Source organism: Rhinopithecus roxellana, chromosome 15 (genome assembly GCF_007565055.1).
Source record: "Rhinopithecus roxellana isolate Shanxi Qingling chromosome 15, ASM756505v1, whole genome shotgun sequence".
NCBI classification, from domain to species: Eukaryota; Metazoa; Chordata; class Mammalia; order Primates; family Cercopithecidae; genus Rhinopithecus; species Rhinopithecus roxellana.
Genome location: NC_044563.1, coordinates 87,604,409 through 87,676,497, shown reverse-complemented (window position 1 = coordinate 87,676,497; position 72,089 = coordinate 87,604,409). Strand labels below are relative to the sequence as shown.

The window sequence follows — 72,089 nt, the reverse complement described above, 5'->3', positions numbered from 1 at the left end:
TTTTTTTGCTCCTGTAGTGAAAATTCGTTCCATAAATAAGTAGGAAAGAGCAGTTATTATTTAGAGGGACACAATGTCTTTACTCAGGGACTCAGAGAGGGTGTAATTCAAAACTAGTTTTCTTCTGGTTATTTTAGAATATCTATTCATCCAGTGTTTTGAGTAGAGAACATCATGTGATCATTTTTGAAGGTCATTTAAAGTATGGCTGTCCTTTCCACTTATAAACTATATTTTTTGAAACTTGATCAAATTTCTTTCATAAGGCAAAAATGCATCTCATACAGGTCAAACAATGTATAATTGTGTTTTTTTCTTGTGGGACATAAATATGAATACTTCATTGTGCCTATTTTTCTATTATCCTTGAGTCACATCAATATTCACGTGCATCTTTCCAACATAAAATAATCGTATAATAGTCTTTCTAGTTATACATAAAGATGAATAATTAGACATATTGCAACACTGAAATGTAACCTTTCATTCTTGCTTCCTATTTTAATATTGCTATAATAAAAAGAAAGGGTATCTGTATCAAAGGAGTTGACCACACCCTTCATTTCTGCTCTGGGGGTGGAGGTGGGGTAATAAAGGGGTTAGAACACTTCTACGAAACAATCATTCATTTGATGGAAAATCCTCTTTTTCTTCACATCTACTTCTGCCAAAAATAAAGGTGAAGGTGCAAATATATTGGAATTTCAAAAAAAAAAAAAGAGAAATTTCATGAGAAGAAGGCTGAAATCTTGTAGGTAGTGATGCAGAACTTTTCTTCTCAGTCACTTTGGAAGCTGGAGACCCCTGGCTGGTAACACCCAACCTGGGCCTTGCTCAGCCATGCTGGCATGCCCCAGCTCGCCTGTGTTATAGCTTGTACCTGCATTCAGCAGTTCCCAAGCTTTTGTATCACACCCAAGAAGAATGAGGATATGCTGGACATTGAAGGGTAAGGATGGTGGAGAAGAATTTTACTGAAGGACAGAACAACTGTCAGCAGAGAGGGGATGTGCCGGGTGGTTCCCCTACTCGAAGACAGGAAAGTCCCACCATGGTGGCTGGGTCCAGGGCCTTTTAGGGACTCAAAATGGGAAGTGCATGCTGGTTTGTGAGTATGCAAAAAAGTTAAAGTGAAGACACCACTCAAAAGTGGGCAGGACAGTGTAGGAAAACTAATTAGGAAGGGTAGGTATATGTAAAATAGGTGAAGACTGGGGACCAATCAGAGGAAAGTATGCAAAATGGGAAGATAAGTCCTCAATCAGGTCCTAGGGTTTAACCTGTAGCTTGGCTTTCAGGCTTTAAACCGTCTTCCATTTAGAGGTGGGTTTCACTGGGACCCACCTCATCTGCCTAGGCATTTGGCTGCCTCCTGTCACTATCAGTAATATCTGAATGTTGTATAATATTGCTTTCATTTGGGCATCAAACAGCCTCAGCAAAAGCCTTTGATTGGATCCCATCTCTTGATATCCTGAAATTTCCTTCTGATAGCTTTTAAAAGGACCAATTAAGTAAGGCTTATGTAAAACGAACAAATCAGCAAAGAAGCAAAGGAAGCCAAATACAGAAAGTCTTTTTAGCCATTCTTTAGTTCATTTTGTTCATTGATTCTGTAAACCAATTTTTCTTAAAAAAATTCTTTATAGGCCAGGCGTGGTGGCTCATGCCTGTAATCCCAGCACTTTGGGAGGCTGAGGTGGATGGATCATGAGGTCAGGAGATTGAGACCATCCTGGCTAACATGTGAAACCCCGTCTCTACTAAAAATACAAAAAATTAGCCAGGCGTGGTGGCGGGCGCCTGTAGTCCCAGCTACTTGGGAGGCTGAGGCAGGAGAATGGCGTGAACCTGGGAGGCGGAGCTTGCAGTGAGCCGAGATTGGGCCACTGCACTCCAGCCTGGGTGAAAGCGCGAGATGCCGTCTCAAAAAAAAAAAAAAAAAAAAAAAAAAATTCTTTATAAAAATGTCTTAAGAGCACTAAATCTCATGAAATAGTCTCTGCTTTTGAAGGATTTACAATGTATTGGTCATTAGATGCTGGAAGCTCTCTCTATTCAACCCTTTCCTCTTTCATTGCCTTTGTAATAAATAAAAGCCTTCATTGGCAAGATGTTTATGAAATTACAATAAGAAATTAGGTCACTCTAATTCTAAATTTGTACGTGTGTGTGTGTGTGTGTATGAATCCAAGTATATGCTGAGAATTCATACATTTGTCATGTTATGTGAGGAGATAGAAATAATCACTAGTAAATTTAGTCATAGTTTAAAATTTTTATGTTATTCTGATGAATAGAAATTGTTAGTATGCTTCACACATAATAGCCTAATCATATCATTTCTGCATACTATTCTTCATGGTGATTTTTAGTTATAGTCACTGTGGCTACTACTGCTGCTAGTTTCCTAGTTTATGCCCATTCTCCTTTTTCTTTAATAGAAAAAAACCCATTTTTGTTCTTTAAGTAGAAATAAAACCAAGTTTCTTAAGGGCAGTAATGTATCCAGTTAATAACCAATTTCCCAGTTTCTCTTTTGAACAAGGGTGGTTTGTGACACAGTTCTGACTAGTGATATGTAGGTGGACATCCTTGAGTAGGGTGTCTATGAACACTCTTTAAAAATGTGACTTAGTTAATAAGGACTTTTTGCTCTTCAATCTCCTCCTTCCTTCTACCTGAAACAAGCCATGAGGCTGGAGATAGAGCAGCTATCCTGCAGTGAAAGTTAAAGCATTACTAGAAAAGCCAGGCCCTACAGAGGCCAAGCGGAAAGCTAGAGGGCCCCTCGGTCTATGATGGCATTGCGTAGCGACCTGAACATTCCTCTCCTGCCTATTTCTTTACTGATTGTTACTTCAAAGAAATAAACCTTGTCTTTGTTTAATCTAGTATTTGCTAGGTTTTCTGTTACAGCATAACCCAATCCAGACTATTATTGTTACAAAAAAAAAAAAAAAAGAAATTTAAGAAAACTTAACATGTAGTGGATAATTTGGCATTTTTCTCCACAACATATTTAAGCTTAAGGTTAGAAAATTTTAAATTATATTTTTTTCTGTTTAGTTCTGAAAAAGAAATTATGGAACTGTAATACTGGTAGGCATGAATAAAGTTTGACAAGAAAAATAATATCCTAGAAGTGAAATAGAGTTACGGTTTTCTTCCAGAAAATCCAGGCAAACAGCAACCAATAATATGGACAGATTTAAAGGTTTTACAACCCCCTTTGCCAAAGAGGCTTAGAGGTGGCTGATGTCCCAAGTAAACTTGAAACAGAAAGCAAATCACGCAAGCTTGATTCAAATATAAAAGTTAATACTTTTCTCCAATATATGCTTCTCAAAGAAAATAAGCAGAAAAGAAAAAAAAGTTTCTACCATGAAAAGCTGAACATAATTTTGTTGTGTTCCAAGTGTTTTCTTTCTTGAAGATATATCTTGCTTTTTATATAACTTGGATCATAGGATTGTTCAAGTGTGTGTTTTATTTGTTTTATTTAAGTCAGTGACTTATACATTGTTTATGTTATCACAAAGTTTTCATAAACATAATTTTTCATCGGAACATGGAAAATAATTTATTTGCTCTTTCCCTATTTTTGGATGTTTAAGGTGTTTTGAATTTTATCAAGTCATAAAAAGCACTGCTATTTATATGCACAGCATTTTTTGCTGCAAAAAGAATTATTTAAAAATTTTTCTGCAGTAAAATTATTTAACTGTTTAAAATTAATTCCTTTAGACTAGATTTTGGAAAAAGGATTGTTGGGTTGAAGGTTTTGAACATTGTTTAGATGCTTCATGCATGTTGTCAAATTGCCAATAAGGAAGGTTGTATTGTTTGACCACTCTACCATAGCATTCCAGAGTGTCTGTTTTGTGACCTGTGATCTAGTATTATTTGCTTTTTTTTTAAAATTTGCATTTTTTTTGTTTTTTGCTAATCAAAAGAAAGTTAGAAATATTATTTATTTTTAAAGAAAATATTGCTAATTATGTATTTTTAAATGCTATTATGCTATATTACTTTATTATTTACTTTAATTTACTTTGAATATTTATGATAAGTTTTAATCACAAAAGTAATACATGCTTATTTTAAAATTTTACATAAATACAGAAGTAAGTAAAATAACTTTTTTCCCGAACACCAGCCTTCAGTGCAATCAAAAGCCTAAACAATATTCAAAACTGTTTAATGTATGGCACACAGAGATAAGTAAACAAGAAGGCATTTGGGGACATCTTTATGATAAAAAAAAGTATTTTATTTTATATGCTATAATTATAAGAAAGATTAGCAAAGTACTAGATAAGACATTAAATATTAAATTTGTATACTTCTAATAAAGTGTTTTCAGAAATTAGGAGAAGGAATTTGAGGTTGTTTCCACAAATAAAGTTTTCTAATGTCAGTTTCTATGCTTGAAAACTGCAACTTGCAATTTCTGATCAAGACATCTTAGGGATGTTCCCTTTGCATTTTGATAGTTGTCATTAATACAAACCTGGCCAGGCATGGTGGCTCATGCCTGTAATCCCAGCACTTTGAGAGGCTGGGCTGGGAGGGTCACTTAAGCCAAGGAGTATGAGACCAGCCTAGGCAACATAGGGAGACCCTGTTTGTACAAAAATAAAAATAAAAACTAGCCAGACATGGTGGCATGTCCCTGTGGCCCCAGCTACTTGGGAGGCTGAGGCAGGAGGATCACTTGAGCCTGGGAGGCCAAGGCAGTGGGTAAGCTGTGATCATGCCACTGTACTCCAGCTTGGGTGACAGAGGGAGACCCTGTCTCTGAAACAAAACAAACCATTCTGAGAAGGTAGTTGATAAAAATTGTTGATGAAAAAAGTCAAACTCTGTAAAATATTTGCAGAGATTTACTGTGAGCCAAATGTGATGACCATGACCCATAACATAGCCCCAGGAGATCCTGAGAACATGTGTCCAAGGTTATGGCTGGATTTTATACATTAAAGTTACAGGCAAACATCAATCAGTATGTGTAAAGTGTACAGTGTTTCTCTCCAGAAACATGGGATAACTTGAAGTGGGAGCTTCCAGGTCACAGGTGGATTCAAAGATTTTCTGATTAGCAATTGATTGAAAGAGTTATTATCTAAAGACCTGGAATCAATAGAAAGGAGTGTTCAGGTTAAGATAAGAAGTTGTGGAGACCAAGATTTTTATTATGTAGATGAAGCCTCCAGGTAGCAGGCTTCAGAGCTCTTATCAGACCTAAAAAGGTTCCATACTTTTAGCTAATTCTCTCCTGGATCAGGGAAAAGATATGGAAAGGGAAGAGAATTCTCTACAGAATGTGGATTTTCCACACAAAAGATAACTTTGCAGAGCCATGCCATTTAAGAACATGTCAAAGAAATATATTTTGGGGAAAAAAAATTTCAATTTCTTTCAGGACCTACTATCTGTCATGAATTACCATACTAGAGTCAGGTTTGAATTTGGTATCTTACTGTTACAAAGAGTCTGTTTCTGTCTTAAGATCTCTGTTTTAATGGTAGTGCCGGTCAATTGTGTCCGAATTCCAAAGGGAGGAAGTTATAATGACACATGTCTAACCTACCCCTTCCTGTCATGGTCTGAACTAGTTTTTCAGGTTTACTTTGGAATGCCAGTGGCTGAGAGGGGAGTCCATCCATAGGTTGGGGGCCTTAGAATTTTATTTTTGGTTTATGAATCTTAAAAATCTAACACTTTCTTTTTTTTTCATTGGCAAGTGTAATGTTACAATTTATTGTGATAATGAGAATGGATTTCATAACTATTTCAATTTTTTTCATGTTGAATATTTCAAAATGATAATTGTTAAAAGAATCTAATTGGGAGGCCATTACAACAAGGTGGCTTTGGCACTCTAAATTCATATGTGAGCCAACCAGAGTCCAGTGTAATCAGTAAATTGAAACTAGAAACAGCACCAATCAGAAACCACCAGCTAATTTCTAACCAATCAAAATTATTTTCTTTGTCTTGCTTTTGCAAAATCTTTATAAAGTTTCCCTTCTTGCCTTTCCTGATGGAGTGAGAGCCCCTTGTGGTCTGGTGCTGCCCCAATTCTTGGATCTCTGAATGCTCAGAAAAACTCTTTAAAATTGAAATGTACTTAAGTTTCTCTTTCATCATAAGGAAGTACTATTCTGTAGCACGCACAGGCAAAGCAAGAGCAGTTACTGCCAGGTAGTTAAGATGGAAATGAGCATAAGACTATGTAAGGGCAGAGATTTGGGGCACTTTGTAGAGCTGTGCCCACCAGAGGCCCCTACTGGATAACTGCCCACTCTGATTCTCTGAATGAGCTACATTATTGCGTGTATGCTGCACTCCTTTGGGAACCTGGAACCTCTTAGCCACCAAGGCAGCAGCACATTGTTTAAAGCATCTCCTAGGCTTCACTCAGTGGCTTCCAGCAGAGTGGTGATGTCAGACATCACTTACAGTGCTCACTGTCTGTGGGGAACAGAGGGTCCCATCAGACACACATCCATTTCAGCCAGTTTCTGAGAAGCCCACAAAGAGGCCAGTGACAATGTTCTGGTACTCCAGTTGCTTCAGGTATTGCCTGGGCTCTCAGAAGTCTAAGATCAATATGTCCTGATAAACTTTTAATGCATTTGAAATATACCAGTTCATCTTAGCACATTAACTGAGAAGAGGTGTGCTTCTCAAATTTTAAGGTGCAAAAGCATCACCTGGAGAGCTGATTAAAACACAGATTCATGGACACCTCCCCAGAGATTTGGATTCAGTTGGTCTGGGGTGGGGCCCAGAAACTTGCATTTCTAATAAGCTCTTAGGTCTTGCTGATCCAGAATTACATTTGCAGTAGCTGTGCCCTACAGGATAGTTTAAATATTTGAGACTTATTAAAGGAGTTATTTAATAATAAATGTAAAGTGCTTAGAGCTATGCCTGGCATGTGATAATCACTTAAATGTTGAGTTTTAACATTTGCTATTTTGTGGTTCATCTGGGTTGGAGAGCAGAACCTTAATGTAATTCCTTTCATTGGTAAGGCTTTAAGCAAGCATTTTCTTGTTTTCCCAGCTATCATTCCCAGGTTTGTGAAAATAATCAGATATTTTAGTATAATACTGATGTGATTTTTTCTATTATACTTCTTTTCATAGTCTTTCATTTATTATTACATTATATGTTGTTATACTTGACCAAAATTATTTTAAAATTGAACTATAAGATTTTCTGATTTAAAAATGGCTTATCATTTTTGTATCCTACATGTTCCCTTTTCTTAAGCTGTTTTTTTCGGATGAACTTTTATTTGGTTTCAGTTTCTCCAACAGTTATTTTTTTCAAATGTTGTATAATTGTTATACATTCTGCATCCTTGCATGTCTAAAACAGTTTTCCATTTGCCTTTGTTAAATAAAATTTACAGGAGGCTATTGATTTAGACTGAGCTCCTGCATTGTGCCCCAGTAGATTAAACCAAAATGGAGTTGCCAGAGGCATTTAAACCAGAGAGACTCCATCTTGTATGGAGGCTGGGTAAAATAAGGATGGAACTTACTGAGCTGCATTCCCAGGAGGTTAAGGCATTCTTAGTCACAGCATGAGATAAGAGATTGGCAGGAGATACAGGTCATAAAGACCTGGCAGATAAAATAGGTTACAGTAAAGAAGTTGGCCAAAACTCACCAAAACCAAGATGGCAATGAGAGTGACTTCTGGGCATCCTCACAGCTCTTTATATGCTAATTATAATTCGTTAGCATGTGGAAAGATACTCCCACCTGTGCCATAAAAGTTTACAAATGCCATGGCAATGTCAGGAAATTACCCTATTTGGTCTACAAAGGGGAGGAACCCTTAGTTCCAGGAATTGTCCACTCCTTTCCTGGAAAACTCATGAGTAATCCACCCCTTGTTTAGCATATAATCAAGAAATAACCATAAAAATGGGCAACCAGTAGTCCTCTCTGAAGGTTTGCTGAAAATCAACTCAAAAGGCAAATCAATAGGAGAAAAGGCATGCAAAATTTTATTTTAAGTGTATAGTCTGGGGGAATTGCAAGAGAATGATTACCCAATAACCCAATGGGACACAGAAACTTATATACCCTTTTCATAGGGGAGGAGGGAGATGGGAAATGTAGACAACTCTTTTGAGGGGTAGCAAATGATTATTAGGGGAAGCAAACGGACAGAAATTAACTTGTAAATGATTCTCTTTGGAATTTGAATGAACCTGAGAGACGGTCATTTTCTTGTGAAAAAGTCCTTCCAGGTGAGGTTGCATTCCTGTCTTCTTTTTTTGTGATACATAATGAGATTTCAGGAAGGAGAAGAAAGGCAATTGCATTATTTTTGGAAAGCAGCTTTCTGGGACAGATAAGAAAATCCCAGAGACAGCCCCTTCCTGCACTGTAGGTGTGTGTCTAGGGGGCAACACAAGGTTAGAGGGACCTTGATTCTGAGGCAGCTTCTAGGCCTCTCAGCGTATCAAAGTGCCAGTCTTTGGGGCAACACTTCCTGAGCCCCAATACCTGATTCATGATGTTGTTCTTTGCTCAGATAAATTCTGTTAAATTTATTTTGTCTAAAGCTTTTATTTTAAAATAATTTTTCTGTATGCCACAGGTTTGGTTGGCTATATAATTCCTCGGTTTCAATAGTTATGCTTTAAGAAATTCTAAACAGGCTGGGATCGGTGGCTCACACCTGTAATCCCAGCACTTTGGGAGGCTGAGGTGGGTGGATCACCTGAGGTCAGGAGTTCTAGGCCAGCCCGGCCAACATTGTGAAACCCCATCTCTACTAAAAATACCAAAATTAGCTGGGTGTGGTGGCAGACACCTGTAATCCCAGCTACTCAGGGGGTCGAGGCAGGAGAATCACTTGAACCCAGGAGGCAGAGGTTGCAGTGAGCCAAGATCGTGCCATCGCACTCCAGCCTGGGGGACAAGAGGGGGACAAGAGGGAGACTTTGTCTCAAAAAAAAAAAAAAATCCCTCTAAACATTATTTCACTGTTTTCTAGTTCCAGTGTAGCAAAAAAGAGATTTGCTTTTATTTCTGCTTTTTAAAATTTTTGAGTATAGATTCCATCCTACTTCTGCTTTCTTAATCTAAACTCCTGAGTATTGGAGCCATCAAATCAATTCTCCACGTCTCCTATCTTTTTCATGACAATTTTTACTTCTCATTAATTTTATGTGAATTTCAATCAAATTCATTCTGTGAATTCTAACTCATCATTCAGTGTTATCTACTTTGTTACTCCATTTCTCCATACAGTTATTTTTAAAACCATTTTACGATTTCCCCTGTATTGTTTTAAAATTGATCTTTTTTTTTTTTTTTTTTTTTTTTTTTTTGAGACGGAGTGTCACTCTGTCGCCCAGGCTGGAGTGCAGTGGCGCGATCTCCGCTCACTGCAAGCTCCGCCTCCCGGGTTCCCGCCATTCTCCTGCCTCAGCCTCCCGAGTAGCTGGGACTACAGGCGCCCGCCACCTCGCCCGGCTAGTTTTTTGTATTTTTTAGTAGAGACGGGGTTTCACTGTGTTAACCAGGATGGTCTTGATCTCCTGACCTCGTGATCCGCCCGTCTCGGCCTCCCAAAGTGCTGGGATTACAGGCTTGAGCCACCGCGCCCGGCCTAAAATTGATCTTTTTTTTGAGAATATGCTTTTTAAAAAATCATTGGGTCTCTCTACAATGATAATGCATATTTTCAAGTTTTCTTCTCTTTCTTGCATTTAATCTGTTTCAGTCTACGAACATTTGCTCTGGTCCCTTGCATTGATATGTCAACTGAAAGAAGAAAAAAATTGAGGCAAACAATGTAAGTAGAGAGTTCATTTGGACCACGCTTGAACACTGCAACTCAGGAGCATAGGTGCAAGTTACCCTGAATATACACCCCTATTAGTTACAAGTGGGTTTTTAAATGAAACAAAGAGGCAGTTCCCAAGTTGTTTACCAAGAATTTACATTAAAATAACAGAATCTATTGATTGGTTATACATTGTTCTTTGTATCACAAACTCTAGGAACATGAAGATAATGGGCAAAGTAGCTAGTCGGGAACAAAATGTCTTTAAACAGTTGCCCCTGAGTATGGGTGTGAGAGGCCTGATTGAGGTCCCATAGCCATACTATGTCTCTCTGGGACTGACAAATTTTGCATGCTTCACATAACTTAGATGGTTCTGAGCAATTTTTTTTTTCTCATTTCCCACCTGTTGATCAAAAATCTTTCCAGGGAAGCAGTAATGATCAATTTCTGCTTAAGTTAGAGTGATAAATATCCTTCCTCCTTCAGTTTGAGAAGGCTCATGACGGTGCTGTCTCACATGGGAAGGAGAGGTGAGTAAATGTTTCAATGAGGAATTTTAAGAGTGTCAAAAGCCAAATTGAGATGGATCACAGGTGGCAAAAATGGCACCTCAAAGCCAAATTGAGATGGTATCACAGGTGGCAAAAATGGCACCTCAGTCAAGTATGTAGTTGCTGTTGCTTGTTGAATCATTGTTAGTCTTCAGAATATCATGAGTTTAGTCTTTGTGGAAGAAGTAAAACAAGAGATATATGTAATGCACATAGGAAGTATAATTAAAAAAATAATTTGTGTACCAGAAGAACAACAACAAAACCTATTCTATTGGGGAGTCAACTAAAAATATCATGAAAGAAATTAAATCCAATTTCTTCTTTAGAGGATTGTTAGAGCTGGGAAATTATTCAGAATTCAGTCTAAATTATAGAAAAATAGTAAAAACTAAAAAACAATGGTCAGGGCTAGAATCTTATATGATGGATGGTATAGTTTCCTTCTAAAACAATTTTTTCTCTCCTCAGTTCCCCATTCCTACCAAATATAAGTGTTAGTAGGACCAATTTGTTGGCTAAATAAGTTTTGGTATTATACTTGGTCTGATTATTTGCAATATGTGCAACAAGAAGAATGATTGGCCATATAGGCTCTTTTACATTGACTTTGCAGAACTTTTTCATAAGAAATCTCAGATTACACTTTTGAAACCTCTCAAGACTAGTAAGCCAAGCCAGGGATTCACCATGGGACTGCTTGTAACATATGTATAAATTGAGTGAATGCCTATCTTCTCAATGACCCAAAATATCTTGTGGTTCCTGGGTGCATCAGAAAATGATAGTCTTTACTTACTGCAAGCTGAGGAACCTTGTAAGGGAACCATGTGGGCAAGGCATGAGGCCAGTCTTTCCCATGTCTATTGGCTTTATAAAGTCAGCCTCAATTCCTCAAAGCAGTATAGTCACATTCAAAATTGTAACATTCCAGCCAAAGCCTTGGTAAAATAGCCAGTGTATCCAATGTGTTCTGCTACAAAAGAAAACAGACTCTTATTGATTACGCACAAATAACTATATTGCCATAAAATACAAATACTCATGAATAATTTCCAAATTTTAGAGAAATCAGATAGAGAGAAAGGCAGATGTTTTAATTTTGCTCACAAAAGGCTACCCAGTTGCTGTAAGCTATAATTAGCTAAAAAGAGACATTTTCTTAACTCTGGAAAACAAAACATAAAAGAATCAGCAATGTTTCGAACAGAAAAGTTAAAGAAAGCATTTCCATCCTCTGTCAGGCTAGCCCCATGTATTTAATTATTATTCAGTTGGATGTTGGGTTAGTAATCTTCATGAATGCATTCATTTTTAAAATTAGACTTCTGAATGTTTTCACTCAGTTCAATGATATGATGGGTGGAATCTAGCCACTAGGAGCATTTCCTTTCTGTGTGTGCTGCCAGTAGATGGAAGTACAACTAAAGCCTGGCTGCCTCCCTGCACCCCCGGCAGAGATGCCTGGGCTTCTGAGTGTAAAAAGTAAAGTAGAGGTTCCTCTTCAAAGAGACTTTCCTCCCCATCTAATTAGGAATAAATAGTAACTTCTTTGAGAAACAAAATGTATTCAAAGACCTGTGCTAACATTCGTAGATATCTGCTATCTGTAATACAGAAATCAATGTACTTTGTGTTCTTAGCTCCCACAATTTAGCCTAAATATTTGCCCTGGCACGCTTACACTGGTCCAAGCAAGTGTTAAGTCATGGTCTGTTCATCTTCCTTATTTGGAGGTGTTTTTACCTTTCTCAGCATCCTACAAGTTACTCTCTCCTTTGTTTGTTCTTCTCTGCCTTTGCCTCTTTAAAAAAGTTCTAAGTTGCTAGCCGATCAGGACAAATACAGAATGTTAGGTGCAGGGAGCTGAAGGCCTGTGGGATGTGACCAACTCAGCATTTCGCTGGAGGCTATATGATCAAAGAGCAAACTGTATATCATGAATGCAGGATGTGGGCAAACTCACACTGCCCTGCCACAAAAAGGTATGCTGAGGGCCTCGTTCCCTGGCACTGGGCTCCTTGAAGTTATCTATTGAGCAATCTAGAGCCTAAGAATGCAGTCTTGCAAGTGTGCTGTGAATCAAGCTACCGACCAACAACCATTCCCCCCTTCTCGCTCTCTCTATTGCCTAATAAATATGGAGGGCAGTGTAAAGCTCAGGGCCCTTATCCACTAGAGACAAGGTGCCCTCTGACCCTTTCTTCCAAATATACTCTTTGGTCTCTTGTCTTTTATTCCCATGTTTGCCCCCTTTGTTCAGTCCCCCTAGGTCCGTGTGGGTTACATAGTGGTGCCCTGAACAGTGACAGAATCGGGCCCTCAACAAGTGGGACCCAGAACAGGGACTCCAAGGATGCCAACAAGTGGTGTCCAAACATGGCACTTCCAGGACATGAACAAAAAGGTCTGCTGGAGCAGAGAAACTGAAATTGACAAGGCAAACGGGGTCCCCAGAATGAGTCTGCTGGCAGCATATGTAAGGTCAGTGCCCTAAAGAGGCACTGGGAGCAGTGCTTTAAAGAAGTACTGGGAATGAGAAGTTTTCCGAATCAGGGTAACAAGGGTAATAATTTGTCTGTTGAAGAAAAACATTATGTGCAGTTGCTTAAAGTTCTGTTGAGGCAGTCTGGAGCTCAGGTTAATTTGCAGACACTCACTAACCTCCTGCAGAAGCCACAAAAAGTTATTATGCATAACTCATGGTTTCCACAGGCAGGCACTCTTGTGGAAAATTGGGATAGAGCAGGAGAAGGATTAAAACAGGCTCATCAAAAAAGTTTTAAAGTTGATTCTTCTGTTTTCTCCACTTGGAGTTTAGTTCATACTGTACTTCTGCCATTATCTCCTTATTATTCTGTGGGACAACAGGCTGAATATAAAAATCTGAAAGAATCTGTTGTTCCACCCATAGCTCCAATTGAAAATAAAAAACAGGAGAGGGAGGATAAAAATTGGCCTATACTGCCTTCTCCAGTTGCAGAAACATCTGTACTGCCTCCTTTGGTGGCAGCAATAGAGACCCCCATACGAAGAATTTTACACTCTGCTGCCATAGCTGTAGAGCCCTTAGGACCTCGCACTTTTCCTATTTCCGTAAGGCCCAATCCTAAAAATGCACAGCAGGTTATTCATGAACACACTTCACTAGATTTTAACTTGTTAAAGGAATTAAAAGTGAGTGTGGTAAATAATGCCATACAAAGCCCATTCACCTTAGGATTGCTAGAATCTGTGTTTGGTGCTATGTGTCTTTTACCCTTTGATGTGAAACACTTGGCGTGAACTTGCTTATTGGCTAGTGCATACCTGACATGGAATTTAAATTGGCAAGAAATGTATGCAGACCAGGCTAGGCAGAACAGTGTTACTGGAAACAGACATTACAGAGGATATGCTATTAGGTAATGGCCCTTATTCAGACCTGGAACCTCAAATGGTACTCCCAGATGCTGCTTATTGGCAATGTGCACAGGCCACTAAATGCACCTGGGCCACAATTCCTGAAGAAGGAGTCCCAGTACAATCATTTTTATATATCATGCAAGGGTCACAGGAACCCTATGCACAATTTCTTGAACCATTACAAGAGGCAGTGAAGCATCAGATTCCTCATACCGTGGCTGCAGAAATGCTAACTTTAACTCTAGCTTTTGAGAATGCAAACGTGGATTGTAAATGTGCACTGGCACTGGTGATGTGTACAAAAAACTTGGGAAATTTTCTCAGAGCTTGTCAAGATGTAGGAACTGAGCTTCATCACTCTGCAATGTTAGCACAAGCAATAGCTAATTTATCAATGGACAAATCTAAAAGGAGCCAAGGGTCAAACCCCAAAATGGGAAAGTATTATTGTGGAAAAACTGGACATTTTAAAAAGGAATGCTGCCAGATCTCAGGACAGAAAGGACCTTACAGTGCAGTGCCCCACCCAGTGGAAAAAACACCAGGACTTTGTCCTCACTGTGACAAAGAAAATCACTGGGCTAATCAGTGCCACTCAAAATTTCATCAGAATGGCAGCACCCTGCTGGGAAATGAGACGTGGCCCCGGCTCGGGGCCCCACTAACAATAAGGGCATTCCCAGTCCAGACCTCAACCCCATTTCAGGGGTAGGTTCCCGGAGGCACATTGATTCCCTCACCCCAGGAACACCAGGAAGTACAGGATTAGATCTACCTGCCAAAGAATCACGTTAGTTGGTGGAGACAAACCTATCAAAGTTCCCACTGGCATTTGGGGACCTTTACCAGCAGTATATATGAGACTAATTTTAGGCAAAAGTCACCTTAACTTGCAAGGCATTACCGTAGTGATTGGCGATGATTATGAAGGAGAAATTCAAGTAGTTTTAGTGTCACAAGATCTTTGGGTTTTTGAACTGGGTGAATATATTGCTCAATTATTGCTTATCCCCTGCAAATTAAATCCTTCTCCATGAAAGGAGAAATGAGGAAATAAAGGGTTTGGGAGCACAACTACATGGGAAATCTATCTGTCCCAACCCACAGCCTCTAATAGACCCACCTGTGTAGTACAAATTAAAGGACAGACATTTTATGGGCTTATGGATATGGGAGCTGATGTATCAGCAATATGTAAAGACAATTGGGCCCCATCCTGGCCTTTGCAATTAATTTCTATGTCCCTAGTGGGAGCAGGAAGAGCTGAAAGTGTTCAACAGTGTGCTGAGATTTTATCTTGTCTTGGTCCAAATGGACAGTCATGTACTTTTCAGCCTTATGTTGCAACTTATGGGGTCGAGACTTACAGCATGAAATATGAGAAATACAAAGGAAACCTTTGATAACCCAGAATTTAAAATGTTAAAAATCATGGGATATCAGAAGGGAAAAGGTTTAGGAAAATTTCTTCAGGGAACTCCTAACCCAATATCAGTAACTATAAAAACAGGTAGCAAAGGGCTAGAGCATCAGGATTTCTGATGGGGGTCATTGATATTTCTCCTCTGCCCACTGCCTTACCATTAGAATGGTTCAGTGACAAACCCATATGGGTGGATCAATGGCCCCTATCTCAGGAGAAGCTGACACAACTTCAACAGCTAGTAAAAGAACAGTGGGACTCCGGACACACAGAGGAGTCAGTTAGTCTCTGGAATTCTCCAGTGTTTGCTATTCCAAAAAAGTACAGAAGATGGTGACTGCTACATGATTTAAGAGGTATTAATACACTCATAAAATGGATGGGTGCCTTACAGAAAGGTTTACCATCTCCACCGGCTATTCCAAGAGACTGACCTTTTGTAGTAATAGATCTTAAGGATTGTTTCTTTACTATACCCTTACACCAGAAGGATAGCCTTGATTTGCCTTCTCTGTGCCTTCTATTAATCAAAGAGAACTTGTTTCTCATTATCAACAGAGAGTTTTACCCCAAGACACGCTTAACAGTCCTACGCTGTCAACATTTTGTAGGACAGGCATTAAAGGATCCTCGGAATATGTTTCCTACTGCTTACATCATTCTTTTTTGGATGATATTCTTTTGGCTGCTCCTACAGATCAAATCCTACATCAGTTATTCAGAGAAACGAAGCAACCTTTGACTAAATGGAATCTCAAAATAGCTCCAGAAAAGGTACAAAGAACTTCCCTATACCAACACTTAGGAATTATTGTTACAGAGAGAAGTGTACGTCCTCAGAAAGTAGTTCTCTGTAAAGACAGGTTACAGACTTTACATGATTTTCAACAATTATTAGGAGATATTAATTGACTATGGCCGATGTTAGGTATTGCTACCTATCAGCTTACACATCTTTACCAAACCCTGCAAGGAGATTCTACTTTAAATTCCCCGTGGCAACTAACTAAAGAGGCAGAAGCCGGATTGTAGAGCAAATGTTATAGCAGAGACATGCCTCACAGCTACAACTGCAAAAACCTTTGCTTTTGTTTATTCTTGCTACTCCCTACTCTCCAACAGGACTTTTGGGCCAGTTCATAGACAAGTCTGCAACAGTAATAGAATGGCTCTTTCTACCTAATCAAACAGTCAACACCTTGCAAGTTTATCTTTCTTTAATTACACAAATTGTGACTTTGGGCAGGAATAGGTCAAAAATGCTTATGGGATATGACCCTGACAAAATTATTGTTCCTTTAGACTCCCAGAAACAAGCAGCTTGGGAAATGTTGACTGCTTGGCAAACGGCTTTTGCAGATTTCATGGGTGCTATAGATAACCACTACCCCTCAGACAAAATTTTACAGTTTCATAAAATCCATTCTTTCACTCTTTCTGTGATTACTCATCACAAGCCTATTCCAGGTGGACAGACTTATTTTACGATGGCTCTTCCAGAGGTTGTGCTGCTATCTATGGACCTAAACATACTCAAACAATAATGACCTCTGGGGCTTCAGCTCAATGCTCAGAGCTAATTGCAGTCACTCAGGTTTTACAGCTCACAACTTCAGATCCTATCAACATTGTCTGTGGTTCAGCTTACATTGTAAATGTAGCCAGTAGCATAGAAACTGCTACAATTAAAAGTACACTAGACCCAGAACTGTTTATTTTTAAGATTTCAACAAGTTATTCAGTCTCGTGCAACTCCTTTTCATATTTCTCATCTTCGTTCTCACACACAACTTCCTGGACCATTTTCCTTAGGGAATGATAAAACAGAGAAATTGATTGGTTCTGTGTTTCAGCAAGCTCAAACATCTCATGTGCTTCTGCACCAAAATACTTCCACCCTTACTTGCATATTCCATTTATCTTGCAGCCAAGCTAGGGCTACAATACAAGCCTGTCCTACTTGCCAGCATGTCCCTGGAGCCACACCTGTAGAAGTCTGTAACTCACGAGGTTTGGCTCCAAATGAAATTTGGCAAATGGATGTTACACACATAGCTACCTTTGGTAAGCTTAGCTATGTTCATGTGACTATAGATGCTGCATGCTACATACCAAATAGGTGAGACAGCTGGTCATGTACGATGACATTGTCATCATTTGCTCATATGGGGATAACTAAACAATTAAAAACTGATAATGGGCCTGCTTATACTAGTCATGCTTTTTTAAAATTTCTTACAGCTCTGGGCTATAACCCATAAAACAGGAATTCCTTATAATGCTAGAGGACAAGGCATTATAGAGTGGGCACATCAAACATTACAATGCATGTTGAAAAAGAAAAAAGGGGGTATAAGAGGCCAACTACCATCTTGATCAAAACTACATTTGACCTTATTTACTTTAAATTTTTTGACTCCTCGCATGGATGGTAAGACTCTAGTGGAAAGACATTGGCAAGTGTTAGAGGAAAAGAAGAAAGTTTATCTGAAGGTGTTATGGAAATCCCTGGAAGAAGGACAATGGAAAGGTCTGGTGGATTTACTAACATGGGGAAGAGGATACACTAGTGTTTTTACAGGAGATGAACAAACCCTGTGGGGGCCCTGAAGATGCGTACGATCATGGAACGAGAGACTGGAGGAACCCAGGATGGCCAATCATGGGTCTCGTCCTTCTGGTGTGAACCATGAGCCAGCTAAGCCTGAGTCCAAAGACAGAGAGAAGGCGGGCCAGAGTCATGACACTGTTCTAATGCTACGTTTTCTGTAAAATTGGATGGACCGCCAATCGGAGAATGAGAGCTACCCAGTCTGGTCTTACATTCTTTCAATTAATACATGAACAAAAAAGTGGATATGCAGGGAGCTAAAGACCCGTGGGACATGACCAATTTAGTATTACACTGGAGGCTATATAATCAAACAGCAAACTGTTTATCATGAATGCAGGATGTGGGCAAACTCACACTGCCCTGCCACCAAAAGGTTTGCTGAGGGCCTCACTCCCTGGTGCCAGGTTCCCTGAAGTTATCTTTTGAGAGATCTAGCACCTATTGTTCTAAGAATGAAGTCTTGTCAGTCTGCTGTGAATCAAGATGCCAGCCAACAAACATTCCCTGCTTCTCCCTATCTCTGTTGCCTAATAAATATGGAGGGCTGTGTAAAGCTCAGGGCCCTTGTCACAGGCAAGGTGCCCTCTGACCCCTTCTTCCAAATATACTCTTTCATCTCTTGTCTTTTATTGCAGTGCTTGCCCCCTTTGTTCAGTCCCCCTATGTCCATGTGGGTTACAGTGAGGTTCCGTTCCAGCCAATGGAAACCGGACACAGCAGTAGGGTGGATGTGTCAGGTTATAAATTACCCTGTCTCCTTTGCTCGGTGTACTCTCATGGCAAAACTGCTGGCGAGTGTACCCTTTCTGCAGAGAACAAAAATGGGCCTTGCTGAGAAAATTAAATTTATGTTCAAGTGCTATTTTTTTGTGGCACTGGGGAACAAGCATTTCAAACATGAGTGACAGGCAAGTCTCACTTTTAGTCATGTTCTGCACTATGGGCTGAATTGTGTCTCCTGACATTCATATGTTGAAGTCCTAACTTTCAGAATGTGACTATATTTAGAGCTAGCATCTTTAAAGCGGTAATTAAAATAAAATAAGGTCACTAGGGCTGGCCTTAATCCAAAAAATCTGGTGTCCTTATAAGAAGAGGAGATTAGAACACAGACAATACACAGACTGAAGGACGGCCATGTAAGGACACAGTGAGAAGATGACCATCTGCTAGCTGAGAAAAGTAGCTCATAGCAGTCTGAAGAATGGGATATATGCAGAGTTTATCAGGCCCAGACAGACATGAGTGAGTCTTCAGTCATGTCCCTCACACCCAAGTCCAGAGTTAATAATTTAAAGGCAGCGTTATCATCAATAGCAATAAATGTCTTTGCCACACTGCTATTAATTATAGACGAGGAAACAGGGTCAGTCAAATTAAGTAAATTCTTCAGGACCACAATGTTTTTTTTTTTTTTTGGAGATGGAGTCTCGCTCTGTCGACCAGGCTGGAGTGCAGTGGTGCAATCTTGGCTCACTGCAAGCTCTGCCTCCTAGGTTCATGCCATTCTCCTACCTCAGCCTCCCCAGTAGCTGGGACTACAGGTGCCCGCCACCACGCCTGACTAATTTTTTAGTAGAGATGGGTTTCACTGTGTTAGCCAGAATGATCTCGATCTCCTGACTTCATGATCTGCCCTCCTTGGCCTCCCAAAGTGCTGGGATTACAGGCGTGAGCCACAACGCCTGGCCCAGAGCCACATAATTTATTAATGGTATGTGAAATTTATCGTCTGTCATAATTATTTCCAAAGAATATAATAAAAAGCCTATACTTTGAATGTCTCATGTGGTAAAAAGCCAGCAAAGATGTCTCAAATGCTTATCCTAATGAAATGTAACCAGAATGGGGGATTAACAAGCTGGCTCTCAAGAACTTGTTAAGAAGGGAAAGACTGTCATTTGAGAGTTTAACTAATTAAATCCATACTTTGTGGATTAATAACTTGACCATAGAGTATACATTGGTGTGATTTTCATTGCCACTGACCCAACATCTCTATCAAAGCCCCCCACCCTTCCCTGTGCCTACAATTATACTCTGTAGGTCATGTCTTTATTTTTATTTTGAAAATATAGCATACATACAAAAATGTATGTGGAAATATGTATGTATAACTTAAGGAGCAATAATTAATATTCATGTACCTACTAATGAGCCAAGTGTTTGAACTTACATACCTCAGAATCCCTGGATACATTCTTGCTGGATTGCATGCCAATCATTCATTTCCAGAAGAAATTACTATCTGGAACTTGTGTTAATAACTCCCTTAGTTTTCTTTATTGTTTTTACCACCTAGTAACATGTCCCTAAATAATAGAGTGCTTAGTTTTGCCTGTTTTTAATCTTTATATAAAGGGATTTATTCTGCATATGCTCTTCCTTGGCTTGAAATTCATCCATATGGATGTAGGCAGCTGTAGTTTAATTTTCATTGCTTTGCAGTATTCCATTTTATGAATGTACCATAACTTATTAATAAATTCTACCCTGAGGGGGGAAAAAAAGGCAGGGTTATATGCTCATCAATGATATAACCCCAGAGGAGTGACTGAGAATGTCACCACAAGTTGTACAATGTGACCCTCACCCATTATCTTCATGTTTCTGGAATTTGTGATGTAAAGAACAATGTATAGTCAATTAGTAGCTTATATTATTTTAACACAAATTTTTAGTAAACAACTTAGTAATTGCCCCTTCTTTTTTCCTTTAAAACCCCTTGTATAGGGCCAGGCATGGTGACTCATGCCTGTAATCCCAGCACTTTGGGAGACCAAAGTGGGAGGATCCCTTCAGGCCAAGAGTTTGAGATGAGACTGGGTAACACAGGGAGACCTCATTTCTAGAAAAACAGACAAGATGCAAACCAATAAAAAACTCCACATATGACTGCTGTTAACCAGAGCACATATACAGGGCAACTTGAATCTGTGTTTTCTGGGTTGCAGTCCTCAAACTTGGCCCCAAATAAACTCTCTGCTTATATTTACTTTGCCTCAGTTTCTTCTTTTTGGTCAACAAAGCCAATGAGAAAGGCCTCAGGAGAAACAAAATCTATTGATACTTTAATCTTGGGCTTCTAGCATCCAGAACTGTGAGAAATACATTTCTGTCTAAGCCACCAGTCTGTGATATCTTGCTATGGTAGCCATAGCAAACTAATATAGCCTGTGACATGTGAAGGCTGGGGTCAAATTCTGCAGCCAACTTCACACAAGGAGCTTTTTGGGTTTCTGAAGTCCCTTGATTTGCTTACTGCTAACAGCTCACAGGCCTGTCCTTTCCCTTGCATAGTTACAACTGGCCATGCTCCCAGTATCTATTTTCTTTTTCTTTTTTTTTTTGAGACAGAGTCTGACCCTGTTGCCCAGGCTGGAGTGCAGTGGCACCATCCCAGCTCACTGCAGCCTTGACCTCCCAGGCTCAAGCAATCCTCCTGCATAACTGGAATTACAGGTGTGCATCACCACACCCAGCTGATTTTTTTATTTTTTGTACAGACAGAGTCTCTCTCTGTTGCCCAAGTTGGTCTTGAACTCCTGGGCTTAAGCAATCCTCCCACCTTGGCTTCCTAAAGTGCTAGGATTATAGGTGGGTGTGAGCCACCATGCCCGGCCCTAGTATCTATTACTATACTTTTATATCTTCTTGGGAAAAGGAGCATCTGAAAGAGGTCAGAATTAATTACCTGACATTTCTTCACTGTTTCCACCTATTTCCCAATTCAAATTACTGTTTCCACCTATTTCCCAATTCAAATTACATATAGACACATTATTCAAACTAACTCACCAAAAGCTTGTGCAATAAGAACAACAGCACAATGTAGCCCAAATAATGCAGTGCAGAAATAGGGAAATTCCTTCAATTTAAATATCAGGAAAGCTTTGATCAAGATGGCCTTCAACATTTCCCTCAGCTTGAGTAACTTAAGACAGATTTTTTTTTTTCTTCCTGACTATAGGTCCCTGACCTTCCTTTTCTTAAATCACTTGAGAAAACTTGTAATTGCAATTTTTTTCTCTGCCTCCTTTGAAATGTATGTAAATCTGCTTAGAAGCCTCTTACTAGTTTTAAATGTAAACATCAAAAGAAATAGCTCCTTATCTTCCAGTCTCCATGGGAGGATAGGAGCCTAACTTGAGTAGACATTTTGCTCCAAGTTACCTCCTGTTATAAGCAGAGAAAGTTTGCTTTGGGTAAGGCCAATTAGTGAACATCATTGACTTATGATTCCCTCTACTCCAGCTGTTAAAGGCCTTTGTTTTAGTTGAGTTGAGTTTAATCTCTCTCCCCTGTTGCAATAGTCTTGAATAAAGTATCTCTTGCCTGTTCAACTTTGCCCAGTGCAACTTTTATTTTGACAGTTCTTTTAATATTAATTCATATAGAATGAAAACTGTAGGGACCCAAACTACCAAACCCATATAACTTACCATCTACATTAAGATTACTTTATCATTTCATTGTTTTCATTAACATAACTTTGCTATTCCAGGAGACCCCTGACCAGGCTTGAGGCAAATAACTTGGTTGTTCATTACAGTAATGAACTGTTGAGAAGACCTAGCAAGTCTTTAGTAGGGATCATCAACAGAAAATTTACACACAAACTCTCCCAACTCCTCCTTTTAAAAATGACACATACCGTGGTGAGTGTTTGAATATTCTGGAAGCTGCCAGGCACTCAAGGTCTGATCCAAGAAACTGGAGCAATGTCATTTCCACAGTATTCTGTTGATCAGGCAAAAAATTTTTTGATTTAACAAAAAAGGTAAAAGTTTTTTGATTTAACAAAAAAAATGGAGTTCTTTTTTGTTAAAGGTTTTTCTACGGTTTTAACAAAGGGTCTTACAACCACTCCCTGAATTTGATCTTTGCCCCCAAACCATTTCTTTCTTTTAAAATCATTCACTGGAAGAGACTGGGAATGAAGGACATATTTATTTTGAATATAGCAAGTTCTGGATCCTTTATATTTCTCTATATTATTTTAAAAAACTTAACAGTTTGTTCTTTAGCTTATTTTTCTCTCCTAGTATTTTATTATATGTAGCTAAAAAAAATCAGCACTTATGATATTCTGCCTGGGAATATCCTTAGGCAGATTTGCCATTTTATTGGTATATTTTTTATTTTCTACATTGATGCAGTGATGATTTTGTTAACTGTTTGGCCAAGGCATCTTTTGGGTATCCTTTAATCCAGCATCTGATAACATTTTCCTCACTGTCTGCAAGTTCTACATCAACAATCTCCTCGAAGCTCTTCAAACTTTCATCAGTAATATCCTCAAGATGCTTCCTGATTCTGCCCTTTCTCCCATCCCAAAGACAATGTCTATTTTTAGTTTTTTTCTTATGGTTGCATTGTTGATGTGATATTTGAATTAAGTAGTGAAGGATGAGTGTTATTTGTATAGAGACTATATTTGTGTGTATGTCTCTCTTTCTCTCTCTTTCTCTCTCTGTATGTGTGTGTGTGTGTGTGTGTGTGTGTGTGTGTGTATTGGGCTGTTACTTTCTAGCAGTTTCTTCCAAGACACTGTGAAAGTGAGAATGGCCAGTTTGAGGAAAAAAAAGCCATTTAATCTTTAACCAATAATGTTTGTTGAACAATTTTTATGTACTAGGCACGGTGCCAGGTGCTGGGAATACAAAGATAAGCAAGCTAGTCTAATGAAAGAGATGATTATTAGATAAATATATAACAAAACATAATTATAATTATGATAACTGTTATAAAGAAAAAACACAAAATACCTTGAGATTATAATAGGAAGACCTTATCTAACCTGGAGGGGTGGCAGGGAGAGGAGTGGTGCTGATGAAAGGGAAGGCCTCCCTGAGAAAGTAACACTCAAATGGAGTCTTAAAGGATGATGGGAGTTAGCCAGGCCCAGCTGTGGAGGAGGGAGCAGTTCATCTGGAAGAAATAAAGTGTTTGAAGGCATGAATATCAAGGAGCTTGATGTCACTTCAGGAACGGGAGAAGGATGGAGAGGGAGAGGGAGGAGTAGGATGTAGCGATAAGCTGAAGGCAGACTGTGCAAAGTCTTGTAGGTACAATAAGAACTTTGAACTTCACCTACTAGCAATAGGTGGCCAGGGAATGGTTTAACATTGAGTAGTCACATGGCCATATTTGCATTTTAAAACATCATTCTGGCTGCTGAGAAGATAATAGGCAAGATAGTGGCAATTGCTGTGGCCCAGCTGAGAGTGGGACTTTCACCTTAGCTTAGCTTGGACTAAGTCTTCCCTTCCAGTGTTCCTTACCTTGACAAATGGAACCACCATCCACTCTGTGCTCCAACCAGAAAGGTGCGCTTGTCCCTAACACCTCTGCAGTGGAAAGGCAGCAATGTGAATGTTTCTACCCATATTTAAGAAACCAAATTCACAGGACTTGGTAAGGATTTTATGTGGGGAGAGGGTAGGAGAGAGAGGTGTCAGAGATAAGCCTACCTTTCTGGTTGGGGGAGAGAGTGGATGGGGGTTCCATTTGTTGAGATATGGATCACTGGAAGGGAAGGCTTTTGGGGGTAAAATCCAGTTTTGAATAAGTAAGGTGTCAGATGCCTGCATGAAATCAGTCAATAGGTGGGGTATATAGGTCAGGCTCAAAATGGAGTCTGAATTGTGGGGACAGAGTTACAAAGCAATACCTAGAGAGGGCTGCCTGGTCCAGGGAGGATCTTCTTAAGCTAGAGAGACTGCAGAATGTTTGAAGTCTCATGAAAAAAATCCAATAGAGAGAGATTGAATCAGTGTGGCACAGGCCTGTGCTGATGTGGTTTGTATCTGAGGAAGAGACAGACACAAATGGATGAAGTAGGATGTGTAAAACAGAGGGAAGGGTAGAGACCCATGATATTACAGGGCTTCCAGGGACTAAGCAGTTCAAATTAAGAGACCAGAGGACAGGGTGGCAAGGACAAAGGAAGTGGATCGAAGAAGAAGCTTGAGGGTGAAGCCTCCAAGCCCTAGACGAATAAAAGCTCCGGAAGTAGTTGGTTCTTTATGCCAAAAGACAGACTAAATTCTTACTGCCATCTAATGGCTAAAGTGTGTAATTTCTGTACTCTCACTGCTGAAAGTCCAGGGAATTAAACTTGCTTATGGTTTACCAACGTTTATCTCATATCAGCTCACAAAAAGCAATAGTATCAATCACATCAATTCTGGGAACAACAAATTTGGGTAGGTGATAAATGTAGTGGAAAATTTCATGTCCCTAATTGGTGTAGGTGTATCTTTTGCTAGGCTTAGGAGCAGAAGGGCTGATGTGCATCCTCAGTTCCCTTCCCCCTGTCCCAGTATTGCTCTTTTTTTTTTTTTTTAACCACCACCATCACCACCACCACTACCACCACTATCACCACCACCTCCACCACCAGGATTGCCACTGCTACCACTATTACCACCACTATCACCATCACTACCACCATAATCATAACAGCCACTATCACCACCACCACTATCACCATTATTACCATCGCCACCACCATAATTATAACTGCCACCATCACTACCACCATCACTGCCATCATTAACATCACCATTACTTCCATTGCCATCGCCACCGTCATCACCACCACCATAATCATAACTGCCACCATCACCACTATCACCACATCACCACTACCATCACTATCACCATCAACACCACCACCACCATCACTACCAGCAGCAGTACCACCATCACCACTACCGTCACCACCACCACCAGTACCACCATCACCACCACTACTACCACCACCAACACCACCCATATCATGACCATGATCATAATTATAAATCCTAAACCCTACATAGTTCACATTCACAGTAATGGATTATGTCTGTTATCTAATTTGAGTATGTGTTCGTAAGTTGAAAACAACTTATTGGGTGCCTACTACGTGCTGGTTGCTGTGCTAGATGTTAGGCACAAAGATCAGGCACAATCACTCATTTCTAGGAGCTTATAATTGAATGCCTGAAGTAGATACAGAAAGTATTACAACGTGTTGTGTTGAGTGTTAAAACTGTCATTAACACTTGTGTTATGAGACTTCCCAAATCGATTACTTAAGGGTAGGAGTCAAAAGAATTTGCGGATAGAAGGCAGGATCAGTTTGCAGCTCCCAGTCAGACAGACAGAGCAGCATGTGGAGACTCACCTTGTGAACTTTTGCTCCAAGAACTACCACAGGAACATACCAGGAAAGCTGAGAAAATCCACAGACGCTTTGAAGGAACTGGATGGGTGCTGCAGGCTCCCTGAGATATCAAAAAACTCTGAGTCAGCTTGCTTCCTCAGTAGGGAGGCTGGTGGTCTGGGGCACTAGCTGCCTGGAAATAGGCTTGGTGCTGTTGGGGGGCATGAGGGAGTGAGACTAGCCTTTAGGACTGTGGGTTGCATGGGAGCAGGGCTAGGCGTGTGACTGCTGGTTCTCCCCAACTTCCCTGGCAACCTGTATGACTTAGCAGAGGCAGTCATAATCCCCCTGGGAACATAGCTTCATTGGCCTGGGAAACATACCCCCATGTCCCACAGCAGCCAAAGCAAGCCCCACCAAAGGAGAAGCTGAGCTCAGACACACCTATCTCTGCTCCCACCAGGTGGTCTTTCTCTACCTACCCTGGTTGCCAAAGACAAAGGGCATATCTCTTGGGAGCTTTATGGCCCTGCCCATGGCTTGAGAAATCTGAGTACTTAACCACGTGACCCAAGGGCAAGTTTGCATCCTTCCTGTAGTACTGCAGCTGATGCGTTCTTGAAAGTGCCACCTCCTGGCTGGAGGTCAAGCAACACAAAACCAGCACACTAAACAAAAATACAAGCAAGGACCCTCACAAAGTCCACTTCACTCCCTTGCTACCTCCACTGCAGCAGGTGCTGGTATCCATGGCTGCAAGACCTGAAGATGGATCACATCAGAGGACTCTGCAGACACTCCCCAGTACCAGCCTGCAGCCCAGTAACTCTGCTGGTGGTTAGACCCAGAAGAGCAAAAACAATCACTGCAGTTTGGCTTTTAGGAAGCCCCATCCCTAGGGGAAGTGGGGGAGCACCCCATGGACAAAAGAATCTGAAAGCAGCCCTTGAGTCCCAGATCTTCCCTTTGACATAGTCTACCAGAATGAGAAGGAACCAGAAAAAACATTCTGGTAATATGACAAAACAAGGTTCTTTAACACCCCCAAAAGATCACACCAGCTTACCAGCAATGAATCCAAACCAAGGTGAAATATTCTGAATTGCCAGAAAAAGAATTTGGAAGGTTGATTATTAAGCTAATCAAGGAGGTACCAGAGAAAGGTGAAATCCAACTTAAAGAAATAAAAAAACATGATAAACAATATGAAAAGAAAAATCCTCAGTGAAATAGCATAAATAAAAAACAATCACAACTTCTGGAAATGAAGGACACACTCAGAGAAATGCACAATGCACTGGAAAGTCTCAGCAATAGAATCAAACAAGTAGATGAAAGAACTTCAGAGCTCAAAGACAAGATTTTCAAATCAATCCCATTCATCAAAGACAAAGAAAAAAGAATTAAAAAAAAAAATGAACAAAGCATCCAAGAAGTTCGGTACTATGTTAAGCGTCCAAACCTAAGAATAATTGGTGTTCCCAAGGAAGAAAAGAAATCTAAAAGTTTGGCAAACATATTTAAGAGAATAATTGAGGCAAACTTCACTGGCCTTGCTAGAGATCTAGATATTGAAAAATGAGAAGCTCAGAGAACAGCTGGAAAATTCATTGCAAAAATATCGTCGCCTAGGCACATATTCACCAGGTTATCTAAAGTCAAGATGAAGGAAAGAATCTTAAGCGCTGTTAGGCAAAAGCATCAGGTAACCTATAAATAAAGCCTATCAGAGTAAAAGCAAATTTCTCAGCAGAAACCCTACAGGCTAGAAGGCATTGGGGTCCTAGTTTTAGCCTCCTTAAGCTAAATAATTATCAGCTAAGACTTTTGTACCCAGTGAAACTAAGTTTCATAAATGAAGGAAAGAAACAGTCTTTTTCAGACAAACAAATGCTGAGAGAATTCACCACTACCAAGCAAGAATTACAAGAACTTGTAAAAGGAGCCCTAAATCTTGAAACAAATCCTTGAAATACACCCAAATAGAACCTCCTTAAAGCATAAATCTCACAGGACAATATATAACAAGAACACAATGAAAAAAAACCAAGGTATTCAGGCAACAAACAGCATGATAAATAGAATAACACCTCACATCTCAATACTAACATTCTATGTAAATGAACTAAATGCTCCACTTAAAAGATACAGAATGGCGGCTGGGCACGGTGGCTCACGCCTGTAATCCCAGCACTTTGGGAGGCTGAAGCGGGTGGATCACGAGGTCAGAAGATCAAGATCATCCTGAGTAACACGGTGAAACCCTGTCTCTACTGAAAATACAAAAAATTAGCCAGGCGTGGTGGCGAGTGCCTGTAGTCCCAGCTACTCGGGAGGCTGAGGCAGGAGAATGGCATGAACCCAGGAGGCAGAGCTTGCAGTGAGCTGACATCACGCCACTGCACACCAACCTGGGCAACAGAATGAGACTCCAACTCAAAAAAAAAAAAAAAAAAAAAAGATACAGTATGGCAGAATGAACAAGAATTCGCCAATCAAGTTTCTACTGTCTTTGGGAGACTCATCTAACACATAAGGACTCACATAAACTTAAGGTAAACGGGTGGAAAAAGATATTCCATGCAAATGGACACCGAAAGTGAGCAGGAGTAGCTACTCTTATATCAGATAAAATAAACTTTAAAGCAACAGCTGTTAAAAAAGGCAAAGAGGGAGTCCAACAGGAAAATATCACAATTCTAAATATATTTTCACCTAAAATTGGAGCTCCCGAATTTATAAAACAATTACCACTAGATCTAAGAAATGAGATAGATGGCAACACAATAATAGTGGGGGATTTTAATACTCCACTGACAGCACTAGACAGGTCATCAAGACAGAAAAATCAACAAAGAAATGATGTACTTAAAATATACCCTGCAACTCAAACTATACCCTGCAATAAATGGACTTAACAGATATTGTACTTACAGAACATTACAGTACTTACAGATAATGTATTTACAGAACATTCTACCCAGCAACTACAGAATATACATTCTATTAATCAGCACATGGAACATTCTCCAAGATAGATCATATGATAGGCCACAAAACAAGTTTCAGTAAATTTAAGAAAACTGAAATTATATCAAGTACTCTCTCAGGCCACAGCGGAATAAAACTGGAAAACAACTCCAAAAGAAACCCTCAAAACCATGCAAATATATGGAAATTAAATAACCTGCTCCTGAATGATCATGGGGTCAACAATGAAATCAAGATGGAAATTAAAAAATTATTTGAACTGAATGGTAATAGTGACACAACCTACCAAAACTTCTGCAATACAGCAAAAGCACTGCTAAGAGGAAAGTTCATAGCATTAAATGCTTCCATCAAAAAGTGTGAAAGAGCACAAATAGACAATCTAAGGTTATCTCTCATGGAACTGGAAAAGCAAGAACATGCCAAATCCAAACCCAGCAGAAGAAAAGAAATAACAAAGATCAGAGCAGAACTAAATGAAATTAAAATAAAAAAATACAAAAGATAAATGAAACAAAAAGCTAGTTCTTTGCAAAGATAAATAAAATTAATAGACCATTAGTGAGATTAACCAAGAAAAGAAGAGAGAAGATCCAAATAAGCTCAATTAGAAATGAAACAGGAGATATTACTACTGATACTACAGAAATACAAAAGATTATTCAAGGCTACTTTGAATACCTTTATGTGCATAAATTACAAAACCTAGAGGAGATGGATAAATTCCTGGAAATACACAACCCACCTAGATTAAACCAGGAAGATATAGAAACTCTAAACAGGCCAATAACAAGCAGAGAGATTGAAATAGTAATTAAAAAATTGCCAACAAAAGGCCGGGCGCGGTGGCTCAAGCCTGTAATCCCAGCACTTTGGGAGGCCGAGGCAGGCGGATCACGAGGTCAGGAGATCGAGACCATCCTGGCTAACACGGTGAAACCCCGTCTCTACCAAAAAAATACAAAAAACTAGCCGGGCGAGGTGGCGGGCGCCTGTAGTCCCAGCTACTCGGGAGGCTGAGGCAGGAGAATGGCGTAAACCCGGGAGGCGGAGTTTGCAGTGAGCTGAGATCTGGCCACTGCACTCCAGCCTGGGTGACAGAGTGAGACTCCTTCTCAAAAAAAAAAAAAAAAAAAAAAAAAAATTGCCAACAAAAAAAAGTCCAGGACTAGATAGATTCACAGCTGAATTCTATCAGACATTCAAAGAATTGGTAGCAATCCTATTGATGCTCTTCCACAGGACAGAGAGAGAGGGAATCCTCCCTAAATCATTCTATGAAGCCAATATCACCCTAATACCAAAACCAGAGAAGGACATAAAAAAAGAAAGCAAAAGACCAATATCCCTGAAGAACATACATGCAAAAATCCTCGAAAAAAATACCAGCTAGCCAAATCCAACAGCATATTAAAAAAAATCCACCATGATCAAGTGGGTTTCATACCAGGGATGTATGGACTGTTTAACATCTGCAAGTCAATAAATGTGATACACCACATAAACAGAATTAAAAACAAAAATTACATGATCATCTCAATAGATGCAGAAAAAGCATTTGACAAAATCCAGTAACCCTTTATGATTAAAACCCTCAGCAAAATTGGCATAGAAGGGACATAACTTAAGGTAATAAAAGCCATCTGTAACAAACCCACGGCCAATACTGAGTGGGGAAAAGTTGAAAGCATTCCCCCTGAGAACTGGAACAAGACAAGGATGTCCACTTTCACCATATCTATTCAACATGGTACTGGAAGTCCTAGCCAGAGCAATCAGACAAGAGAAAGAAATAAAGGGCATCCAAATCAGTAAAGAGAAAATCAGACTGTTGCTGTTTGCTGATAATATGATTGTATATCTAGAAAACCCTAAAGATTCAGCCTAAAACCTCCTAGAACTGGTAAATGAATTCAGCAAAGTGTCAGGATACAAAATTAATGTACACAAATCAGTAGTTCTGCTATACACCAGCAGCGACCATGCTGATAATCAAATACAGAACCCCTTTTACAAGAACTGCAAAAAATATACTTAGGAATATACCTAACCAGTTGGGGAAAGACTTCTACAAGGAGAACTACAAAACACTGCTGAAAGACATCATATATGACACAAACAAATGTAAAAATAGCTCATGTTCATGGACGGGAAGAAGGAATATGTGAAAATGATCATATTGCCGAAAGCAATCTACAAATTCAATGCAATTCCCATCAAAATATCACCATCATTTTTCTAGAAAAAACAACTAGAAAAAACAATCCTCAAATTCATATAGAACCAAAAAATAGCATGCATAGCCAAAGCAAGACTAAGCAAAAAGAACAAATCTGGAGGCATCACATTACATGACTTAGAACTATACTGCAAGGCCATAGTCACCAAAACAGCATGGTACCAGTACAAAGATAGGCTCATAGACCAATGGAACAGAATAGAGAACCCAGAAATAAAGTCAAACACTTACAGTCAACTGATTTTCAACAAAGCAAACAAAAATTTGAACTGGGGAAAGGAAACCCTATTCAACAAATGGTGCTGCGATAACTGGCAAGCCACATGTAGAAGAAGGAAACTGGATCCTGATCTCTCATCTTATACAAAAATGAACTCAAGATGAATCAAAGACTTAATTCTAAGACCTAAAACCATAAAATTCTAGAAGATAACATCGGAAAAGTCCTTCTAGACACTGGCTTAGGCAAAGACTTCATAACCAAGAGCCCAAAAGCAAATGTAACAGAAACAAAGATAAATAGATGAGACTTAGTTAAACTAAAAAGTTTCTGCACAGCAAAGACATAATCAGTAGAGTTAACAGACAACACACAGAGTGGAAGAAAAGTATTCGCAATCTATACATCTGGCAAAGAACTAATATTCAGATTCTACAAAGAACTCAAATCAGCAAGAAAAAAATAATCAGTCCCATCAAAAAGAGGGTTAAGGACATGAATAGACAATTCTTAAAAGAAGATATACAAATGACCAACAAATATATAAAAAAAGCTCAACATTACTAATGATCAGGGCAATAAAAATCAAAACCACAATGTAATACCACCTTACTTGTGCAAGAATGACCTTAATAAAAAAATGACAGATGTTGGTATGGATGTGGTGAAAAGGGAATACTTTTATACTGTTGGTGGGAATGCAAACTAGTACAACCACTACAAAAAACAGTGTGGAGATTCCTTAAATAATGAAAAGTAGACCTACCATTTGATCCAGCAATATCACTACTATATATCTTCCTAGAGGAAAAACAATCATTATATGAAAAAGTTACTTGCACATGCATGTCTATAGCAGTGCAATTTGTAAATGCAATTACAAAAATTTGGGACCAGCACAAATGCCCATCAGTCAATGAGTGGATAAAGAAAATGTGGTATATATATACCATGGAATACTACTTAGCCATAAAAAGGACAAAACAATGGTATTCGCAGCAACCTGGATGGAACTGGCGACTATTATTCTAAGCGAAGTAACTCAGGAATGGAAAACCAAACATCGTATGTCCTCACTTATAAGGGGGAGCTAAGCTATGAGGATGCAAAGGCAAACGAAGGATACAGTGGACACTGGTGACTTGGGGGAGAGGGTGGAGAAGGGTGAGGAATAAAAGACTACACACTGGGTACAGTGTATACTGCATGGGTGATGGGTGCACCAAAATCTCAGAAATCACCATTAAAGAATGTATTCATGTAACCAAACACCACCTGTTCCCCCCAAAATCTATTGAAATATAGAATAAATTTTAAAAATTGAAAAAAAAAAAAAAGAATTTGCCCAAAATAATAAAAAAAAGGCAAACGTCAGGAAAGGCTTCATGATAGGGACAATTATGGTCATGTTTTATAAGACCAATAAGAGTTAGTTATATGGGAAAAACAAGAAAGAGGACTCTACATCTATGTTAAGGCTGGTGTTTGGAAAGCATGAGGGAGTTTAAGGTCTCTGAGTAGAACTGTGTGACATCTGCATACAACGCTGGTAGTGGTGGGGGCGGCAGGAAGTGATGCCACACCATAAAAATGTTATGACTTAAGAAAAAGAGATTCAACTCAATTTAAAAAGGTATAGGGAGTCACTGAAGAAAGTAACACATGGGCAAAACAAAATAAAATTTGTATTTTAATAATAGCTAGTATAGGCTGTGCATGGTGGCTCATGCCTGTGATCCCAGCACTTTTGGAGGCTGAGGCGGGAGGATCTCTTGAGCCCAGGAGTTCCAGACCAGCACGGGCAACTTAAGGATTCCCCGTCCCTTAAAAAAGTAGCTAGTGTTTATTGAATACTCTATACCTTACTAAGTGTCTTACATGTATGAACTAATTTAATCTTCACAACAATACCATTTGACAAAGGAGCTGAAAGATACTAAATAATTTGTCCAAATATTCAAAATTATTTTGTGACAGGGTAGGACTAGAACACAGGTTTCTTGGACTTCAGAGTTTGTGCTTTTGACTAGTAGGTGTATTCTACTGCCTCTCATGTGATAAAAGAACAGGAACTGAAAGTACCCTCACGTTGGGCTTTAGTGCCCCAGGCATTGCGTTAGTGGCTGTGCACTAAGATCTTGTCTCCAATATGTAGCCCAGGCTCAAACAGCCTTACAGAGGTGGCCAGATTGGGTAGAACTGTATGGCTGGAATAATAGGTCTTAAGCAGAGATTGTGGGCAGAGTTGTTCAAATCAATACTGGATGTTCTTGGAGATCTGACACACCGCTTGAGATCATCATGTGTCCTTGTGCAACTCTTTTGGCATCCAAAGAATCCCATCAGTATATGCAATTTGGGCATAAGATATAGTCACTTTTGGGAAGTACGTAAGGGCAATTCCTTTTAGAAAGTTCATGTTTCCCATATCTTTCGGCTTCTCAGACAGGCCTTTTTAAAGGTGGGGAAAGCCAGACGTTTATTACAAATGAAAATTCTTTCGGTCTCTGTGATTATTGCTGCCAAATATTACCTACTTTTTCCTAACATTGTAGCCTTTGCTTAAAAACTCTATGGACTGCTGATACTTGGCAGTTTATAGAATTTCAAGTCACTGTTTCAAAAGAAAATTGCAGCAAACCTATGTTTGGTGTTAGGGCCAGATGTCATTATAAGGCTGTCTGGACAGGAGGCTGGAAGTTCCTGTAGGTCAGGATGGCCAAAAGTAGCAGAAATATGAAGAGCAGAGCACAGATGCTCCCACCTTCATAATTGCAAACTTGTCTTTCAGTCAATTGCTTTGCTTTGTGTTCCATTCAGATAAAGCTATTCAATGACCATCTTTTAGTGCAGTTTTGTTTAGAATAGTGGTCCTCAAAGTTGGTTTTGGGGCCTCTGGGAGACCCTGAGACCCTTTTATGAGTACTGTGAGATCAAAATTATTTTCATAGTAATTTAAAAATATTATTTGCCTTTTATCTCTCATTTGTCCAAGAATGTAGTTTTCCAGAAGCTACATGATGCATTATATCACGACAGATGTGAATGCAGAAACAGAGAATTCAGTTGTGTTCTAAGCCAGATATTAAAGAGATTTGCGAAAAGTAAAACAATAACATCTTTTAAATATTTTTGATCAAAATTGGTATTTCTGTGTCAACATGTAACAAAGTTATTATTTTTGAATGAGTTAAATGTTTTTAAAATCTTAGTTTTAAAATTGAATATAGTAAATATGAATTGCTATAATCTACATAAACAAAAACTCTTTGAGGTTTTCTAGAAATTGTAGAAGTATAAGGAGTCTTGAGACCAAAAATTTCAGAATGTTGGCTTGGAGAATTCACTATAGTCGATTTCTCAATGACTTTGAGAGGGAGGATGTATGTCCTGATTCCCCCCACCTCAGGAAACAAGAGGTGGCAGGAAATACACGTATTTACAAGTCCCTGGTCTCCTTGTGTCAAACATCGCTCTCTGCACAGTTGATCTGTTTCCTTGGTAACTTAACTGTAGCTGCCACCTGTGGCCTATTAACAGCCTCCCCTGGCCAGTTGGATTCTACAGGGCAATGACTGGAAATAATTAGGAAACTTGGTAAGGATGTTTCCTTGAGCAGGAAATTGGTTCCTCTGGAACTTGTTAGGCATTAACTCTACAGCCAAGACCATAAAAACATTTACTGAAATTAGCGATAGTGTGCAGATCCTCAGGGAGCACTTACTCAGGGAAACTAGAATCAGGAATCAGGGACTATGAGTTTATTTTTAAAGGCTTAGGTATCCCCTTTAAGCTATAAGGGAGCAATTAGGTTAAAATGACTCCTGAGTTTCGAACAGAGTCACACTTTTAAGCTTCTCCCTGGGGTTAAACATTGGTCTAGAGCAGGGGTATGAGATGTAATTAAAGTCTACTTTAAATCCAGACATTTCCCTTCATGGAGCCCCTTTGCCACCACAGACTTTAGTAATAGTTACAAAATCTTGCCGAACCTAGAGAAGTTGACCAAACTTAAGACAGCCTCAGCCAGGCATGGATTTTTGATAGCTTGATCAGTTTCAACTCAATAAAAAGCAATACATTTTTCCTTGGATAACACATGGAGGCTTTAAGATTTGTCCAATATAAGCACATGAATCTGAAGTAAAAATAAAACAAAACAAATCTACGAGAAAAACACAGTCATGTTTTCCCTAAAGAAAAATAAAAACCAAGGATTCAACTGAGCAAAAGGAAAAACAAGGGGCCCAGCCCAGAGGTCTCTATCTCGGGTGGGTTCCCTGCAGCCCGTGGAACCCCAGGACTGTGCCAGGCTAACCCAGCCCCTCACAGAGAGTGACACATCTGACAGATAAATGGCAGCGCCATCATCTCCTCCTCCTATCTTTCTTTTTTTTTTTTTTTTTTATTATACTTTAAGTTCTAGGGTACATGTGCATAACGTGCAGGTTTGTTACATATGTATACTTGTGCCATGTTGGTGTGCTGCACCCATCAACTCGTTAGCACCCATCAATTCATCATTTATATCAGGTATAACTCCCAATGCAATCCCTCCCCTCTCCCCCCTCCCCATGATAGGCCCCGGTGTGTGATGTTCCCCTTCCCAAGTCCAAGTGATCTCATTGTTCAGTTCCCACCTATGAGTGAGAACATGCGGTGTTTGGTTTTCTGTTCTTGTGATAGTTTGCTAAGAATGATGGTTTCCAGCTGCATCCATGTCCCTACAAAGGATGCAAACTCATCCTTTTTTATGGCTGCATAGTATTCCATGGTGTATATGTGCCACATTTTCTTAATCCAGTCTGCCACAGATGGACATTTGGGTTGATTCCAAGTCTTTGCTATTGTGAATAGTGCCGCAATAAACATATGTGTGCATGTGTCTTTATAGCAGCATGATTTATAATCCTTTGAGTATCTACCCAGTAGTAGGATGGCTGGGTCATATGGTACATCTAGTTCTAGATCCTTGAGGAATCGCCATACTGTTTTCCATAATGGTTGAACTAGTTTACAATCCCACCAACAGTGTAAAAGTGTTCCTATTTCTCCACATCCTCTCCAACACCTGTTGTTTCCTGACTTTTTAATGATTGCCATTCTAACTGGTGTGAATGCTCTACAGACGGCCTGAAATGGAAAGCAGTTTCAGTTTGACACAAAAGATCAACACATTACAACCAGAAGGGCATAAGCAGAGAGGGAGACCCTGTCAATGTGAAAATTTTGTAACAAAAGAAGAAAAATACAGAAGTATGAAAATATAATGAATAACGATTTGAGTGTCTACTATGAGCCGGGTACGCTGGTGAGCTTTCTCATTTAATGCTCTTAATGGTCCTGTAGCAGGGGCACTACTATTACCTTCATCTTACTCATGAAGAAACCTAGCTGGGAAGGCTTAACTGCATTGTCCAAAGCTAAGTGGCAGAAGAGGCAATAGAATACCTTTCCCTTTAACTCCAGGTTCTAAGTTTTGACCACACCCTAGGCACAGCATGTCCCTTTTTTTCTTCATTCAACTCACATGCATATTGTCCAAAGCTAAGTGGCAGAAGAGGCAATAGAATACCTTTCCCTTTAACTCTAGGTTCTGAGTTTTGACCATATCCTAGGCACAGCATGTCCCTTTTCTTCTTCATTCAATTCACATTTACCAAGGGGTCATTCCATGGTAGACTTGAAAATAAGGAACCGAAACAGACATTGTTCCTGCCCATATGGGGTTTATAGTAAATAGCAAAATACATACATAAAATAATTACATAAATCAGCACAGTATCACAAGCCAATAGGTGTTTGGAGGGATATGTAATGCAAACCAATAAGACTATCTGTCTATCAATCATCTATCTATTGATCTACCTATCTTGACCTAGGCTGGATAGGTTAAGAAAGACATCTCCAAGAAAGTGATATTTACATTTAAATCTGAAGTTTAAATAGGAATTAACCAGGGAGTTTGTAGAGAGTAGGTGGCAGAGAGAGCCATGGGCAGAAACAACAAAAGTTCTGTGGCAAAAAGAAATCTCAGACAAAGAACTCAAAGAAGTATGAGAAGTATTAATATCATAACTGAAGAGGTCTTAGGTTTAGACATATGGTGCTCGCTTTGGGAGCACATGTACTAAAATTGGATACAGAGAAGATTAGCATGGCCCATGAGCAAGGATTGGACGTAGGAAACTTCAATACTTCATTAAGGATGCAATTGAAAAACCTCTGTTGCTATATTTTGATTTTGATTTTTTGTTTGTTTTGAACTTTTGGCTGTTTTTCTCATGTGAGAAATGTTTCATATATAGATGACAGAGAATAATGTAATAAATATACATGTAACTGCTACTAACTTAAATGGAATACGATGATAGGATAATGCTTTTAAAAAATATGACCTCGATTATAATTGAAGTCTCTTATGTACACCTAATGACATCAAAAAGTTTTAAGCCAAGAGCAGACATGAACAGATTTGCATTTTGAGAAGATCTTTGAGAAGTTGCAGTGTAGGCAATGGGAAACAGATACTGATACGGGGATTACAGTTGGCTGACTATTGAGGCTGTCCAGGTAAGAGGTGTGATGGGCTGAACTGTGGTGGTTACAAAAGAGACAGATAGACTGGGGAGGTATTGGGATGAAACTGGCATGACCATTAGTGATGGACTGGTTAAGGCGAGTGAGAGGGTGCCATGGGGGCTGAAGATAACTTTTGAAATAATCTCTCATGAAGTGAAACAGTATTTCTAGGGGTAAAAGTATCTGTCCTTAGTGACTGTCTCAAGAATTAAGAACAAAGTACAACCAAATTAAAATAGAAACAATTTTTTTTTTTTGAGATAGAGTCTGGCTCTGTCACCCAGGCTGGAGTGCAGTGGCCGGATCTCAGCTCACTGCAAGCTCTGCCTCCTGGGTTCATGCCCTTCTCCTGCCTCAGCCTCCCAAGTAGCTGGGACTACAGGTGCTCGCCACCAAGCCTGGCTAATTTTTTGTATTTTTAGTACAGACGGGGTTTCACTGTGTTAACCAGGATAGTCTCTATCTCCTGACCTCATTATCCGCCCGCCTTGGCCTCCCAAAGTGCTGAGATTATAGGAGTGAGCCACTGTTCCCGGCCAAGGAATTTTAATTTTAAGAATTTTGATTTTTAAATATTTTAGGTTGATTTATATAATTAGTCAATATATCTATTCACTATATCCTTTTCCCTAAACAAGATTAAAATTTCAGGTCAGGCATGGTGGCTCACGCCTGTAATCTCAACACTTTGGAAGGCCAAGGCGGGCAGATCACCTGAGACAAGGAGTTCGAGACCAGCCTGGCCAACATGATGAAACCCCGTTTCTACTAAAAATACAAAAATTAGCTGGGTGTGGTGGCTCGTGCCTGTAGTCCCAGCTACTTGGGAGGCTGAGGCATGGGAATTGCTTGAACTCAGGAGGTGGGGGTTGCAGTGAACTGCAGTCCAGGCTGGGCAACAGAGTGAGGTGCAGTCTCAAAAACAAAACAAAACAAAAAAAGGTAAAACTTCAGCACACTTTTATTTTCTTCTCCCCCAAACCCACTCTCTTGCCTTGTATTATTATCTCTCATGTTGACACTGAGATTTCTTTCCAAACTCATTTTTTTTGCAGCCTGCATCAATAATTATTTGAGTTTAATTATATGATTTCCTTGAGTTTTGCATCATCACTTGTGTGTGTGTGTGTGTGTGTGATTTCCCTTTGACTTGAATTCATTTTTTTTTTTTTTTTTTTTTTTTTTTTTTTTTTGCTGGAATAGATCCTTGAATAGTTCTTTCAGAGAGAACCTGAGAGCAATAAACTTTCTGAAATCTTGCATGTTTGAAATGCTTTGTTTTGTACTTCACCTCAATGCTAGTTTGACTAGATGTAGTTTAGGTTCAAAATAAACTTTTCTTAGAACTTTGAGGAAATTCTATTGCATTCTATCACAAAGTGTTGCTAAAGAAAATCATGGGATTAGTCTTTTTATTTCTTTAGAGTCAAATTATGTTCTCCCCCTGTACCCAAAATCTGTAACATTACACTCCATTCTTGATGCTCTGAAACTTACCATGGGAGGAATCTGGATTTGTGCCTCTGTAACATTCACCATGCTTGTCACTCAATGGGACTTTTAAATCTGAAGACTTTTGTGTTTCTTAAGCTGTGTGAAATGTTCTTAAAGTTATCTTTGTTTTCTCTCCTCCATTCTCTCTATTTTCTCCTTTTGGAACTCTATTTAAATAAATAGGGGTTGAGTTTCTGAATATATCTTTTGCATGTCCACTTTTCTCTTTTATTTTCCAAATCTTTTCTTTCTGTTCTGCTTTTAGGTGGTAAAAACAAAGTTTAGTTTTTTAGCCCATCAGTCCCTTCTTCAATCATGTCTATTCCCTTTTTTGGCTCATTTTTTTATCTAGTAAGTTTCAAATATTTTTCAGTCATCACAATTTAAAGTATTTACAGTACATAATTAAATAATCTTCTTAGTAATGTGTGTTTCTATTAATTGAAGTAATTTTAACATTTTTTTGGTTTTGTGATCTGTTTTATTAGGTATTATCTCTTGTTAATGAAATTAAGTTTCTTTCTTTCTTTTCTTTTCTTCTTTCTTTTTGAGACAGGGTTTCACTCTATCACCCAGGCTGGAGTGCAGTGGTGCAATCATGGTTCACTGCAGCCTTAACCTGCTGGGCCAAGAGATCCTCCTGCCTCAGCCTCCTGAGTAGCTGAGGCTCGTACCACCATGCCTGCTAATTAAAAAAAAAAATTCTGTAGAGACAGAGTCTCGTCACGTTTCCCAGGTTGGTCTGGAACTCTTGGGCTGAACTGATGCTCCTGCCTTGGCCTCCCAGAGTGTTGAGATTACAGGCATGAGTCATTGCACCTGTCCAGTTTCTCTCTTTTAAGGCATAGAATTTCCTCAAATGGTTGGTGGTTTTTGATTGCCATCTCACTTTTTCATTGGTAATTTCCCTGTATTTACCTATGCATGTGGTTTCTGATCAGCCTTCCTTTATCATTTGGAGGAGTAGAACATGCCATATGGGTATGTCGATAATTAAAAAATTTTTTTTGATTGTTGCTGCAATCCATCATCTTGGTTTGCCCACCCTACCTGGAAAATTACCCTGAGTCTCTGTTCCTAGGGTCCACACTCACTACTTTAATTTCACAGGGAATGAGCTTGTGCTCAGCATAAGCAGAGGAAAAGGGATTGGTCAACCATTGGCAATACCTTATTTAATCATTCTGATGACTATCTCTAATGCCTCTTCCTGTTGCTTGTATCTACTGATTCTGAACTTAGAGTTCCACTTCTAACTCTTCTGCATATGATTTTATGTTGAGGTTTTCCCTATTTTTTTCTCTATCAATTTAATTACATAATAATATCTGCAAAAAATCATACTTTTTGATGATTTTGTTTTGTTTCTTCATTTTAGCATTTTCTTCCTTATTGTCTCCTCCTAATCTTGGCATATTGCCTAGACTAGGACTTTTAGAATACAACTTCCAACCAGCCTGCCATAAGTGGGTAACAGATGTGCTGAGATGGCCAGAATTTTAATGCCTATTGCTTCTAGGCACAAGTAAAATTTTTCTTTCACACTACTGTGCCATGCAACATTATCATTTTCCAAGTATTCTATGGTGTGAAAAATATTGGGAAGTATTACTCTATAACAGTTGGGAAAACAATTCCTTCATTTAGCTTTTTCAAATTATTTGTTATAAAATGGTTATAGTGATCAAGCTGAACCTAGCAAATTATTTTAATCTGTGGTTATACATCTTTTCCTTATTTTAATTTTATGTTTTTTTCCTTTCTCTTTTTATATCTCTTTTCTTTCTTTTTCTTTTCTCCCTTGGGCAGACTTATCCAGGATGTGCCAAGTATTGGTTATTGCAAAGAAGTAGATATTTCCTCATTAAATCAAGTATACTGGTTTTCTGTAATTTATTTAATTCATGCTTTTATATGTGTTAATTCATTTCTACCACTTCTTGCTTTATGATTAGTGATATTTTTCTAGCCCCCTTGATTGAATGTTTCATTTTATAAATCACTCTAACTCTAAATTAAATAGTGTTAAGGCTACAAGTTTTCTGCAGTTTACCACTTTGGACAAATAGTGATATACATTGTATTCCTTTGATGATAGTGATCCATTTCCAGTTATGCCATAAAAGGAATATATTTAAAAACTCAAGATATTTATGAGAGGTATTCATTTTCAAGTACTTAGAATTTTTTTCTATTTTCTGTTATCAATTTTCAGTTTTAATTTATTTTGATAAACACTGTGCTCTATATGACTTCTATCTTTAGAAATTTATTAAAAACTTCTTTGCAGCCGAATCTGTGGTCAATTTGTGTGTGTCATAAGCATTTGAAAGGAACATGTGTTCCTACTGGGATCTAAAGTTAAGCACACACTCACCCACATGCATTCACACAATCACATCTAGTGTTTTCTGCTTCATTTTAATGTCCATGAGTCAGTTCACTTGATCATTTACCTGCTGCCACCTGCTGGTCCAGTGGCGCTCAGAAGCCCCTGTCCCAGTGGGCTCTTCAGGCAGCCTGTCTGCTCATCTTGGCTGACTCATGGGTCGCTGCCCTGACAAAGAGGCCTTGATTGCTGTTGAACCTGGATAGTCTGGGCAGTCAAAATAAAAATGGAGTCAGATGGAGAGTTTCAAGAAATATCAGATAGAATTGCTCACTTAGTGATTGATAGGTCATGGTGATGGCAGCAGCAGGGAGGCATTGCCAGGGCTGCATGCTCCATGGAGCTGGCGGGATCCTTGGACAAGCGGGAGCCCTACCTATTCCGAGTTGGGGTTGGAGCTCCCAGGGTACCCCTGCAGCCACCCACACTACAGCTGTAGACCGGAGCCTCCTGCTCCATGGAGCAGGCAGGAGCCCCGCCCTACCAGGTGCAGCTGCAGCAACCAGATCTGTGGCTACAGATCCAGGCCTCCCACTTCATGGAGCAGGAGCAGGAGCCAGACCCTCCCCCTTTCCCGGCATCCCTGAACTGTTGGGGGCTGGGAAGGCCCCCCCCACCGCCTTCGTAGACTCAGAAGTGCCTGCTCCCACTGCCTGCCTGGCTTCTCCCTGCTGTTGGTGCCTGCTCCGTTCTCAGGGAAGTCTGGGTGAGCCTTGGCACCATGAATGGCAGCAGGAGGCAAAAAGGTTCCTGGGCAGAAGAGGGCAGTCCCAGTAAGGCCCCACCTTCAGGTGAGGGAGGGCCTGAATTCTGGGGTCTGGGCTGCCAGTCCTGCAAACTGGAGTGGGGGCTTGTGGTGCCTTTTCCAGGACTTGCCACCCATGGCTGCCCATGGACCAATCAGCACATACTTCCTTCCCTCTGAGGTCCATAAAAGCCACCGGCTCAGCCAGAGCCCAGAGAGGATGGAGAGAGGACTGATGATCAGCTGCAGAGAGGAGATATCCTCTCTGCTGAGAGTTGGAGATAATGAGATGGCCAGCTGCAGAGGAGCTACCCTCTCTTCTGAGAGCTGTAGAGATCACAGGATGACCTGCCAGCAGAGAGGAGCCACCCTCTCCAGGGCCTCCTCTCTGCTGAGAGCTGCAGATATCAGGATGACCAGTTGCAGAGAGGAGCTACCTTCTCCAGGCCCTCCTCTCTGCTGAGAGCTGAACACTTGACAGGACTATCTGCCTACAGAGAGGAGCTACCCTCTGTGGGTCTCTTCTGAGCTGTCGAAACACTCAATAAGCTCCTCTTTATCTTGTTCAACTTCCACTGGTTTGCATACCTCATTCTTTCTGGACATAGGACAAGAACTCGGGCAAAGGTGTCACCAGCCAGCCACAGAAGTTTCTGGCCAGAAAAGTGACACCCCAAAGATCCCATTGCAATGGGACATTAGGAAGAGGGAAAAATCAAGAATAAAAAATAATTTATGACAAATATGGAAGCAGTCAACTATGGAAAAATTATTTATACATAGTATTCTTTTTAGCTGATTTGCTCGGGCTTCATAAGCATCATCAGGAAGTAATGATAATTTTCTGTTTTGTTCCAATATTTATAGTCTCATAATTCTGACAGTGGCTAAAATTTCACAGACTTTTCTAGGTCTTAAGGAGTTAGAAAAGCCCGTTGAAATCTGAGTTATAACAACAAGCCCCCTACGACTCCCAGGGCTTCCAGTGCATTGGCATCATAGAGAATTACAAGAGTTTAGGGTCATCCAGATAGAGGTGGAACTCAGTGACCCACTTCCTCTGAGTTCACCTGAAGGAGATACAAATAGGGAGATGTGTCATCTTAATGGGGATCATTCTGATTAGGCATAAAATCTTACTAAGCCAACTCAGAGGACGTTGTAGGTCCTTGCTAATTTTTGATAGCATTGTGATCATCCACTTTCTCAGGCAGGGACTACAGGAAATGAAGGTCAACTTGTGGGGACTTTGGAGAGAATTTAATGAAGAGGCTGTTTACCAAGGTGTGGGCAGAGTTAAGGGGAATCATAAGGGATGCTGAGGCACTCAGAGACTAGTAACAACATTAACTAAAAATAAACCCATTAAGACCTTAGGCTTGAAGTGGTGATAAGGAATTAGTGTCACTGAATGGTGGACGTGTGGCAGGGGATTGCCTAGTTAGAGCACTAATGGTAGAGGGACCAGACACTGCCAGAACCACAGTGCAAGGGGGAGCAGGGAGGAAGCCAGAGACTACATCCCCGAACCTCTCTTCCCACACTTCCAACCTTTCGCTGGTGCCTTCAATTGGCTAGACCCAACAAGAATGCAGAGATCTAAGAGCCTGTGTGGTGCAGTGTGTGTGTGCGCATGCATGTGTGCAGTCCTCTGGGACACAGAGCAGAGTGGATCAGAGAAGGGCAAGAAAAGATTGTTACCAAGTCAGAAAAAGGATAACCAGAGCACACACTGGTGCTTGTTCCAGTCAGTTGGGGCCAGGATACAGGGTGTGTTTTACATGCAGTATATTGAAAATTGTAGTACCTGAGACAGAAGAATCAACTCAGGATTGCTGTTTTCTGATGTGGACTGTGGATGTGAAAAACACCAGCCAGTAGAGATGTAATCATAGCTACATTTTTATTCTGTGAAAACTATATGTTATGAGCATTTGTCTTTTTCATTTATTAACAAATATTTTTCAAAATTTTCATTTTATTTTTGATTTGGCTATATTTTAAATACATAGAACATGTTATTTATTTGTTTATTTGTTTATTTATTTATTTACTGAGACAGGATCTCTCTCTGTCTCCAAGGCTGGAGTGCAATGGTGCAATTAGGGCTCACTACAGCTTCGACCTCCTGGGCTCAAGCGATCTTCCTACTACAGCCTCATGAGTAACTGGGACTACAGGCGTGTGCCACCATGACTGGCCAATTCTTTACTTTTTGTAGAGATGGGTCTTTCTATATTGCCAAGCTGGTCTCAAACTCTTGGGCTCAAGCAATCCTCCCGCCTTGGCCTCCCAAAGTACTGGAATTTTGCAGTGAGCCACTGTGTCCGGACATAGATAGTTTTAAATTGTGCATTAAATCTGTTTTACCTTTGTGATTCTGCCTTTCATACCATGCTTAGAAAGCACTTTCCTACCCTTAAGCATTTATAAATTTCACGTAAATTTCTGGTACTTTGTGACTTTTCCAAAAAACCCCTACATTTATTGCACAACTTATTGAAATATCCACATATTTAAAAAATATATTCATCTATATGAGTTTATAAATGTTTATATCATAGTTCTTATCCTTTATGTTCTTATTATTTTCCTAGGCCAGTGCACTACACTGTTTTAGTTATTACTTTGTTATTGTTGGAATACATTTTAAATCTAGCAAAGAAAAGTTTCTTTCTTTGCTCTTTTTTCTATTTAAAATTTTTATTTTGGAAAATTAACAGAGAAATAAATGCTTTAAAAGGCTAGAAAATACAGACAAGCAATAAAAACAAGGAGAATATCCATATTCCCACTGACTTAGAGAAATGTTGATAATATCTAGCTGTACACTCTCCCAATTTCCTTTTTTTGGTTATAGTCCTTCCAAATTTTATGCATACATATTTTTACTTTTAGAAATTAAATTATCTTATATATACTGTTTTGAATCCTTTTATTTGTAATTTAATAGAAGACCATGGGTATTTTTTTCTATGCAACTACAGATAGTATCCCATGATATGAATAGCCCTGGATATACTTACACATCCTCCTTTTGATGAGCAATTAAGTTGTTTCCAATTTTTTCCACTGTTACACAGAATATGAAAGTGAATATCCTTGCACTTACATGAATTTTTTTTCTTAAAATGAATTCTTACAAGTGCAATTATTTGTATAAAAGAAAATTATATTTTTAACTTCTATAAATGTTGCCACATTTCCCTCCAGAAACATTTTACTCCTACTATGTATGAAATTTCCCTTTCCTTCTTAGCCTTACTAGCATGGGGGGTTTTTATGCTTACATTTTAAATCTTGGCTAACCTGATAGGTAAAAATTAATATATCAGTATAATTTTGTTTGCATTATTTTGATCATGAATAAAGTTGAGCCTTTTATCCTATATGTATTTTGCTTTAAATGAATGTATGTATATATATACACACAATTAAAACATATATATCCTATATTTATATATTTATTTTATATAATAATATATAATATTTAAATATATTTTAAATTGGATGCTTTTTCAGGTTTGTAATTTTTATATAATATAAACATTAGATTCAATTGAATAGATTTCAAGTGCTTTTTAGTTGCCTTAACAGTTTCTTTCCAATATCTCATACAAATATTTAAAACATATATGGGATCAAATACGTCATCATTTTCATTTTGAATCTTGTTCTTGGTGTCATCTCAAGAAAAATCTATCCAAACTAAAGTTCATTAAAACACATTTTCCAATTTTTCCCATAGACACATTTACATTTGGCTGTTATGAGCTAGGTATCTAGTATTTTTTTCCCACAAGAATAGTCTAGTCTTATACCACTTTTGAATAACATCTTTTCTGCTGTAACTTGAAATACTTCTTTTATCTTATTTTTAGCTCCCAGCTATACTTTGCTCTTTGCTCTGTTGTCTGGGTCTGTTCTGTTTCATTGATCTATTTTTCTATTTCTAGGTGGCTTCCACAAAAAGTTGTTTTTTGAGGCAGTTCATTGGCTAGCCAGAAATCCTAAAACACAAACCCATTCTGATTGGTTAGTTAATTAGGATAATCCCAGCTGAGACATGTTGAAGGGCTGCAGACACTGAATTCAGTTGTTATCCAAGTCAGCTGGAATATCCTGTAATCCTTTAGCAGTGTGAATGCAATCCTCGCAATCTCCTGTCTCCACTTTAAAGTCTTAGCCTTAATTACTTCATTTTCTTTCACATAGGAGAATTTTGTACTGCTTTGCCCTCACTCCTGTAATACTTCTATTTTTCTTGTAAAGAAACCTCATGGCAATAGTGGAGATTTGCACAGGCCCTAAGAGCCATTGATAACAATATCATTCTTCGACACTGTATTGTTACAGATCTCTGTACCTCCCTGACTTTCATCTCCACAGAAAGTAAAATTTTCACAGTGATAGACATTTGTAGTGCTTTTTAAAGGCACTGGTTCTGGTAGACACCGAGAGTCAATTTTTGTTTGCTGCTCATGGGAAGGACAACAACATACCTGGACAGAAATGCCTCGAGGATGTACTGAAGGCCCCTCTCACTTTTCACAGGCACTGAAGGCAGATTTAACAGACGTTTATTTCCCCCAAGGGTCAACTGTCTTGCAGTATGTTGATAACCTTCTTTGTTCTCCTTGTAAAGAGGCTTGTGAACATGATAGTGTTTATATCCTTAAAATTCTAGCAGACAAAAGCCATAAAGTTTCCAGAGAAAATTTCAATTTACCAAGGCATGTCAAATATTTCAGATACTTGATATTAAACTAGGGACCTCTCTTGGATCCTGACAGACTTAAAAGCTTACATGGTTTGGATCTGTGTCCCCACAAAATCTCATGTCAAATTGTAATCCCCAATGTTGGTGGTAGGGCCTGGTGGGAGGTGATTGGATAATGGGGGTGGGATTTTTCATGACTGGTTTAGCACCATCCTGTTGATACTGTCCTCGGGATAGTGAGTGAGTCTTCATAAGATCTGGTTGTTTAAAAAAGTGTGTAGCACCTTCCTGTCCGCCTCCCCCCTTCCTCCTGCTCTGCCCAGGTGACATGCCTGCTCCCTCTTTGCCTTCTGCCATAATTGTAAGTTTCCTGAGGCCTCTCCAGAAGCCAAGCAGATGTCACTATGCTTCCTGAACAGCCCACAGAACTGTGAGTCAATTAAGCCTCTTTTCTTTGTAAATTACTCAGTCTCAGGTATTTCTTTGTAGCAATGTGAGAAGGGACTAATACAAAAGCATTTTAAACTTTCCTCAACCTCAGACTAAGAGACAGTCACAAGGGTTTTTGGGCCTGGCAGAGTACTGTTGAAACTGGATATCTAATTTTTCTTAATAGCTCAATCATTATATATCCTTCTGAAACTTAACAAGCTAGCGCCTCTGGACTGGGAAGAGAATGCTTGTATATTCACCTTTCAATTAAAATAAGGACTTCTAGGTTGTCCTGCCTTAGGGCATCCCAATTATCAGCTCCCCTTCCTCCTTTCTAGTGAATGAAAGAGACGAAAATGCATTAGGGGTTCTTAACTGACAACATGGAGATTAACACACACTCCTTGGATGTTACAGCCAGCAGTTAGGTTCAGTAGCTAAGGGACCCCCTTCCTGCATGGGAGCTATATTAGGCACTGTGGCTTTAACTAAATCTATGTTCCTCACGCTGTAGAAGCTTTAATCAATTCTCATAATACTCAATATCTTTCTGTAAGCAGAGTCACTTTTTATGAGTTCTTGCTGTTGACTTCTCATAGTATTATTTCTCATTTCAATAATCATAATTCAGCAACTTGCCATCTCTTATTCAATGACGAGACACCTCATAACTGATTAAATCTAACTGACCAGCTACTAAAACCTAGAACTGATTTACAGGAAACACCTATACCAAATGCAGAATTTTCATAGTTTACTGATGGATCATATATGTCAGTTAATGAAGGAAAGTATCTTGCTGGATGTACTATTATCACCCTTTTTAAGCAATTGAAGCAGCCGTGTTGTCAGTGGCTACTTCAGCCCAGCAAGCAGAACTTTATCCCCTAACCGGGGCTTGTATCCTGGTGAAAGGTGAACCTGCAAATCTTCACAGAGCCAGCTGTTATGCCTTGGGGTTGTTTAAGATTTTGGTTGCTTCAGGTGCAAAGAGGATTTCTAACTTCTGGAGGGAACCAAATTAAAAATGGAGCTTTTGTCAAAAATTTATTAAATTCAACTCAACTTCTCTTTGCCTTGGCCATAATCACAATTCTTGGGCACTCAAAATTGGAATCTGTTGAGACTAAAGGAAACAACTTGGCTGCTCATGCACCACAAAATGGCTATGTTGAGTTCCACTAAGACTGAAAACCTTATTTATAGTGAATATTAATTATTTTCCCCAAAAGAATTTAAATAATGTTGTTAAAGCGACTCAGTCTCAAGCCCCACATAAATAACATTATTTTGGGGTTAAAAACAATTGCATTTTTCTGCCCAACAAATTTATGATATGGTCCAATGATAAACCAGTATTATGAGAATCTATAAAAAATTCCTACCTGAAATGACACATCAGATGACTTACTGAGCAACTGATAGACTTACAAGTTTTACGAAACTGTATTGGTGGGGAAACGTTTTAGGATCGCCAAAGAGGTACAACTGACTTGTACTGCTTTGCCAAAATTCAATCCAGGAAAACAGTTCAGAGTTCCAGTCATTTTGACCTGCCTAATTGACCCTTTTTTCTTTGGAAAATGGATTTCATTCAGTTGCTTCCTTCTCAAGGTTATAAATATGTTCTCAGTATAATTTGTATGTTTTCTCACTGGGTAGAATCATTTCCTTGCCAACCTGCCACTACCTCAGCTGTTACAAAACATTTATTAGAAAAGATTATTCCTACATGGGGTATACCATTAGAGTTACATAGTGACTGAGAATCTCACTTCATTGGCCATATTACAAAACAAATTTGCAAAGTTTGGCCCATATTACAATACTTGCATTGGGTTTACCATCCTCAATCTTTCAGACTGGTGGAAAGAGCAAATGACATTATCAACACTTAGCTGTCAAAATTTGTGGAAACATTAAAATTTCCCTGGCCAAAGGCACTTTATCTAGTCCTATTGAATCTAAGGTCTGCACCTTTTATAAAACATAAGTTGTCACCTTTTGAAATTATCACTGGATGATTGATGCATTTAGCCCTCTTTCCTTTGTTATTCAATTGACTAAAGGAGACATTCTCCAATATTACAAAGGAATAATTAAGGCTATAGACAAAAAACCATACGCTGGTAGACAATCTTCCCACATTGTGCTTCTGGGATATGAAAATACCAAACATCACAACCTTTAGTCTGGTGATTTTGTCTGTTGGAAGAGACATTTACAAAACAATTTCCTTCAATCTTGGTGGCAAGGTCCATTTTAGGTACTCCTTCCCAATCCCCATCCTGCCAAACTAAAAGATGTTGGCCCTTAGATTCATGTTTCTCATTTAAAGGATTCTCTTACCTCTTGCTGGAATTCAGAAACAATCAAAGACTTGAGGCTAAAAATGACCCAGAAGTGAAGCATATGTCAACTGAAGTTGACTGATCATCCAAGAACACTCAGACTAGACTTGTATATGACTAAGATCCCTGAAATATTGAGCCACTTATATGTTGCCTTCTCTATATTCTGGTTTTCGCCTTCTACTCTCTTGCACAACAGAGTTACCTCATGGCCAAGCAGGGGGTGTTTTCACTGTCGCCAATACCTACTATTATACTTGAATAAATGCTTCTAACAAAGTGGAGACTGAGAAGGTAAAATCTATGAACATGTTGATTAGCTAAATGGAAAACCTACCATTAAAATGTTTGGCTTTTTGATCTGTATAGCTGACTACCCTTTATAGTCAAAATCTGGCTAAAATTCCATCCAAAGTAATTGTCACTTAGAAGCTCAGCGTGGTCTATCAAGCCTATGATGCAGAAAAGACATCTTATTTGATAACTTTTTTTTTGGACCAAACCTTGCTTGAGAACTCTCTTCTCAAAATCTCTTTGTGACTCAAACGTAGCCCAATATAACCATACACTTCTTAGAACTTGTAACTCCCAATAAGAAACACGAATCCCTTGGTCACATTCATCTCAGCAATGAGGGACAAAATAAGACTTGCCAGTTGATCTGCAATGCTTTCTGAAGAAAGTTCTTGATCAAAAGGGGGAAATGTGAAAAAAAAGGAAGTTATTAAGGCTAAAGCTTTAAAGTGGAGTCAGGAAATTGCAAGAGGGTTACACTCACGGCTGTTAAAGGTCAAACCACAAGATGTTTCAATAGCCTTGGATAACAACTGAATTCAGTATCTATTAATGTTAGGTTTCAACAACTCAGCTGGGAGTATCCCAATTAACTAACCAATCAGAATGGGTTTGCTATTTAAGATTCACCCAGCCAATGAGCTGTCTCCAGAAACATCTTTGTTTTTGGTGGAAATCACCTTTAAAAAACTTTTCTAGCCACATATTATATGATTAAATGTATATGAAATGTTAAGAATAGCAATTGCTAATATATTTTCTGTTTCTATGGACTTGTCTATTCTGGACATTTCATATATACATGTAGTCATGTAATATATGACCTTTTATCTCTGCTTTCTTTCACTCAGCATAATATTTTCAAGGTTGATGCATGTGTAGCATGTGTCAATACTTCATTCGGTTTTATGCCTGAATAATTGTCTACTATATAGATATACTACATTTTTTAATATATTTATAAGTTGAACATTTAGGTTGTTTCCATTTTTTGGCTATTATGAATAATGCTGCTATGAATGTTTGTGCACAATTTTTGTGTGTGTGAACATATATTTTTAGGTTTTTTTTGGTATAGTTCTAAGGGTGGACCTCCTGGATCATATGTTAACTGTATGTTTTAACTTTTTGAAGAATTGTCAAACTCTTTTCTAAAGTAGCTACTTCAGCTATGCCTCATAAATTTTGACAGCTATATTTTAATTTTAATTTATTTAAAATTATTTCTAATTTCTCTTTGATTTCTTCTTTGACCCATTGGTTATTTATGGGTATGTTATGTACCACATATTTGTGAAACTCCAAATTTTTCTGTTATTGGTTTCTAATAGTATTCCATTGTGGTTATAGAATGTATCTTGTAATTTCTATCCTTTTAAATTTACTGAGGTTTCTTTTTTTGTACAGCATATGGTCTTTCCTGGAGAATATTTTATGTGCACTTGAGGATAATCCTTTTACTTTTAATCTATTTGAATTTTTGAATTTAAAGTGTATATCCTGTATATACACTGATATTTCTATATTATTATAGAATAATATATTTTTTTAGAAGGAAAGAACATAATAATGAGGGAGAATCAATGATACAAATATATAAGATAAATAAATGTTTCTTGAGCTAATGAAAACTTCATATCTTCAGATTAGAAAGGCTCACTGAATGTCAGACAAAAGCAGAATTAAAGAAAATATTTAGAAAAAAGGATTGACTCAAGAAAGTGAAAGATGTGGTAGAAAGAAAAGGTAATAAATCATAATGCTTCTAAAACAATTGTTTAAATAATTCCTGTTCATATGATTTTGAAATAATATATAGGTTCATAAGTGATTTTTGTTGCTGTTGTTGAGATGGAGCCTCCCTCTATCACCTAGGCTGGAGTGCAGTGGTGCCATCTTGGCTCACTGCAACCTCCGCCTCCCAGGTTCAAATGATTCTTCTGCCTCAGCCTCCTGAGTAACTTGGACTATAGGTGCGCACCACAACACCCTGCTAAGTTTTGTATTTTTAGTAGAGATGGGGTTTCACCTCATTAGCCAGGCTGGTCTTGAACTCCTGACTTCAGGTGATCCACCCGCCTAGGCCTCCCAAACTGCTGGGATTACAGACGTGAGTAACCACGCCCGGCCCATACGTGATTTTTAAAAGAGAAGATGCATTGTTAAAAAAAATGGTGATATCAATCTAAAATATTCAGATCATTGGGACTTGGGGTTATAGGGAGATAAGTGAGGAGCCAAACGTTTTTTTTTTTTTTTTTTTTTTTTTTTTTTTTTTTTTTTTTTTATTGAGACGGAGTCTCGCTCTGTCACCCAGGCTGGAGTGCAGTGGCCGGATCTCAGCTCACTGCAAGCTCCGCCTCCCGGGTTTACGCCATTTTCCTGCCTCAGCCTCCCAAGTAGCTGGGACTACAGGTGCCCGCCACCTCACCCGGCTAGTTTTTTGTATTTTTAGTAGAGACGGGGTGTCACCATATTAGCCAGGATGGTCTCGATTTCCTGACCTCGTGATCCGCCCGTCTCGGCCTCCCAAAGTGCTGGGATTACAGGCTTGAGCCACCGCGCCCGGCCTGAGCCAAACGTTTTTGTAAACTGTTTCTTTTATAGGGCGTATGTAAAAATCAGGATGTATTCTGGAAAGTGATTCAAATTCAAATGCAATGTTTAAAATCACAGGCTGGCGAGGTGGCTTACACCTGTAATCCCAGCATTTTGGAGGCTGAGGCAGGAGGATTGCTTGAACCCAGAAGTTCAAGACCAGGCAGGGCAACATAGTGAGACCCTATCTCTACAAAAATTTTTAAAATTGGCCAGAAGTGGTGGTGTATGTCTATGGTCCCAGCTACTCAGGAGGCTGAGGTGGGAGGATCACTTGAACCTGTGAGGTTGAGTCTACAGTGAGCCATGATTATACAACTGTACTCTAGCCTGGGTGACACAGTGAGACCCTTTCTCAAAAAAACAAAATCAGAGATAACCAGTAACTAGCAAGTAAAATATGCAGGAAAGATAATCACTAGTGCAAAGTTAGAAAAATGAAAAAGCAAAAAACTGTGAAATTAGGAAAATGAAAACATACTAACAGAAAAATATGATAAAGTTTGACCAAATGCCATATTTATAAAAATAAATGTGAATAATTTAGATTTGAATTAAAAGATAAATATTCTCAAATTGCATCAAAAGTAAAATTTGAATAAACTGTTTACAAGGCACCCAACTAAAGCAAAATAACTGATAATTTTTAGCAATAAAGTGATGCCAAAGTATACCCATGTAAGTAATTCTTAAATTTTTTTTAAAACCTGGCTGGGTGCCCTGGCTCACGCCTGTAATCCCAGCACTTTGGGAGGATGAGGCGGGCTGGTCATGAGGTCAGGAGATCGAATCTATCCTGGCTAACACGGTGAAACCCTATCTCTACTAAAAATACAGACAATTAGCTGGGTGTGGTAGCAGGTGCCTGTAGCCCCAGCTACTCAGGAGGTTGAGGCAGGAGAATCCCTTGAATCTGGGAGGCGGAGGTTGCAGTGAGCTATATTGTCCCTCTGCACTCCAGCCTGCCAGCCCGGTGACAGAGCGAGACTCAGTCTCAAAAAAAAAAAAAAAAAAAAAAAAAAAATTCCATGTCTGTTCATCCCATCATCTTGCTCCTGTATGACTGCTATGTGAGCCTAATTGTAATAATTCTTTTTGTCTTTAGTCTTATCTGTCTCTTGTTCACCTCCCACACTGGTCAGACTAACTTTTCTAAAATGCGTTTTTGTCTGTTAGTCCTCTGCTTGAAAGTCTAGTAAATTCACATTGCTTTTAGGATAGAGTCCAAACTCCTTAATATGGCCAAGGCCTTACATCATCTGTCTTTTACAGCATCTATAGCCTCATTTCCTGCCATTCCCTAGTTTGTACTTTCTAATTCAGCACCTTTTTCCTCGACTTTCAGTTCTTCCAGTACATATTCTGTGTCATCTGGGCCCCTCAGCCTGCTGTTCCCTCTGCTTAGAAAACTCTTTCTACTGGTCTTGTAATTTCAGGCTGATGTTCCTTTTATGGCTAAGAAAAAGTATGCAAATAAAACTATCTATTGAGAGGGAAAATAACCCATGAGTTACCTGGAGTTTACGGAGGCTAGAAAGACTAGAATGCACTGTGGCCACAGTGCTCATGTTTTTCAAGAAGGTACCAGTGCTGTGACTTTTCTAATAATATCCTCATCATTTTCTCAGTAACAGGATTAGTATTAAATCACAGAGGAAAGTTTTAAGAACCCATTTTCTCAAGTTATATAAAACTCAGACTCGATAAACTTCCCCCATTTATACCACTGTATGAACCTGGTAACAACACATTCAAGATAGCAAAAACATGCCAGTAAGTGGCTTCTAGCTTCAATGTCGCAGATTTTTTTAAAATAGTTATTTTAAAATGATAATTTGTAGGTATTATATTTAATTTAAGGAAGTCTAAGAAATTAGACTTGAAATCATCAGGAGTGACAGTTTAGTTCAACTCAACTTTTAAATCAATACTTTAAAATCAAATTTTATTCTAATGTGTTTGAATTCTGCAAAGTTTTTTTAAGGTATCAAAACTTGGAACATATTTTTTTATTTTACTTTAAGTTCTGGGATACATGTGCAGAATATGCAGGTTTGTTACATAGATGTACATGTGCCATGGTGGTTTGCTGCACCCATCAACCCATCATCTAGGTTTTAAGCCCCGCATGCATTAGGTATTTGTCCTAGTACTCTCCCTCTCCTTGCCCCCTAGTAGGCCCTGGTGTGTGATGTTCCCTCCCTGTGTCCATGTGTTCTCATTGTTCAACTCCCATTTATGGGTGAGAACATGCGGTGTTTCGTTTTCTGTTCTTGTGTTAGTTTTCTGGGGATGATGGTTTCCAGTTTCATCCATGTCTCTGCAAAGGACATGAACTCATTCTTCACTGGTCATTAGAGAAATGCAAATCAAAACCACAATGAGATACCATCTCATGCCAGTTAGAAGGGCAATCATTAAAACGTTAGGAAACAACAGATGCTGGCGAGGCTGTGGAGAAATAGGAACGCTTTTACACTGTTGGTGGGAGTGTAAATTAGTTCAACCATGTGGAAGACAGTGTGGCGATTCCTCAAGGATCTAGAACCAGAAATACCATTTGACCCAGCAATCCCATTACTGGGTATATACCCAAAGGATTATAAATCATGCTGCTATAAAGACACATTCACACGTATGTTTATTGTGGAACATAATTTTTTAAATGCTTTAAAGGCTCTTAAGTAAAATGTTTTTTCTTAGTGTGATGTTTGTTGTAAGGGCTTATTAATTGTTGCTCCTTTACTAATTAAGCAAAGGTTTGTAAAGTTTTAGAGGCAGTTCCTTTCTTTAATTTTTATTCCAGAATTTTAGCAATTGTTAGGTTCTCATCTATCACATCTTAAAAGTTAGTTTTCACTCTAAAACCGAGAGGTTCAAATAGGATTTAAATTGTTGAAAAACTTGTGTCTACTCTGGTGTTTTTTGTATTATGACAGTAATTTGATCCCGCAGCTTAAGAATATGGAGCATATGGAAGTGACAAGAATTATAGCGTTCAGACATCTCCTCTGATACAAATTATTTACCAGCTGGCCCAGGAAAGGTGAGCCACTGCTTGTCCTGTGGAGCCTCAGGCGTGTATTCCTTGGAAGAGAATATGTAAAGCCTGAAGGAAATCTGCAGATGTGCTTTATTTAATTCCTTGTTATATTTATGTAACTAAGAACACTTTGGACAAAAGCAAGCTAGGCTTCTGGTGCAGATGGCAGAGTAAGTGTGAAAAGCTTTGCTGTGCATTGGTCCCTGTTGCAAACAGGCTGATGCCCAGGCCAGCCCTGTCAGCAATCCAAGCCCGGCTCTGGGCTTTTCCCTGGTGAGGACAGTGGGGAGCAGTGTAATCCCTGTGGGCATAGGTTCAATAGGCCACAGCCCACTGCAGTGCTCCAGAGAAGCAACTTGGAGCCTGAACCTAGCCCCATCATTTAGACATACACCATGAATCAGAGGGCATTTGTGCTATTATCAGCCCCTACTCCTATAACAGGTCAACCAGGTCACTATATTTCACATTCTTTCTTTTTTTTTTCTCTTAAAACATATTTAGTTGACAAATAAAAATTTGTCAAGGAGTACAATGTAATAACGTGATATAAGTATACACTGTGTAATAAAGTACAGTGAAAAACTTCAGTGAAGAAAGCTGTAAAACCTCTTATGGCCTCAGATCTTGCAGCATCTGCACCTGTTAATCCCCTGCCAATCTCCTTCCTAGGTCTGAATCTGGCCTCCACCATTTCCACACTATGTGATCCAGGATCCATCATTTAGTTTCTTTAAGCTCCACTTTACTCATCTGTGTTATGGTTAATCAGAACGGCTTTTGCTAAGTAGCGATGAAGTGAGATATGCTCATGTATGCAAAGTGCTTAGAGCAGGGCCTAAAGGGTGGTAAGAGCACAATGAATGTTAAGAGCAGGGTTTAAGACCCTTTATAGAGGCCCAACTCAATATCCTGCGATGTTCTGAGCAGGTTCCTTAGTGTATTCTTTATGTCAGGTAAGTCCAAAACATGATAAGGGAACTAACTATTCAGTGGCAAGTCCAGACAAGAGGGACAGAGATTTGTGAATTCCTAGGCACTAGCTAGATTCTGACAACCAGACGAGTGAGAACAGGAGGACTCAGCTACTTCCTTTTTCTTGAGGACCAGAAATTAGGAAAGATCTCTTTAAAACAGTAGCATTCAAATCCCTGTGCAGAATGAGGACTCCTTGGCAGTGGAAAGGGTGAGGTGATTTGCTTAGAAACATGCAGCTAGGAGGTGGGTAAAAGAGGTCTCCTGACTCCCATTTTGATGTTTCCCATATTGATCAAACTGCCTCTGTTAGAGTCTTCTTAGAATCTCCAGAAAATACTTTGTACAGAGCATAGATACAACTGGTCATAATAAGAAATCATCTGGAACCACATTCTTCCATTTAAAAAAATTGAATGGCTGCTATGTTTAAGGCTGTGTGTTCCGCACTTAAAGACCCAGCATCTTTCTGCTAACCATCTCTTCTTTGGGCCAACAGCCTCCTAGTCAGACAGGTCTAAAACTCCAACATCACCTTTGACCCCTGTATTGTCTCGTTCTCTGTCTCTTCCACTAGCATTATTCACTCACTATACATTTAGATTGTGGTAGCATCCTTTTAATTTGGCCCCTGCCTGTAGACTTGACACTGGTCACTAGGAGGGTCCCTAGTTTGGAGTTAATATAGGGTATATATAACTTTGGAGTTAATATAGGGTAAAATCTCAACTGAAGATTTAAAACTATTCCCAAATGGGATCGATTTCTTAATTTCTGTTTATTTATAAATAAAGACATCAGTAAAAAGCATCTTGGATTCTATCACCCAGAAATAACGAATACCAACCACTACCAGCAATCTCTGTATCTTTACATACTTCACATATGTGATTAAAAAGTAACATATACACATAATTTGAAATCATTTGCACATATATCATGAGCACTTTCATAAAAATAAATAAATCATAATTTTAATTGATGCATTACATGCTATTGTGTCACTAATCCTTAATTTAATCAATCCTCCATTGGTATTTTTTATATTGATAATTTTTTTACTATTATAATCGCTAACAGTAAATTGCTAAATACCTAGATCTTCATGAATTTGTTGGAGTACTTTCATCAAAGAAATTATTGTAAAGGAAATTGCTAGATCAAAGGATGCTTAATTTTAAGGCTTTTGGTGAGTATTGTTAAATTGCCCTCTGGAAATTTTATGCCAATTTACACTGTGTTTCTTCTTTCTCTACAGTGTCATCCTGGTTATTAATATTTGTTAACATCTTTGCCAGTCTGAAAGGGGAAAATGATATTATTTTATTAATTTGTGTTTTATTAATTACTAATGAGATTGAAATATTTTACATATCAAAAGCTATTTATATTTCCTATTTTGTGAGTTATCCATTCATATCTTGTAACTATACTTTCACTGGTTTATCTTATTATTTGTCTATATTAATTCTGTCATATATATAGTGAATATTTTCCCATTTGATGTTTGTTTACTAATTAATGTAATAAACATTAAAATTTTTGATTTCATCAAATCTGTCACATTTTTTTATTTGCAACTTCTGAACTTAATTCTTTTCTTAGAAAAGCTTTTCTCATTCCAAGCCTAGCAAATACTCAGCAATATTTTATTCAAGAACTCTTAAGGTTTTATTTGTTACCTTAAGTTCTGATCAATGTTGAATTTATTTTGATATAGAGTATAAGAAAAAGTAACTGTGTTGTGGCTTGCATTCACTCTAATTTACTGATAAATCCATCTTTTCCCTCACTGATCTGGAATGGTGATATCATTATATGTAATACATACATGAATCTACTGAGGATCTTTGATGTGAAGAGGTTAGGTGCAGAGATACCTGGGAGGTCCAGGTGAAAAGCAATGATAAAGCTACTAGTAGCAATGAAAAGGAAAACGATTAGTGCAAGAAATCTTGCATGAATGAATAGATGAATAATAGATAAGTCTTGTCTCCTCTTTGAAATATGAGGTAATAAGGAGAAACTATATATTTTTTGAACTAGATGACTGGGGAAAATTGTCATGTACAAAAATGGGGAAAACAGAAGGAGTTGGCTATAAAGTAGAAGATGATGATCAATTTAATCATTAGGATTTTGAGTTTGTGGTCCCAGTAGAGTATCTGTGTTGTGGTGGGAAGAGAGGGAAAGAGCGAGAGAGCAAGCGAGAGCGAGAGAGAGAGAGAGAGAGAGAGAGAGAGAAGCAGGGAGCAGATTAAGTCTAGATTCAGTTAACTTTTGTTACATATCTACTGTAACTACTTTATTTACTGTACTAGACAACACTGCATTTTCCTCGATGGTTTATCAACACTTGAGAGGTTTTACTCTTTCTCAAAAGAGTAAAGCAATAGCCAGCATCTCCACAGAATCTCAGAAAGGCACATCATCTTTTCCCCGGCCCTCTTCCCTGCCCCCTTTTCTCTCCTCCTACCCAGCCTTGGATCCTCACATCTCAGGCTCCTTATCACCCTCCTCCTAGGGTTAGAGAGGCGGTGGAATTCTCATCCTAGCAGGCCTGCTGGGGGAAGGTAGAGGGCTCGGGAAGGGAAAGAAGGTAGAGGAAAAGGATTCTGCAGAACCTTAACTCTTGAGCTATTTTCCTTCAACTTCTGCCAGGCTTATTGCTAGTCCAAGCAGAGACCACGGAAAATGACTCTTACCTTTACCCCTTCCCCACAGAACATCCTGGCCTGCCTCCTATAGCTACCTCTAATGTTTTTTCAGAGGCTGGGTGAGACCAGCAGAAGCTTAGAGCAGTCACAGACATGGGGGACAAATGCTGCCTTTCACAACTGTAGCAGTAACAAGAAAAACATTTCTAGTGTCCACTATGGAAATGTGTGAGCTGTAGTGGTTTAGGGTCACCGAAATGTCTGTGAACATTTATTATGAGTTCAGAAGACAACTTTGTATACAGGGGACAGTCTCCATGTTCCAGATCATTGACTTACAAACAGACAGTGGGACCAGAACTCCTGTAAGTTGGAAATGGGCTGTACTAATTTCTTCCAGTCATGCATAAAGAAAATTCATTACTGGAGACGTACGCAACTTCTATATTTTTGTCATACAGGTAGATATAAAAACATTTTCAGGCAAGGATTTCCCAAACACTTCAAATCAGAGACTTTAAAAGTTAAACACTAATCATGGTAGAGTCTGGTTATTAAAAATAAAAGCTTTATACTTTTATAACATTTAAAATATATTTCAGCATACCCTAGACTATTTTGTCTGTTTGGAAGCTCTTTGAGGTACAATTTTCCTCATTTTCCAGATGAAAAAGTTAAGGCTAGAGGAGTCAAGCAAGCCACTTGACTGATATCACAGGTCAGAGCATACAAGGGACTCAAGCTCAGACTGAGTTTCCCAATCTATTCCTTTTCCTAGTACATCACCACTGCTCCCACAGACTTTGAGTGTCTGCTTTTTCAGACCATACTTTATTTTTGGTAAGCAAAATCTTTACCTCCAAGAACATGCATGTTTTCAGGCTCAGCATGATTGATTCTGCTTAATTGGTTTGCGGGTGCCTACTAATGTGCTCTATTATACACGTCTAAAATGTGGACTTATAGGCATTATCAGGAGTCAGTTACAGGTTTAATGAAGTGATCATACTGACACAGCCTTCTTTTGATAAATTTAACAATTTAATATACAGGAATATATGAATATGTGAGGACATAAAAGCTTAACAGATTGTGTTTTAACACCTAATTAAATAAAGCAGAGCAGAGAACTGTATTCTTAGATTAAAGCTGATAGAGTTGCTATTTTGGGCCTGTGAACACTTGAGAATTATCTGTGATTTGTGGTAAATATAAGAAGAAAAGATAGTCCAAAATTTTAAGAAGATATTTCAACCTTTCTTTATAAAATGACTATTCCCCAACACAAGCAACATTAATTGGAATTTTCTTTCAATTTGCTCCTTTATTATAGTTAACACTAATTTAAACTCTGCATTTGAAAGATGTCTGAGGAAAGCTAGTAGCTACTTTTGCCAAAGCAAATGATAAGTGAAATACTATTTATGATAACTTGCACATGAAATATGACATGATAAGAATAAAAATGGTTAAAAGTGGCTCTTTCTAAAGAGGAAAGACAATAAAAACGAACTAAAAAACTTTAGGAGAAACCCAGAGATGGACCTGAGAGCTCTCTGTACTCTTGCCTAAATATGAGAAAGCTGTAGTCACGTAGCATCCCCAGCTGAGGGTGAGCCAGAGGTGGGCAGGAGAGTGCTGGAGCCTGGCTGGCTCATTGACTATCCTTCTCCTCATGCCACATCCAACATGGCTGCCAGACAAGACTGCCTTTCAGTGAGGGACAGAAGCTGCAGGTTCGTAGGTGTCCGGGTGCCTGAGTGGCCAACACACCCAAGCAAAGAAAGTAAGCTTGTGTTTTTATGGACACTAGGTAAATGCCTTCAGTTTAAATTTTTTGTTAAATATTTTAGTTTATTTTATTGTTAACTTCCAGGTGTCTAAATCTCCAGTCTGTCTATTGTACTGGTAATTTAACTCTGTAATGGAATAGTTTACTGCCAACTATTTATATTAAGTAATTTAAAAATATTTGTAATATTGTTGACTGACTAATAAACTATTAAGTTATTGGCAAGAAAAAAAGAAGCAAGCTTGAGGGAATAAAGCATTTTTGTTTTAGGCCACAGAATAAGACCTTCTGGAAACTGTCTCTATTAGGATAGTTAAGTTTCTGCAAAGGCCTAAGAGATACTTATTTAGTTTTTAAATAAAGATTATCTTTTCCCTTCTCTAATTTTTCCTGTCTTACCAGACATGGAAGTTCTATTTATTTATAAAATGTTTATATTTTTAGAGCAAGCCAGCTTGGAAGAGTAGGCTAAATCTGTCACTTTCCCAGGAGCCTAAACTCCCAAAGTTCTGACATCAGTGGCCTCTTTGTCACTGGTAGATGAACCACTTAGTTGCAGGTGGAGCCACTCTTGTGCACTGAGTTAACACTTTTCTATTCAATCTTGTTCAAAGAATGCTAGAATGATACATACAGGGCAGAGTTGAAAATTTGGGGGCACAGATTTGAGATTTTAAAATGCTTAAATTTCTGAAATACTAATACATCAAATAATATGAAAGAAAATGGAAAAGAATACTATGGTTCCTTCTCATGGTTCCTTATTTTGATCGGAATAATAAAAAAATTCATTTGGCATGTTTCCAAGCATGACACATCAATAGAGTATAAAATGAAGAGAAATAAGAAGTTGAAATCTATACCAGTTGAAAAATTCAGCATTTTATGTGCAAATGAGTATTTTAGATACATATCAGATTTGTTAATGAAAAGTCTAAGTGGTGAATGCTGGCAAATAACATTCAGTTTTAGGATTATCATAAGGAAGATGAATATGCTGTTTATTTACATGTGAGAACAGTTTGTTTTCACTTTCAACAAAATGTTGCACTCTTTAATTATGATAAATCTTCCATTATTTTGGTGACATTTACATATTCAGAAGATATTTACTTTGGGCTGAATAATTAGTGTAATTATTATGTGTATTGACTGAAACAGCCTCACTTTATTAGGAAACAAAGGTGTATAATTATATTTGTTTCTCTTGTGGATTATATATTATCATATTAATACTACACATTTATACAGTACTCTGTTTTTTAATGCAAATAATTAATTCGAGAATTCTTCACCTGAGACTTTTCTTACTTCATACGGCCAGAGTCAGGGAGATAAATTTATAATGCTGAGTCTCAATGGGAAAAGAAAATGGGAATTATTAGCTCAAAAATTAGCCGATTCTGACCTTTTCTCATACCTATTTGCTTTTCAGATTTTTGGGAAATTTAGTAAAATGTAGATTTATATCCTTTGCAACCTATGAATATAATATTCTCAATTTTATGCTTCATTTTACAGAGTAATCAAGGAAGCATGTTGAGCAAAGTATACAAATTCAACAGCTGGGAAGGTATTATGGAGAGGTGACATTTTCTTCAGGCTTCCTTGAAAAGAACTGAAAACTGATGAAACTTTTAGACCAAATATTCCTTTGAAAACATGAATAGAATGCGTTTGCTGAGAGGCATGTATTGAAACATGTGATATTAGTGCGTGGTTATTTTTCACTTTCTAAATTAAACTGACATAAACAGTTTGAGAAATAAGTTTAAGAAATAGACATGGCTTTTAATTGAAAGCACAATTTTCCATGTAAATGTTGGTCCATGTTCATCTTTAGCTCAGTTAGTAGCAACCTTGTTCTGCAGCAGTGGTTCCTTGATTGTTATGGTACGTCGACAGCTCCAGCTCGTGCCATCTTCCCAGCGTACCAACTTCCTAAATGTATCTCTTTCCCTGGTCAGCTTGTGCTGTTGCCTTTGTATGTCTTCCCACCTCATGGATGTAAGTTTCATTATGAGGATATTGAAAAACAGTCTTCTGGTCATAACCCCAGTGGCTTCCTTTTCTCTGTCACTTCCAAACCGCAGGACCATTGCTCGGCACCATGTCCGCCCATCCATGGGAGTTAGGGATAAACACAAAAGAGTTCAGTTCAGTTCAGCAAACAGTTATGATGCATCTGTTTTATGCCAGGAACTGCAGTAGGTGCTGGGGTACAAAGTGAAGAAGATAATTTGCTTGGTCTCAAGGGGGAGCTCCTGGTCTAATACCCAGGCTCCTACAATCCCTCAGCATTATCCTCTCCACTTTGCCTGTTCCCCTGTTGCTCCTTACCTGTGCAACAGTGCCTCCCTCTCTGGCTCAGTTCCTGCCTTTCTTCCCACTGTTCCTTTATCCTGCTAGTGTCTTCCTTTTCAACCATAGCCAACACTCCATCTTCAAGTGCTTAGCGATACAACTTATACCTCAACTCTCTGGAAAGGCTTTCTGAACTAAGTAAGAGAAGTTGTAAATATTTAACTCTTTTCATTTTTCTAAATTATCTGATTATAAGCAACAACAAAACAAAGATCCCATATTATTATCTGCAGAGTTAATTTGGGGACAATAGGGACCTCTTAATTTTTTGATTAATTTAATTTAATTTAATTTAATTTAATTTTTATTTTTTGAGACGGAGTCTCGCTCTGTCGCCCAGGTTGGAGTGCAGTGGCCGGATCTCAGCTCGCTGCAAGCTCCGCCTCCCGGGTTTACGCCATTCTCCTGCCTCAGCCTCCCGAGTAGCTGGGACTACGGGCGCCCACCACCTCACCTGGCTAGTTTTTTGTATTTTTTTAGTAGAGACGGGGTTTCACCGTGTTAGCCAGGATGGTCTCGATTTCCTGACCTCGTGATCCGCCCGTCTCGGCCTCCCAAAGTGCTGGGATTACAGGCTTGAGCCACCGCACCCGGCCTTTTGATTAATTTTAAACTTACTTGTAATTAATGGGTAGTATATGTTATGAACCATTAAAAATTACTTAATAGTAATCACTTTTGAAAATAGGAGGAAAGTAAACATTTTTATGGCAGATTTGTTTGCCTTAAGAATTATTTTGAAAGAACTATTAGAATTGAGGCTTGGGAAAACAGTAGAGTGCTTGACCTGTTGCAGTGGCTCACGTCTGTAATCCCAGCACTTTGGGAGGCCGACTTGGATGGATCACGAGGTCATGAGTTTGAGACCAGCTTGGCCAATATGGTGAAACCCTGTCTCTGCTAAAAGTACAAAAATTAGCCGGGCGTGGTGGCACACACCTGTAATCCCAGCTACTCAGGAGGCTGAGGCAGAAGAATAGCTTGAACCCGGGAGGTGGAGGTTGCAGTGAGCTGAGATTGTGCCACTGCACTCCAGGCTGGGTGACAGAGTGAGACTCCATCTCAAAAACAAACAAACAAACAAACAAACCCCAAAACAAAGATTGCTCATATTTTTGCCTAAATGAAAAAAATTAGAGATTTTTCTTTCACCTATCCCTCAAAACAGCAAGAATTCATATAGCCTTATTTCCAAGAAATTGGAATATTGGATCTGTGAAAACAAAAATAAAGAACATGGAAAATGTTGCAAAACTAAAGTATTTCTCTAGATCATTCAAATTAAGTAAGACAATACTTTTATTTCTTAGAAACATTCACATATATCCAGGCCTGATTACTTCCCCAAACTCTCCCTCTTTCCATTCCTTTTTTTCCCTACTCATCCCTCACCCCCTCCCAGAAAACTCACTGTGGCTCCACTTTCCAGAGACTAGAAAAATTGAACCCTGGCTGTTGAAAAAATGACTATTTTTAACATCTCCAAAAGTTTCCTAAACCTTCTCTTTATCTCTTTTAATTAAACTTTCTTTTCTAAACAAACCCCCCATCTAATCGCAGTGTTTTTTTTTGTTCTTTTCTCTCCACACTATTGCTGCCATAGTATATTTTCTATTGTTTATTTAAAGCATGAAGTATTTCAATTACATTTGGATTAAATAAGGTTTTTTTAAGTTGGTCTTAAAACTTAATCACCATCTGCAGCAAAGTGTTATGAAGAAATGTATTCTAAGACTAACAAATGACTCTCTACAATATAGCCTGTTGTAAACTGAAAAGTGTTTCTAATAACATAGATTTTCATGTGTGGGTTTTGTACCCAGCTTTGTTAAATTATAGTTTCACCCAGAATGTTGCTTTTCAGGATCTTTTTTAATTTACAGTTTATATTATTATTTAATTGGTAGTAAGCCGTTTCTTCTTCAGCATATGAAGGACACAGTTATTGACATTCTAGCTTGTAAGTCAGTTTTGATAGTTCATGATAACTGGATTAAATATTACTATGTTAAATAAGTGACCCAATACTTTGGTCATTAAAATTCCCAAATTGGATTACTGTTTGCTTCCTGATTGGACAGCAATTCGCCTGCTAATTCTAAACTTAATTAGAGAGATTATACTTGTCAATATATCAAACTTTCAATATGCTGCATTCCATTAACTCACTCACTATAACTCTTTGCCCTCTAGCATTTTTTTCAGGGCATCCTTTACTTCTGTGTTTCTCAGGCTGCAGATAAGAGGGTTAAGCATAGGAATTACAAGACTGTAAAACACAGAGACTACTTTGTTTTGCTTCCATGAATTCCCTGCTTTTGGTTGCTGCAGGTACATGAAAAACAGTGTTCCATAAAAGATGGTGACCACAGTGAGGTGGGAGGCACAGGTGGAAAATGCTTTACACTTGCCCTTGGAAGACTGGATTTTTATAATGGAAAAGAGGATGCAAATGTAGGAGATGAAGATGGTCAGGAGGGACCCAGTGAGATTTACTGCAGAGAAGATCATGAGCTGCTTTTTTTGCTGTGGGTGTCAGAGCAGGAGAGGGCCAGAAGAGGGGGGTCAGCACAGTAGAAGTGGTGGATGACATTGGAGTCGCAGAAAGACAGCTGGAACGTCAGAGCTGTCTGTATCACAGAGTTTAGGAAGCCATAGGTATAGACCCCTATCACCAACTCCCTACAGACCTGCTGCGTCATAATAGCTGTATAAATCAGGGGGTTGCAGATGGCCATGTAGCGGTCGTAGGCCATCGTGGCCAAGAGGAAGCATTCTGTAGTTGTGAAAGCACTGGAGAAGTACAGCTGAGCAAAACAGTCTGAAAAGGAGATGGTTTTTTTCTTCACTAATAAATTTTGCAGCATCTTGGGCCCAGTGGAAGATGAGTAACAAAGATCAATGAATGCCAGGTGACTGAGGAAGTAGCACATAGGGGTGTGGAGCTGTGAGTCTGCTCTGATGAGCAGGATCATGCCAAGGTTTCCCATGAGGGTGATGAGATAAATGACCAGGAACACCACAAAGAGGGGGAGCTGCATCTCAGGACGGTCTGTGAATACCATGATGACAAATTCGGTCACTGTGGTATGATTGCCTTTTGCTATGTTCTCTCGCCTGCTGCAAAAATAAGAAATGATTAGATACTTAAAAACAAACACTTCTTACCTCTTTGTTGCATTACCATATGAAAAAAAATGTGGCTTTACATTTCCAATAGTTAAAGGCTGTCATTAACTATGGGACTTTATTCTGCTGAAACAGACTTGGCAAGACTGTACTCATTTCTTTTTGGAACCAGGAGAACGATTTTCCTAGGACAGAACCTATTTTTATGTTAACAGTGTTAGTGTTTTCAGTTCAACTCAACAGATACTTCTGGGTTTTGTGTGGGGCCAGATAGCATGCTTGGTGCTGGGCTGGAGATGGGTATGACAATGACATTGTCTTTGTTCTTATGGAGTCTAGTGGAGGGTTCGTAAAACATTCCATAAGGGGAAGTAAGCCAAGTACTTTTGGAGCTGTACAGAGTGCTGTAGGAGTTCATAAGAGGGAGAGATTGAATGTGGATGGTGGAAATGGAAAATCTTCATTCATTCATTCTTGTTCACTTTTAAAACACATATTGCCCCTCTTCAATGTGCCAGATGCTATGCTAAATGAAGGTGATACAAAGATGAATAAAACGTATGCCTGCCTTCAATGAGCGCACAGACTGGTACAGACTGGTAGGAGAAACATGCATGTAAGTAACCAGTTACAATTCACTGTGGGCAATGCTCTGAAAGAGAGGAATCTCCTAACTCAACCTGCTTGCTGTGAAGGCAGTGCGTGGGGGTGGAGGATCAGCTGTCTTAGGCAACGCTGAATTATCCTAAATTTTAGGCTGGATATTTAAAATTATAAATGCAATATATCCACTTGGTGAACTTATCAATAGGACAGAGGGATATAAATGAAAAAACAGTTTCTTTCCTCTACCTCCAATGTGATTACTTAATGGTATCCAGTGTTAACAGTTCCTTTAATATTCTAAAAACACTTAGGTATAAACAAGTATCAATATACACAAAACACACACACACACACATACACACTTTTCTACATAAATGAAATCATACAGTTTTGCACCTTTTCTCTTTTTACACTTAAGAAGTATTTCCATGATAAGAATACATGGACACATAGAGGGGAACAACACATATTGGGGCTTATTGGAGGAGGATGGGAGGAGGGAGAGGATCAGGAAAAATAACTAATGAATACTAGGCTTAATACCTGGGTGATGAAATAATCTGTACAACAACCCCCATGACACAAATTTACCTATGTAACAAAACTGCACATCCTGTACAGGTGCCCCTGAACTCAAAATGAAAGTTAAAGAAGTGTTTCCAAAGCAGTTCATAGAAATCCATGACATTTTCATAACTGTATCATAATTTATTAATAAGTTCTGTCTCAATGGATATTTAAATGTTTACGATTTTATTTCTTTTTTTTTCCCTATCTCAAATAAAGCTTGCGCTCATCTGTCTAAGCATATATGTGGATTAAAGATAAACCACTAGGTCAGGCATAGTGGCTCAAGCCTGTAATCCCAGTACTTTGAGAGGCGGAGGTGGGTGGATCACGAGGTCAAGAGATCGAGACCATCCTGGCCAACATGGTGAAACCCCATCTCTACTAAAAAAAAAAAAAAAAAAAAAAAAAAAAAAAAATTAGCTGGATGTGGTGATGCATGCCTATAATCCCAGCTACTCGGGAGGCTCAGGCCCGAGAATCGCTTGAACCCAGGAGACAGGTTGCGGTGAGCTGAGATCATGCCACTGCACTTCAGCCTGGCGACACAGCGAGACTCCATCTCAAAAGAAAAAAAAAAAAAAAAAAAGACAGAAAAAGATAAACCACTTGAAGTGAAGTTTGGGTCAAAATGTATACATTCATTTTACTTTTTTGATGGTGATTGACAAATTGACCTCCAAGTAAATTTCACCAAGTCAAACTCCCTTCTAACAATATTGTGCAAGAATACTGATTTTCCCATACTTTTATCCAAAGTTTTATTAAGTTTTAAGCCTTTGCCACTGTGATAGTGGATATTGGTAACTCCTGTAGTTTTGTGTGTTTTTATGAGTAGGGGTTAGCATTTTTCAAACAATTATTTGCATGTATATTTTTTCCCTATAAACTGTCAGTTCATTTCCTTTCTGAATTTTTCTATTAGGTTGATTGATTTTCTAGAACATTTTATTTCTAGGAGGCCTTCGTTTATGAAGGAAACCAGCTCTTTGTCTGATACATGTATTGCAAATTACTTTTCAGTTTGTCAGTTGTCCCTTAACATTGGTATGATAATTACTTTGTATACTATGCAGTGAGTTTTGCATTGATTTCAAATTTATCAATCCTTTTCCTTTTGAATTCTGATCTTTGCAATATGGTTAAATGAAATGTCTTCAATTTAAAATTATTTAAAAAATTATCTCCTGTTTAGTCCAGAGACTTACTTCATTTCAATTTTATATTACAAACTTTGATTTTCCTGGAAATTTAATTTTGATATAAGGAATGAGGCAATCAACTGCAGTTATGCCTCAAATAAAGATGGGAATATATTCTGAGAAATGCATTGTTCAGTGATTCTGTCATCGTGTAAATATCATAGAGTGTGCTTATACAAACTGAAATGGTATAGCCTACTATGCACCTGGGCTATATGGCATAGCTTACTGCTCCTAGGCTGCAAACCTGTACAGCATGTTACTGTGCTGAATATAGTAGGCAATTGTAACACAATGTTATTTGTGTATCTAATCATATCTAAACAAAGAAGAGGTACAGTAAAATACAGTAAAATAATATTATGAGACCACTGTTGTAAGCCGTCTGTTGTGGATTGAAATGTCATTATGCACTGCCAAGACTGTATTTTTACTTATTCCTTCAATGGCTAGCCAGGTGTTCTAATGCAACTTATTGGTGAAATTGTTTTCCTGCTGGTTTTGTTGATTTAAAACTCCAGACTTATCCTATACTAATACTAAAACATCCTGAAGTGCTTGGGTCAATTTATGATTTCTTTTTTTGTAGTCTTTTCTAGAACCAAGACAACACATTTAAATTAAATAGTTATATAATTCATTTTACTATCTAGTAGCAATTTTTCTGGCCATTCTCACGTGTACATTTTCCAGATGCACTCTAACATTATTTTATCAAGTTCCAAAAAAATCCTGTTTGTACTTGAAATGATATTGCATTAAATTGATTTGTCAGTTTAAGGGAAAATTGACATTTTTACAACCAAATCTTCTTTTCTTAACTGTGGTATTTATTTTATTGATTAAATAATTTCCTAAATAGAGTTTTATAGTTTTATTTAAACTTTACAGATATACATCCTATGTATTTCTTTAAATTCTAGTCACAGGTATTTTATCTTTTTGTTACTATTGCAAATTAAATCTTCTATTATTATTATTATACTTTAAGTTCTAGGGTACATGTGCATAACGTGCAGGTTTGTTACATATGTATCCTTGTCCCATGTTGGTGTGCTGCACCCATCAACTCGTCAGCACCCATCAACTCGTCATTTACATTAGGTATAACTCCCAATGCAATCCCTCCCCCCTTCCGCCTCCCCATGATAGGCCCCGGTGTGTGATGTTCCCCTTCCCGAGTCCAAGTGATCTCATTGTTCAGTTCCCACCTATGAGTGAGAACATGCGGTGTTTGGTTTTCTGTTCTTGCGATAGTTTGCTGAGAATGATGGTTTCCAGCTGCATCCATGTCCCTGCAAAGGACATGAACCCATCCTTTTTATGGCTGCATAGTATTCCATGGTGTATATGTGCCACATTTTCTTAATCCAGTCTGTCACAGATGGACATTTGGGTTGATTCCAAGTCTTTGCTATTGTGGATAGTGCCGCAATAAACATACGTGTGCATGTGTCTTTATAGCAGCATGATTTATAATCCTTTGGGTATATACCCAGTAATGGGATGGCTGGGTCATATGGTACTTCTAGTTCTAGATCCTTGAGGAATTGCCATACTGTTTTCCATAATGGTTGAACTAGTTTACAATCCCACGTCCCTATTTCTCCACATCCTCTCCAGCACCTGTTGTTTCCTGACTTTTTAATGATTGCCATTCTAACTGGTGTGAGATGGTATCTCATTGTGGTTTTGATTTGCATTTCTCTGATGGCCAGTGATGATGAGCATTTTTTCATGTGTCTGTTGGCTGTATGAATGTCTTCTTTTGAGAAATGTCTGTTCATATCCTTTGCCAACTTTTTGATGGGGTTGTTTGTTTTTTTCTTGTAAATTTGTTTGAGTTCTTTGTAGGTTCTGGATATTAGCCCTTTGTGAGATGAGTAGATTGCAAAAATTTTCTCCCATTCTGTAGGTTGCCTGTTCACTCTGATGGTAGTTTCTTTTGCTGTGCAGAAGCTCTTTAGTTTAATTAGATCCCATTTGTCAATTTTGGCTTTTGTTGCCGTTGCTTTTGGTGTTTTAGACATGAAGTCCTTGCCCATGCCTATGTCCTGAATGGTATTACCTAGGTTTTCTTCTAGGGTTTTTATGGTATTAGGTCTAACATTTAAGTCTCTAATCCATCTTGAATTAATTTTCGTATAAGGAGTATGGAAAGGATCCAGTTTCAGCTTTCCACTTATGGCTAGCCAATTTTTCCAGCACCATTTATTAAATAGGGAATCCTTTCCCCAATTCTTGTTTTTGTCAGGTTTGTCAAAGATCAGATGGCTGTAGATACGTGGTATTATTTCTGAGGACTCTGTTCTGTTCCATTGGTCTATATCTCTGTTTTGGTACCAGTACCATGCTGTTTTGGTTACTGTAGCCTTGTAGTATAGTTTGAAGTCAGGTAGCGTGATGCCTTCAGCTTTGTTCTTTTGACTTAGGATTGTCTTGGCAATGCAGGCTCTTTTTTGGTTCCATATGAACTTTAAAGCAGTTTTTTCCAATTCTGTGAAGAAACTCATTGGTAGCTTGATGGGGATGGCACTGAATCTATAAATGACCTTGGGCAGTATGGCCATTTTCACGATATTGATTCTTCCTATCCATGAGCATGGTATGTTCTTCCATTTGTTTGTGTTCTCTTTTATTTCACTGAGCAGTGGTTTGTAGTTCTCCTTGAAGAGGTCCTTTACATCCCTTGTAAGTTGGATTCCTAGGTATTTTATTCTCTTTGAAGCAAT

General features: G+C 38.7%; 1 protein-coding gene and 1 pseudogene across 1 annotated transcript; one reads left to right on the top strand and one right to left on the bottom strand.

The window, feature by feature from the left end:
* The first annotated feature begins 37,523 nt into the window (after positions 1–37,523).
* LOC115893728 lies at positions 37,524–37,620 on the top strand (annotated as a pseudogene).
* Positions 37,621–66,025: 28,405 nt separating this feature from the next.
* LOC104678194 (olfactory receptor 1044-like) lies at positions 66,026–69,368 on the bottom strand. The gene is given in 3 exon segments (XM_010383425.2): positions 66,026–66,372; positions 66,375–66,973; positions 69,364–69,368. Coding segments are annotated over 3 exon segments (951 nt in total).
* Positions 69,369–72,089: the final 2,721 nt, after the last annotated feature.